This window comes from Ascaphus truei, chromosome 18 (assembly GCF_040206685.1).
Source record: "Ascaphus truei isolate aAscTru1 chromosome 18, aAscTru1.hap1, whole genome shotgun sequence".
NCBI classification, from domain to species: Eukaryota; Metazoa; Chordata; class Amphibia; order Anura; family Ascaphidae; genus Ascaphus; species Ascaphus truei.
Genome location: NC_134500.1, coordinates 24,528,697 through 24,600,785, shown reverse-complemented (window position 1 = coordinate 24,600,785; position 72,089 = coordinate 24,528,697). Strand labels below are relative to the sequence as shown.

Sequence of the window (72,089 nt, the reverse complement as noted above, 5' to 3'; positions counted from 1 at the left end):
ATATATGTGTGGTGTGTGTGTGTGTATGTATGTATATATATAGATGTATATATGTATGTGTGGTGTATATGGATGTGTGTGATGTGTGTGCGTGTGAATATATTTATCAAAGTTGCACAATGTTAATAAATAATTTATTCTCACATGTCTTTTTTTTTTCATTTTTAAATATTATATAATACACACACACACACACACACACACACACACACACACACACACACACACACACACACACACACACACACACACACACACACACACACACACACACACACACACACACACACACACCAAGTGACAAACACACACAGTGATACCCGCCTACCAAGCGCGCTTGCTGTCTCCTCTGCCAGGACAGCGAAAAGCTCCTGGTAGAGCGAGCGGCAGCAAGCAAGAGCGAGCAGCAGCACCTAAGCGCTTACTATGTCCCAGGCCAGAGGAACTATAGCAGCGCTGATTACAGATGCAGGGGCTTTGTGCATCTGTTCAGCCCGGCTCAGCGATGCTGAGAGAGGGAGGCCCGGCGCGCACGCTGGAGGAGCAGCACCGGGAGACTGAGAGAGAGAGTGAGGTCAGAGAGAGAGAGAGAGTGAGGTCAGAGAGAGAGAGAGAGGTCAGAGAGAGAGTGAGGTCAGAGAGAGAGAGAGAGAGTGAGGTCAGAGAGAGAGAGAGAGAGGTCAGAGAGAGAGAGTGAGGTCAGAGAGAGAGAGAGAGAGAGAGTGAGGTCAGAGAGAGATCAGAGAGAGAGAGTGAGGTCAGAGAGAGAGAGTGAGGTCAGAGAGAGAGAGTGAGGTCAGAGAGAGAGAGTGGGAGGTCAGAGAGAGAGAGAGGGAGGTCAGAGAGAGTGTGAGGTCAGAGAGAGTGTGAGGTCAGAGAGAGTGTGAGGTCAGAGAGAGTGTGAGGTCAGAGAGAGTGTGAGGTCAGAGAGAGTGTGAGGTCAGAGAGAGAGAGAGGTCTGAGAGAGAGAGAGTGAGAGAGAGTGAGAGAGAGAGTGAGGTCAGAGAGAGAGAGAGTGAGGTCAGAGAGAGAGTGAGGTCAGAGAGAGTGAGGTTAGAGAGAGAGAGTGAGGTCAGAGAGAGTGAGAGTGTGTGAGAGAGACACCAACTGCGCACTGCAACTGTTAGGTATGTATATACACCTTTGTTTTTACTTTGGGCGCCGCGTAAAAATCCTGATCGCCTTGGGGAGCCTTGAAAAAATTCTGATTGCCTTGGGGAGCCTTGAACCGAAAAAGTTTGGGAACCACTGAGGTACAGAATCTACACACAACGCACAAACACAGCACACACACACATTCACACAACACCAAACACTGCAGACTGCCTCTTCAAACCCCCCTCCCCTCCACGCCACACATCTCCCTCCCGCAACCGGACCGCGAGGCCGCGGCCTCCACTCACACACCATGGCAACGATCTCCCTCCCCCTATCCCGCTACCTCACACAGTGTAGCTCCCGCGAACCGCACAGCACGCCACATCTCCTGCACCTCACACAGCTCCCTACCGCAACCGGACCGCGAGGCCCCCTACCCCGCTACACCATGCCACCAATGTCCCTCCCCCTATCCCGCTACCTCACACAGTGTAGCTCCCGCGGACCGCACAGCACGCCTCACATCTCCTGCACCTCACACATCTCCCTCCGCAACCGGACCGCGAGGCCCCCTACACCATGCCACCAATGTCCCTCCCCCTATCCCGCTACCTCACACAGTGTAGCTCCCGCGAACCGCACAGCACGCCTCACATCTCCTGCACCTCACACATCTCCCTACCGCAACCGGATCGCGAGGCCCCCTACCCCGCTACACCATGCCACCAATGTCCCTCCCCCTATCCCGCTACCTCACACAGTGTAGCTCCCGCGGACCGCACAGCACGCCTCACATCTCCTGCACCTCACACATCTCCCTCCGCAACCGGACCGCGAGGCCCCCTACCCCGCTACACCATGCCACCAATGTCCCTCCCCCTATCCCGATACCTCACACTGTGTAGCTCCCGCGGACCGCACAGCACGCCTCACATCTCCTGCACCTCACACATCTCCCTACTGCAACCGGACCGCGAGGCCCCCTACCCCGCTACACCATGCCACCAATGTCCCTCCCCCTATCCCGCTACCTCACACAGTGTAGCTCCCGCGGACCGCACAGCACGCCTCACATCTCCTGCACCTCACACATCTCCCTCCGCAACCGGACCGCGAGGCCCCCTACCCCGCTACACCATGCCACCAATGTCCCTCCCCCTATCCCGCTACCTCACACAGTGTAGCTCCCGCGAACCGCACAGCACGCCTCATCTCCTGCACCTCACACAGCTCCCTACCGCAACCAGACCGCGAGGCCCCCTACCCCGCTACACCATGCCACCAATGTCCCTCCCCCTATCCCGCTAGCTCACACAGTGTAGCTCCCGCAAACCGCACAGCACGCCTCACATCTCCTGCACCTCACAAATCTCCCTACCGCAACCGGACCGCGAGGCCCCCTACCCCGCTACACCATGCCACCAATGTCCCTCCCCCTATCCCGCTACCTCACACAGTGTAGCTCCCGCGGACCGCACAGCACGCCTCACATCTCCTGCACCTCACACATCTCCCTCCGCAACCGGACCGCGAGGCCGCGGCCTACACTCACACACCATGGCAACGATGTCCCTCCCCCTATCCCGCTACCTCACACAGTGTAGCTCCCGCGGACCGCACAGCACGCCTCATCTCCTGCACCTCACACAGCTCCCTACCGCAACCGGACCGCGAGGCCGCGGCCTACACTCACACACCATGCCACCAATGTTCCTCCCCCTATCCCGCTACCTCACACAGTGTATGACAACACCTACCACTGGAAATCAGATGTTTGTTGAAATAAAATTTGTTTTCCTAACTATTTTACTGTCTGTATAATGTACACAACACTCACCCACACAAAACCCCCTCATACACACACACACACGCAAACATCCTGTCATTCTATGCCACACACTACACTCAAAAACATGCCATTTTTAACATGTGTATGACCAACAACACGCACTCACACACGTCACACACACAACATGCCTCATACACACACACACGCCATCACACACCAGCAACACACACACATGCTCTCACACACACCACACACCATGCCACCGATGTCACTCCCGCTATCCCGCTACCTCACACACTCTACCTCCCGCGGAACAACCAGCACGCCTGACATCTCCTGCACCTCACACATCTCCCTCCGCAACCGGACCGCGACGCCGCGGACTACAGTCAAACAGCATGCCACCAATGTCACTCCCGCTACCTCACACACTGTATGACAACACCTACCACTGAAACTCAGCTGTTCCTTACAATAAAATATGTTTTCCTAACAATTTCACTGTCTGTATAATCTACTATATATTTCTGAAAGCACTGTATGTCTGCGTCCCTAGCGGCAATCTCATTGGTCCCTTGGCCCGCCCGCCCCCGCACACCTCTCATTGGGCTCACACACTCACACCACCCCCTTGGCCCGCCCCCCACACCTCTCATTGGGCTCACACACTCACACCACCCCCTTGGCCCGCCCCCCACACCTCTCATTGGCCTGAGGCGGAGTGACGGGCCAAAGGTCCAAAAAAAAAAAAAAAACACACACACACATATATATCTCTGTCCTCTCCCCCCCCCCATTACACTCACCTCCCCCCCTCCCCGGTGCTCACCTCCCTCCCGCTCCACTCCCTCCCCGGCGGGGGGACACGCGCCCACCTAAGACGCGCCCGGAAGCCGCTCCACTCCCGCACTCACCTCCCTCCCGCTCTTACCTCCCGCACTCACCTCCCGCTCCACTCCCTCTACACTCCACTCCCTCCCGCTACACACCACTCCCTCCCGCTCCACTCCCGCACTCACCTCCCTTCCACTCACCTCCCTCCCGCTACACACCACTCCCTCCCGCTACACACCACTCCCTCCCGCTCCATTCCCTCCCCGGCGGGGGAACAGGCAGCCTGCCACGCGGCGCCTAAGATGGCGGACCCCCTTCCTCCCTCGCGCTCTATTCCCTCCCGCTCCACTCCCTCCCCCGCTCCACTCACGTCCCTCCCGCTCCATTCCCTTCCACCCCCTTCCCCCCCCTTCCCACCGCCTCCCCCCCCTTCCCACCCCCTTCCCACCGCCTCCACCCCCTTCCCACCGCCTCCCCACCCTTCCCACCCCCTTCCCACCGCCTCCCCACCCTTCCCACCCCCCTCCCACCGCCACCCCCCCTTCCCACCGCCACCCCTCCTTCCCACCGCCCCCCCTCCTTCCCACCGCCCCCCCTCCTTCCCACCCCCTCCCCCTTCCCACCGCTTCCCACCACCTCCCCCCTCCCCACCACCTCCCCCCCTTCCCACCCCCTCCGCTCCCCTCCCCTCCACCCCCCTCCCCTCCACCCTTTTCCCCTCCCTTCCCCTCCCACACTTCCACCCCTTCCCCCCCTCCTCTAACCCTTCCCCCCCCTCCTCTAACCCTTCCCCCCCCTCCTCTAACCCTTCCCCCCCCTCCTCTAACCCTTCCCCCCCCTCCTCTAACCCTTCCCCCCCTCCTCTAACCCTTCCCCCCCCCCATCTCTAACCCTTTCCCCCTCCTCCACCCCTTGCCCCCCTCCTCCACCCCTTGCCCCCCTCCTCCACCCCCTCCTCCCCTTCCCGCCGCCCTTCGCCTTCCTGCCCGCCTTACCGCCTCCCCACCCCCGCCTCTGCCTTTCACCCGCCCTTACTCCGGCCGCCTCTGCCTTTCACCCACCGCCTCACAGCCGCTGCATGCACTCAACAGACACCCGCCACACTCGACACATACCTGCTGCCACACACACCTGCTGCCTCCCGCCCCTACGCACCGACATCACTGACCCACCGCCTCACACCCTAGCAGGACCCCCACTCACACACAGCACTCACAACCCACGCGCCACCCGCCGCCTCACACCCTAGCAGGACCCCCACTCACAGACAGCACTCACAACCCACGCGCCACCCGCCGCCTCACACCCTAGCAGGACCCCCACTCACAGACAGCACTCACAACCCACGCGCCACCCGCCGCCTCACACCCTAGCAGGACACCCACTCGCAGACAGCACTCACAACCCACGCGCCACCCGCCGCCTCACACCCTAGCAGGACCCACACTCAGACAGCACTCACAACCCACGTACCACCCGCCGCCTCACACCCTAGCAGGACCCCCACTCGCAGACAGCACTCACAACCCACGCGCCACCTGCCGCCTCACACCCTAGCAGGACACACGCCTCACATTTTTACATCACTTATGGCACCAAAATATACATTGTACTGTGGTGTGGTTACAATAAACCATTTTTATACAACATCGTATTACATTTTCTTCCATCTTTCTTTTCAATATTATTATCCAACCTTTACAACAAACAGTCACCTATTGTTCCACAATTTATAAATAATACTACCTATTACGCATTTACATCCCGGGCAACGCCGGGTCTCTCAGCTAGTATATATATATATATAGCCAGTGTTCGACAAACCTATACATTTGCACGCCCCGGGCGAGTGGATTTAACATCGTGGCGACCTCCTATTGGCCCAAGCAGCACACGTGTGGTACTAGGTGGCGAGTAGATTTTTTTGTTCGGCGAGTAGATTTTTTGGTGATTTGTCGACCACTGTATATAGCCCTGTAAATAGTTAGGAAAGGGGAGATGGCCCTAATTTTCTGCCCTTGTAGTCAGAAAGTACAGGCTTCCAGCAGGGAGGCCTGTGTCCCCTAGGAGTTACCCCAAATGTAACTGTGGGACTCTTAGAAGAGTAGTAATGTATATCTTTGGACACCCTCCCACTGTGAGCACCCCAGAGGAGTATAAGGTAGGGCCAAATAGTAAGGGACACCCTCTGCCATCACAGCACTAAAGCGCTACCAAAAGGATGGGCAGAGAAAGTTACAGAACCCAAGGTCTCATTGACCAAAGATATAAAGGGGCAGTCCAAGCATGGACCCAGAAGATATTAGGAAAGTATCCACAATGAGGAATTGTTTATCTTGTATGTTCAAGCAACTACTTAAATTGTTATAAAACTGTGCCTCCCCAGGACTGCAGAAATGCAGCCGGGGGAACTTGTGTTTGTAAGCACCGGCTAATAAATGCAATCTTGTTCATAACTACAAAGTTCCTGGCACCCATCCGTTCTTCATTACCACCCAGCTGCACGGACCCAGCACCCTGATAAGGTAATACACAGAGGAAACCAAATATATAAAGACTATCCCATGTAGACTCCTTAGGAACCAGGCAGGAATGGGTTACACAAATAAATGTAAATTTAATTACAGCATTTTGTTTTTTCCTTGATACGGTAACCCCAAATTTCTGGTGGTCATAAATATCCAACACAGGAGAATGGAAGAGATACACTTCTTCGTCCGTTCAGAACAAGGGACAAGCGATTGCTGCAATAGCATTGCAGTGGGGTCAGAAAATACTGTATGCTGCTAGACTTTCGGGCAATCAAAGATTAACAGGGTTTGTCTACTTTACTATCAGTGTTTCAAATCAGTCTTCTCCCTACTACTCAAACAGATGAATGCTTTCACAAGTTTGTGGTCAGAAGGTTAAGGCCAACGTAGAAGTTGTAGCATGCCTACATTTACTTCCTAGAGCAGTGAATCCCAAACCTTTTGACTTTGGAACCCACAATCTATAAATGGTGCACAAAGCAAGCTGATCAAGGTTTAAAAGTGCAACCGCACATACCTGTCTTGAAAAAATAATGATATATTGCATTTTTTAGGGGCATCTGAATGGGGAAGTGTTTGTAGTTCAAGTGTTTTCTTTACCCTTATGCCCACAACGTCCTTATCAGAGAACCAATAAAGGGAAGGGAGGGTGTTGTGAGGGTGTTGTGGCTTTGCAAACTCTTGTTGAAGATACATTGATATCACACAAAAGGAGCAGCCAGGGGAAATTAAACCCTTCACAATTTTCAGCCCATCAAGTTTACAAACGAACTTAAAAAAAAAAAAAACTATTTACAATGACCTAGCTGTCATACAGTATAATATTATTATATAGGTGTCCGATTTTGGTAAAAATGGCATCAATCACCCTTAAAAAGTTCACTTTGGTTCTAAGGCCGAGTCCATAGAAGGACAGGCCGTGCTGAGGCGTGCGGACGCTCAGCGCTGAGCCCCTGCATCCTCAATGAGGATGCCTTGAGAGGGGGCTCGCGCGAGCGTCCGCAGGCGTTGGAGTTTTCAGCCGAGCGCCAAGCTGTTTTTCAGCGCGCTGTCGGCTGAAAACCTCCAATGAGAGCGGGGCTGCGTCAACGTCACGGCACCGTGACGTCGGCGCCGTGACGTCGACGTCAGTGCGTCGCGGGCGATTGGCCCAGCGACGTCACTGCCCCGCCTCCCTCAGTCTCCCCCCACCTCCGATCGCGGACGCTGGCTCGCCTGTATGTGCGTGGAATCGCACAGCTTCTGCAGGCGAGCCTCAGCGTCAGCGCGGTGCAGCACGGCTCCCCCCCTCTATGGCCCGGGCCTAAGAGGGATTAGCTCTTAAAAAAAGTTGTGATCTCAAAAAATCTTATTTAAAAAAGCATTCCCCCCCACATCATTTTTTTAAAATTTGTTTTCTAATCTGAACATGGGGTCATTTGGGGCTGAATCTCTCTATTCTCAGCTCCAGAGCAATTTACCTTTTACATTTGATTTGCCAAAAGGGGACAATGTAAAGGTACATTTCTCGGAAATCAAGGGGTCCCCAGAGTTAAGCGGTTCAGCTCCATAGGAAAACAAGTACAGTAGACAAGATTGTTGCTTTTACTTTTCGAATTATATTAAAAGGGTTATTAATTAATGGATATGGCCTCCTTTCACTTTGTCACTATCTCTTTTGGTCATTGTACAAATGTAGCAAGACTAAGTGCCTTCTGAGCCGCTACCACAGTGGTCGTGGCACCCTAGGATTAATGCTGCAGTGGGTCCCATTCCCGGAGCATGGATCTCCTATAGCGAGATCGCTGGAGACACTCTCCCTGGTCCTGCAGACATTAGCTTCTTTGAACGCGGCACCGGGGACAATGAGTCTTACTACATCCGTATGTCCTCCTTTCACTTTTTCCTGTTACTATATGTTCCACCTGTGTCTCTGAACCTTTAAAGTCTCTGAGGTTGGGAAACAGTCCTAGAGACTTGTAAATCAATGACCCCAATGGATTGAAAAGGTTTAAATGGGCAATCCCTCCACAGTGAATGTGTACCAGTGTAACCCTCCCTGCCAGGCTCCTAGAGAGTTTACATCATTGTGTAAAGGTTGACTACTCAACATGGATTACCTTGACTCAGGGTGCTGGATTCAGGCGGCTGGGCTATGAGGTAGCAAGGATGTATAATAATGGGCGCCAGGAACTTTTGTAGTACAACTGTCATTTATTCGTGTTCCCAAGCATAGAAACCGCTCATACACATTTTGGCAATGTTGCACTGTATTATATATCAGACAGACGTGAATATGGTTCTTCCATTAGTGCCCACTCTTAATACTCGAATGGTTGTACATTTACTTAGTTGCTCTACGTAGATGTGGGGCCCTGGTGCTTTGGGATCATGATCAGTATTCATCCAACTACTCTAGGCCCCTACAGGAATCCTGGTGGGTCTTTCCTACGTGACCCGATACCTTTGGCCTGTATAGGAACTCCCACTTCCATATAGAAGGTTGAGGAATATTAGTTCAAATCTATGGCCATTGTGGTGTTCTGTATTCCTTAAAAATTCAGGCCCCCATTCCTTCTCTTGGAGACCTTATCTAAAAAAGATACTGTCCCTATCTGCTTACCTGGTGGATTGAGTAGGCCTGTTCAGTGCTATTACTTTATAAACATTACTTATGTACTCTCCCTGAGGCTCCTCTCCTCTGGGCCTCCAGGAACCTTCCCCTTCTTTAATATACTTTCTGTGACGTCAAGATCCCATGGCAACACAGGGTGGGACCCGATGCACTTAAACCTTCTAGTAACCCTTTAGGAGGGGGGTTACACCAGTGACATATTTATATGGTTGCGTCTGGATGATTGATGCCTTTTTACACAAATCTAACACCTATAAATGTTGTTACAGAATTTGTAAAGTTGGTATATAAACATGGCGAGCTGAGACTTGGGATGGGTTTCATTTTCTCTAGCTGATGTCACAGATGATGTTCAACATGTTCTTGCATAAGCCACCCTCCAACTGTACCTATACAGCAGGTACACTACAGGCAGTCCTCGGTTATCCGACACAATGCGTTACTCAAAATGGCGTTGGATAGCGAAACGTTGTAAAGCGTTGTAAAGCGAAACACGTTTTCCCATAGGAACACTGTTTAAATGAAAGGTTCCGTTCCTGAAGGCATTTTTAATGCTAAAATACACAAAATATTTTACGCAGACAATAAGATATGCAGCATACACATAAAGTATATAGTGCATATACTGTATTATATATATAATATTACATAATATATAATATAATATAAAAATATAATATATTATATAGTATAATATATATCATATACACATAAACAACTTTGCAAAGCGTCGTAAGAGCGTTGGATAAGCCGTTTTGGCGTTGTAAAAATGAACATAGGTATGCATTGCATAGCGTTGGATAAGCCATTCGTTGTAAAACGAGGACTGCCTGTACATGTTTTGGGCCCTGTTAAACTTACATAGATGTTGCTTGGAAGCAGGCTCCTTCCTAGGGTATGTGCCTCCCTCCTTAGGCCGAGTCCATAGACGGACAGGCCGTGCTGAGGCGTGCAGACGCTCCGCGCTGAGCCCCTGCATCCTCAATGAGGATGCCTTGAGAGGGGGCTCACGCGAGCGTCCGCAGGCGTGCTAACGAGATGGAGGTTTCAGCCGAGCGCCAAGCTGTTTTTCAGCACGCTGTCGGTTGAAAACCTCCAATCACAGCACAGCAGTGTCGACGTCACGGCGCCGTGACGTCGACGTCAGTGCGTCGCGGGCGATTGGCCCAGCGACGTCACTGCCCCGCCTCCAACCACCTCCCCCCGGCTCCGATCGCGCCCGCTGGCTCGCCTGTATGGGCATGAAATCGCCCAGATTTCAGCAGGCGAGCCTCAGCGTCAGCGCGGCTCGGATCGCCTCACCCCTCTATGGCCCGGGCCCTAGGCAAGCACTATTAAGGACGCACCCAAACCAAAAAAAAATACCTCCCCAAAAAATGCCCGTCCCCCAGGTAGGAAGCAGAGGGTCTCCTGAGCAGAACCCTGTTAATTTCAGCTCCCGGGACCCCTTGCTTCCTGAGCTACTTTTCTCCTTAGGGGGTGCCGGTATCTCCTGCTCAGGTTTAGCTGTCCCATCACATGGGCCATCATAAGCGGCTTCCTATTGGCCCATGTGACCGGAGGCTTTAAACCTGAGCAGGCACCCCATAAGGAGGTATCTCAGGAAGCAGAGGGTCCCCGGAGCTGAAATGAATGGGGTTCAATGTAAAATGTTTTACCAGGAAGTATACATTGAGAGTTAGCTCTCGTTTTCAAGTATGTCCTGGGCACAGTTATATGTTGGAGAGTCTCACTGGTAATGACTGGGTGATCTTAGGCTGGGGCCATGGTACCGCAGACCATGAACAGACTGCCTTAAGGCAGTGTTCGCGTCCATGCGGCGTGCGTGCCCGCGGATGCGGGAGAGGGCGCGCGTTGCGCAAGAAATCAGTTTGAACTGATTTCTTGGCGCGACAGGCCGGTCACCTGAGTGGTTCGCCCAATGAGGGCGAACCAGCTCCGTGACGCCATAGGCATGCCCCCAGAGCACGCCCCCCACGGCTCGTCGACCATGCCCAGGGAAAGAACCCGCTTTCCCACAGCCTCTGCACGCCTCCGCGCGGGCAAAGGCACCATGGCCCGGGCCTTAGGGTAAAGAATACACAAATTAATTAATATTGCAATTAATTACTCCCCCCCCCCCCCCAAATGAAAGCGACTAAAGCTTTATTAGCATGACTGAGTCTTATAAAGACATACAGTAATGAGATTTCTGTTAGGATCAAAGGGACACCACTCTGTTTTATTTTTATTGTTTTCCCTGTGTAGCAATTAAATAATTGAATTTAAAACCTAACTACAAGATCCTATAACCATGGCTAATTGTATGCATTTCTACACATAGATACAGGACATGTACATCATTCTACACCTCGGCTTATTTCGGCATATCCGTCACATTCTGCTCGGGAAACTTCGGAGAGCCGCTGACGTCACTCCCCGAAGCACTTGTAAGTTCGTAACAAACCGTTAGGAACGTTGCTGAGACGTCAGCGGCAGGGGGCGCCCCTTAGGTAAGACTCTAACGTGATGCGCGCCGCTTGGTGCCTCTGGGTGTTGTAGTTCGACGTGGTGGGCGAGGATGCGAGGGAAGCGGGCCGGCGGACTACAACTCCCATCCACGTGTGCGCGGTGGCCACCCTTCAGTTTAAGCCAAGAATTTGGGGAAGTGGCAGGAGTGGAGGCCGTGCAGCGGGAGTGTGGGATCCCCGGAGGGGAGCAGGGCCGCTCCCGTACCGTGCTTTGTGTGTGTTTATATCACCCCGCAGGGCCCTGATGTCATGATTCACGGGGACGGTCCTGCAAAGATGAGCACTGAGGACCCAGAGATGCAGGATGCGGAGTGAGTATGGCATGCACCCCTGCTGCGGGCACACGGGGGGTTGTGTTACCCTGAAATAACCTGAGCATGTGAATGTGCGCACAAGTTCTCTTTTTAAGTCTAAAATAATCAGAATAATTAGTCCTATTTTATTGAGGTTATTGTATCCTCTCTTTCTATAAACCCTTTAGGCTGCGCTCCTAGTGCCGGCGACAGCGACCCGACGTCGTGTCAAAACAAATGCACTGCCACAGTCGCGTGCGCTTATAGTAAGCACAACGGCGTGACGGCTTGGTCGCGATCGCTGGAAGACGTCTCAATTTGATTTTTCCAGCGACCGTAGCCTGACGTCGCGTCGCCGGCACTGTAAGCGCAGCCCCACACAGATCTTGTTTACACCTTTTTATATAATAATTGTATTTTTTTTAAAAAACATTTTTGTCGAGCTAACGAAAACAGGTTCAACTTGACAGCATGTATATACTAAGTTATTATTTTTTTTATTCTGTTTATTTACAGTAAACTGAGGGTCATTTATTTAAAATAAAAATAAGTGTTGGGAGATGTTTTGATTGTATTTTGTACTGAAATAAAAAAATACACATATTTACATTTTTCTCAGTAGCTGTATAAACCGTTGTATTTGCACCAATATTCATAAATATTAAAAACACTTATGTAGAAATCTAGATTTTGTTTAATTTTCTTTTAAAACAGTTGAATGTCACAGTCACCAGATGATTGCTGTTGGAATTTTAAAAAAATCATTTGAAGTTCATTGTGTCCTAACTATAACATACTGTAGGGTTGGTGTATGCATATTTATGTTGTAATATTAATGAGATGAAATTTCCATGATTTGAATTATATGAAATTTCCATGAAATGATATGAAGTATCCATTTCGTTTTTAAACATACTACTGGGAAATGAAGTTACTGTATAAACTAAAATGTGGCTTAAAAACATTTTTGAACCCTAGGGGTGAAATGTGAAGCTTTAGGCTGGGGCGATAGAGGGGGTAGCAGGGTTGAGGCGCGCTAACGCTGAAGCTCGCCTGCTGAAATCTGCGCGATTTCATGCCCATGCAGGCGAGCCAGCGGGCGCGATCGGGAGGCGGGGGGAGACTGAGGGAGGCGGGGCAGTGACGTCGCTGGGCCAATCGCCCGCGACGCATCGACGTCAACGTCACGGCGCCGTGACGTTGACGCTGCTCCGCGCTGATTGGATGTTTTCAGCCGACAGCGCTCTGAAAAACAGTTTTGGCTGTCGGCTGAAATCCAGCGCCTCAGCACGCCTGCGGACGCTCACGAGAGCCCCCTCTAAAGAGATCCTCATGGAGGATGCAGGGGCTCAGCGCGGAGCGTCCGCACGGCTCAGCACGGACGTGCCTTCTATGGACTCAGCCTAAGAGATTACTCTTGAAAATAATACTATTTTTCTGGTTGCTGGCTGGATTTTAACAAACAGAACAATTTTTTGACAGATCCGTTCACCGTTCTCATTAAAATAGACAACATAACCTCTTACCCTTCAAGCCAGTTAAAGAAAATATATATTATGAGCGTATGAAACAGTTACAGACCAGATTGTGTGTCCAGTGTGAGACAGCCTTAGATTTGAAAGAACTTAAGCTGGTGGTGGATATGAGAGTCTCTGGTAGGTTGTTCCAGTTTTGGGGTGCACGGTAAGAGAAGGAGGAACGTCCGGATACTTTGTTGAGCCTTGGGACCATGAATAGTCTTTTGGAGTCTGATCTCAGGTGATAGGTGCTGTATGTGGTAGGGGTGAGGAGCTTGTTCAGGTAGCTGGGTAGCTTGCCCAGAAAGTATTTGAGGGTGAGACAGGAAAGGTGAAATTTGCGCCTAGACTCTAGTGATGACCAATCTAGTTCTTTGAGCATTTCGCAGTGATGTGTGTTATAGTTGCATTGGAGAACAAAACGACAAATTGAATTGTAGAGGGTGTCAAGTTTGCTAAGGTGGGTTTGAGGAGCCGAGCCATATACTATGTCTCCATAGTCAATAATTGGCATTAGCATCTGCTGTGCAATACGCTTTCTGACCAGGAGACTTAGGGAGGATTTGTTCCTGTAAAGTACCCCTAGTTTGGCATAGGTCTTGGTTGTCAGGGTATCAATGTGCATCCCGAATGTTAAGTGGGAGTCAAACCATAAGCCCAGGTATTTAAAACTAGTGACAGGTGTTAGGGTGGTGTTAGCGTTGGTTCTAATCAGGAGCTCAGTCACTGGAATCTTTACAAATTTAGTCTTGGTCCCAAATACCATTGTTACAGTCTTGTCAGTGTTTAAAAACAGTTTGTTTTGGGAAATCCAGTTTTCGAGTCTCAAAAAGTCAGACTGAAGTATGTGTTGAAGGTCAGAGAGGCTATGGCTGTGTGCATATAGGATTGTGTCATCTGCATACATGTGTATTGAGGCTTCCTTACAAGCTGTGGGAAGATCATTAATGAACACTGAAAAGAGTAGGGGCCCCAGAACAGAGCCTTGCGGGACACCACAGGTGATATCCAGGGGGATACAGCACCACTTCAATCCTGCTGCATATATTCAACAGAAAGGAAAATATAAAGTGTTCATTGGAGCAGGGGTGTGCATACTGGGGGGCACGGCTGTTACAAACGTCGCACACTCTCCCCAAGGCATTTAAATGAAATGCTGGGGGACCGCGAGGCCTCTGCAACTTCTCCTACCTGGTCTTCGGCGACACGTCGCCATGGTAACCCAGCGTCAAATGATGCTGCGGGGTCACGTTGACATGGCAACCTGACCCCACGGCGTAATTTGGAGCTGGGGTTCGGGAGGGAAATGTTGCGTACTCCTGGATTAGAGGCTCAATCTTTGATACAATCGTTTTGTAACATTGTAAGAAATAACTCCTCCCCTAACTCAGCTAAAAAACACCTCTCATTCACGTACTGGATGTGTCGCCAAGGACTTTTATACATTGTTGCTGGAAGAGACAACATCACTGACCATTTTATCATGATCTTAACCGTTGATCAGAATCATGTACCCAAATGTTATACCGAATCTAAGGTAGAGCAGCTCCAAGGCATTCAAAGGTGCTGAAATATTACAAGATCAAAAACCATAGTAAAAGCGATTACACATTTTCAGTGACAGAAAGTGCCTCATTTGTGGCACTTGCCACACAGCCATCACCGTTGTTGGTATTTGGCAAAGGGATCTGTGTTTTTTGATCATTAAGGAGTTAGATGTTTTGTACAGGCATACCCCGGTTTAAGGACACTCACTTTAAGTACACTCGCGAGTAAGGACATACCGCCCAATAGGCAAATGGCAGCTCACGCATGCGCCTGTCAGCACGTCCTAAACAGCAATACCGGCTCCCTACCTGTACCGAAGCTGTGCGCAAGCGGGGAGACTATAGAGCCTGTTACAAATGTGTTATTTACATCAGTTATGCACGTAAATGACTATTGCAGTACAGTATATGCATCAATAAGTGGGGAAAAGGTAGTGCTTCACTTTAAGTACATTTTCGCTTTACATACATGCTCCGGTCCCATTGCGTACGTTAATGCGGGGTATGCCTGTAGTCCTATTCATTACTGCTGCATCTTTTTTTAGGTTGGTGTCAAACCTGAACTACGGCTCTTATATTTAATATGGATCAGGCAAATCCTTGGGTTTCCCCAAAGTCCTTTAATGTACATGATTATGGGATTAAATACATTTAGTTTAAGTTTTAGAATGCTGTTTTGTTTCTTTTTAATGGTATGGTCTGAATGACATTATAACCAGTGATTAAACCCATGGAAATGCTACCAACTTGCTATTTATCTTCTGTTTTACATCTCTGAGGACAGTGAAAGGGCTTCAAAGATACAGGCATAGGTTTTTTTTGTTTGTGTGCGCAAAAGAACTGTATTAGATTTATCTAACAAAATCTTCAGTTGCTTTCAATAGGATTAATTTTCATTGCTAAATATGCAGCTGTAACTTGCACTGGTTTTGCCCCAGACATGCAGTCAATAACCTTGGTAAACAACACCCATAAAGGGGGAGATCTACTGAGCTTTAAGGGGGTTTGGAGGTTAATCTCTTGTTGTATTGTATGTCTTTATTTATATAGCGCCATTAATGTACATAGCGCTTCACAGTAGTAATACATCTACATGTTAACTGACAATCATGTCAAAATAAAAGGTAGGACATGGTGACAGTGACAATGAGAAATATGGCACTTTTACTGCATCAATAACGCAACTAATATATTCCACAAAGTAAAAAAATCCTCATTCTTTTACATTTTTTTTAATATTTCGACTTTAAAACCTTAATTATTTTTGGTTTTTATAGTTATGGTGCCAAATCCCAAACAATAATAGATTAGTAGCAGTTTCCTATTATAGGGGTTATTTTAAGCAGGTACTGCTATATAGTGTGTCTACTTCAGGTAATTAAATATCAATATGAGAAATATATATCAGGCACTCGTGCTATAAAATGGAGTACTGTAGTTTATACCTCTGTGGGACCTTTTATCAAGGTGAAGTCTTTATAAAACCTGCTGAAATGCCAATGTCTAAGGCTGCGGTCCCAGTGCGAGGCGTGTGCTGTGCGCATAAGCACCGCCCCCAAATCTATCCGGGCACAGTACAAGCGTCGGCGCGCGTTTAGCAGCCGCGCTGTACTGCAAGTTTTCTGACACAAAAAAATTGTATATGTGGAACTTGCGACGGAGGTGTGGCCACGCTCCCACCGGCGGTTCAGCCAATGAGGGCGAACCAGCCGCGTGAGGTCATGGCCACGCCCCCTCCCATCGCGAACTCTCCCGGGACCGCGATCTGCGATGAAGCTCTGTGCACGCGCCGCGCCGGGCGCGCCTGCTACAGAACGCACTGGGACCGCAGCCTTAGAATCTCCCCCAGAAGTCTGAGAGTTGAACTGATGTTACCATGGTAATCTTTAGACTGAACTGGGCTTCCATTTTAACCTCCCCCTTATCTCATGAAGGCAGCATCAGATTTCAAAATGAAAATCAGCATTGGAAAGGGCAAAAATACATATATTACTACAAAGTAACAAAAATAACAACAATCGGTGCATATTGCTGTGTTAAATGTCGTCAATGCCTGTTTGCTTATTTTTTGGCTACATTAGCAGTTTTTTATTTCTCCCTCTGACTACAGAAAATGTAAAATGTTGAACTTTAATCTTGCATCTTGAATGTTTTTCTGCATTGGTATTTTCTTGTCTGGGATGTAAACCTAGGATCGCTGTGTACATATTTCTAAACAAACTAGTTCATTGTGGCTGTCATCGCTAAGCTTTAAATGCAATGTGATGAGCGACGTTCTCGTTGTGTTGGGCTCCTACACTAATGCAGTCACTAGATTCCAATTCTGGGCCAGAGAAATAGAGAACCATTTGGAAGCCGCCAGGCTAAAAATAAAAAAAGGCTCCCTACTTGATTATGGATTGCTGTGGGGCCCAAAATGCATCCAAACGCGTTTCGTACTTCGTCAGTCGGGGCTCGCATTTAAAGTGCCAGCTAAGCGTCATCACCATTTACTTCACTCCAATAGAAATGTAGTAAAAGGTACATGCTGGCATACTAATAGATTAAACTAATCAATACACACCATTCCACTAAACCTGTTAAGCAGGGATACTTGTTCCTGACTTCACCACAGCTGACTGCAGAGGAGAATATGCAAAATACACAGAACCCCTACAAGCTCATATTGAATCCCTATTATTGGTGCACAACAGACCATAAATTATATAGGTCCAATGATGCTCACATTGAGTCTGTTAAAATTTTACACTTTATTAAGACCAAATGTCTACACAATATTTCATACTCGATTAAAGTTAAAAATGGTTTCCTTGCTTGGTATTAGGTATTGCGTACACTAGTGCTCAAAGTCTCAGCAGCTCTAGTTATTGACACTAATAGATCTTGAATTGGGGGGTAAGAGGGTGGTTATTAGTCAACCCTAGGGGATAATTACCTGCGGTGTTGTTATTTATACTGTATACATACACCGCATCAAAGTAGTCTCATTGCCGGTGTGGTTGTTACTTCTGATTTTGAGTTTTTAACAGACTCAATGTGAGCATCATTGGACCTATATAATTTATGGTCTGTTGTGCACCAATAATAGGGATTTCTACTAGTGGAAAGTACTCTCTAGTTACAAACCGCTATTCTCTGACATTCTGTCTATCTCCCTGGTTGCACACAACCACCATACGACCCCTTTAGTATAACGGTGTTTGGTGCAGTGAGCTCTGTCTGTGTTTCATGTTCTGTCCCTGGTTTTAAATATGACTGCAGAGGAGAGCCTGCCCACCAACTGGAGAGGGGGCCTACAGCGTCTCACAGATAAGCTTTGTTACCTGTGTAATCTTGTGAGTGCGTTTTTGTCTTTTCTGTCATCAGTAAAACTTTGTAGTACAGACTGCACAATTGGTTTCTTCTGTTTTGCGCTTTCATCACAGACTATATATCGTACATCATAGGCTGTAGTGTGTGTGTGTGTGTGTGTGTGTGTGTGTCCACACACTGCAAAAGTTGAAGCTCTGCTACTTGTGTGTGACTACTGGTTGTAAAAGGCTATATTTCAGATTCTAAAGAACTGTGGTAAATTAAGACTGCTTCTAACGTTGGTTTGGCAGAGACATCAACCCTTTGTAGCATCATATGCATGAGCTGTGGGGCTGAAGAAGCATGTAGCTGCAGGTCAGCAGTCAGGCGGTCTTCCTATTTCCTTTTGTCAAGCTGAGCTGTGCGGCTCCTTTCCTATAGTGGTTTCCTGTTTTACAGCTCGGCTGATAAAGTGCTTCTGAAGCCTTGAGTTCATTGTTTTTGTTCCGTTCCCGCTGGCTGTTCTTTCCTTCTTTGTGACTGCATGTACTGTACAGTCCTGTATTTCATATAGTGTGATACTGTACATTGGCTCACGCTGATGGTTAGCGTTTGTTTTGCATTTTGTAACGGGCATGGTTAGAAAAGTGTATGTTGTGTATCTAACAATCATTCATAGCTGTGTGTATATATCACACATGATGGTGTATGTATTAAGTAATAGAAATAGAAAAATTGCTTATCATTGAAGATAACTGTCTTGTGTACATTTTGCAATATACACTGGACCAAATGTGCAAGACGCTCCTACTGAAAACTGCAATGGTGTCGTTCGGGGCACGGAAGTCCCCATTTCTCAATGGGTCTGTCAGTGTGATCGTACACTGATCGGCACTGTTGCAATTTTTTAATTAATAACCACCATAGTTCAGAAGTGGAAATACACATTTTCTCTAATAAAGGGTGCTCTAGTCCTCAAGACCTCCCCAACAGGTCAGGTTTTCAGGATATCCCAGCCTCACCACAGAGGGACTGAGCCTCTAATTGAGTCACCTGTGCCGAAGCAGGGACTGATTGAGCCACCTGTGCTGAAGCAGGGATATCCTGAACTTGGGAGGGGGGTCTTGAGGACTGGATTTGAGCAACCCTAGCCCTAATATGTAAATGGCTGTATAAAAAGTATTAAACCTCTTGTCAGTTAAACGGTATTGGGCTGCGTTATAGTACTAGCGACTGCGACGTTACCCGTGACATCACGTCGCTGTAGCAAAAGTTGCACACTGATGTGAGATGTCGCTAGCGGCAATTGGCTATGTGATTGGCTGCTGCCAGTCACGTCGTGCGGCTGTCTCTGTAAATCTTATTCTTTTGACTACAGCAATTTTTGGTAGCTGTGACGTCACATGTCGTTGTAGCCAGTACTATAGACACAGACTTAGAAACTTGTATCTATAAAGTGAAACTACATTTGTGTTTGATGAAAATGGTTATTTTTTTCCCATAAGGTGGAAGTTACACTTTATCAGATCATTATTTTGTTATCCCTTCTATTAAATCAGAACTCTGCACGGATTGTTATGTTGTACTTTATACTCCTTCTTTTTTTTTCTAATTATTTAATTTAATAGATCTCCTCTTCCCCCTTGCGAGCACGGTTTTGTTTTTTTAAATCTGATGCTGCATTCAGGAGATATAAGCGTTTGAAATCTGTCCAGGATGTCAAAATGAAGCTCTCCCCGGTGGCCATTGCAGTCTAAAGGTTACCACGGTTTGCTCAGACACCATCGATGAAGAAAATCATAATTTTTAACAGTAAATGATCATGCTCAGGGGACAAGATACTAACATTATATACGTTAAAACTCTTAGAGACTTCTGGGACGATTGCTGCTATGAAGTACCCTTCCTTATCTTGTGAAAACTGAACATGTATCACATTTCGACAGGAACACTGCATTCACATGTCAGCATCTTAATTACTTTGCTAACAGAAGCTATCATTAGTCAAACAACAAGACAGAGCAATGTTAACAATTTTCCTGGGACTCTGAGGACTGGCAAACGGGCACAAAACACACTGCATAAAACCCTCCTCTCCAAAGCACTTTGTTTGCAATTGAAATGTTCAAAGTTCAACATATTTAAACTTGTCTGATTTTATTTATTTTTACGTTTTTTTTTTTTAAATTAATTTTTTAAAATTGGCTACATGTTACTTATTTAACATGCCCTTGTTTTTAGGTCTCTTTTGTCCAGGACTATCACACTAAATACCCATAGGGACAAAAAAGTGTTGAAGGTTCCTTTAATTACTGTGGCTTAGAAGGCAGGGATTATGGGTAGTGTGTGTAATAAACATTGACAATGCCATAACAACGTATCTGGTACGTCGTGGGCCCTTGATCGTTTCAGCGGAGCTGCCAGTCTGATCGAAACGGAAGTGTAATGCTCTCCATTGACGTTTCTGGCATCCTGGACCTGCTTGCATCATGTGATTGCTCCATAACAGAGGTCCGGGTCTCTACAGCAATGTAAAAATTAGGGTTTTCTCTGTCCAAGGCACATTGGACAGTATTTAGAGAAAAGTGTGTGTGTGTGTGTGTGTGTGTGTGTGTGTGTGTGTGTGTGTTTCTTGCGCCGCGAGGCCATATTGACAAGATATGCAGGGAAAAGATGCTGGTAGACGCCGGCCGCCGGTAAGAGAATTAAGCACCGGTTCGGCCAACTTGTGAAATTTTAGTAACGGGTTTGCTTGATCCAGTGCGAACCGGCTGAATCCCACGTATGTATGTATGTGTTTTGAAAAGCAATATACAAAGCTACATAGCTAGTAATTAGCAATCGTAATTGAAAATTATCCTTGTTAGCCGATCATATTTCCTTTTTACTGGTGGCTTCAGGAACATTTCACCTGTTACGCTGCAGAAATGTGCAATTTATAGTAATACAGTGCTCCTTCCCGCTTTATAGCGGTTATTGTTGCTTTTTCTCTGATATGTTATTTAGTACTGAGCAAATCTCCTCACAGTAAACCAGATAGGGCATCCTTGTCACATATGCTGATTCAGTTGCAATTGCTCATTTTGAAGGGCCTTCAGCTCTGCTGACAAAAATAGTCTTACCGTTACGTTAGTAGGAGGTTATTTTCAGCCACACTGGTCTCGGTAGCTGGGAAATGATGTGAAGAAGAAAGGGATTGAGATTTCTTGCTGTGGCCCATTCACAGTAAGCAAGTTCTTAAAAGGCCTCCATGCTCCATGACCTCCGTGCTGCCAAAGACAGAGGTCATTACACTCTGCTCATATTACTCGACCTCTCTGCAGCATTTGACACCGTGGACCACCCTCTTCTCCTTCACATTCTCCATACTCTTGGCATTCGGAACGGAGCTCTGTCCTGGATCGCATCCTACCTCTCCCATCGTACTTTCGGTGTCTCTTCTGCTAATACCTCCTCCTCTGTTGATCTCTCTGTGGGGGTGCCCCAGGGCTCTGTCCTGGGACCTCTTCTCTTTTCTCTGTATACACTCTCTCTAGGTGACCTAATAGCATCTTTTGGGTTTGATTGTCGCCTCTGTGCTGACGACACACAAATATATTTCTCAGCACCCGACCTTGCACCTGCTGTACAAACCGGGGTTTCTGAATGTCTCTCTGCTGTGTCATCCTGGATGGCCCTCCGCCGCCTTAGGCTCAACATGGCTGGGACAGAGCTCCTCGTGCTTCCTCCCAGGCCTGGCCCTACTACCTCCTTCCACATTGCTGTTGGAGCTGCGATCATTCACCCAGTGGCCCAGGCACGCTGCCTTGGGGTCGCACTCGACTCCTCTCTCACATTTGCCCCTCACATTCAAAACATTTCTAAAACCTGTCGCTTTTTCCTCCGCAATATAACAAAGATACGCCCTTTCCTCTGTTGCTCGACTGCTAAAACTCTGACTCAGGCCCTCATTCTCTCCCGTCTTGATTACTGTAACCTCCTGCTGTCCGGCCTTCCTGCCTCTCACCTGTCTCCCCTACAATCTATCCTTAACGCTGCTGCCAGAATCACTCTACTCTTTCCTAGATCTGTCTCAGCATCTCCCCTCATGAAATCCCTCTCCTGGCTTCTGATCAAATCCCGCATCTCACACTCCATTCTTCTCCTCACTTTTAAAGCTTTACACTCTTCTGCCCCTCCCTACATCTCAGCCCTAATTTCTCGCTATGCACCATCCCGACTCTTGCGTTCTTCTCAAGGATGTCTTCTTTCTACCCCCTTTGTATCTAAAGCCCTCTCCCGCCTTAAACCTTTTTCATTGACTGCCCCTCACCTCTGGAATGCCCTTCCCCTCAATACCCGACTAGCACCCTCTCTATCCACCTTTAAGACCCACCTTAAGACACACTTGCTTAAAGAAGCATATGAATAGCACTGTGGCTATTCTGAACACATGGCACATAAAGCTTGGCCCCCTGCAGATGCACTTACCAGAACTCCCTCCTACTGTCTCTGTACGTTCTCCCTACCTACCAATTAGACAGTAAGCTCCTCGGAGCAGGGACTCCTCTTCCTTAATGTCTAAAGCACTTATTCCCATGATCTGTTATTTATATTATCTGTTATTTATTGGATTACCACATGTATTACTGCTGTGAAGCGCTATGTACATTAATGGCGCTATATAAATAAAGACATACAATACAAGGTGAGGTCTCCTTTTTATCAACATAAGTGGGAAAATCTGGAAAATGGTCATGTAACACATAAATGTTAACTCTGGTAGCAAGGTATTTTTTGTTTTTTTTAAATGACCCCTCAGATTGATTTCCAAACTGCCACTGAATATGGAGTAGAGGCGAAAACTAGATGTATTCCGGAGATGTAGGGTGTCAGGCTAAGAGGAAATTTGAGGAAGTACTTCACAGAAAGGCTGCTGATTTGTGGAATCGCTTCCGAACAGGGGTGCTAGGGGTTAATACAGTAGGGGAATGCAAAAATGCTTGGGATAGACATAAATATGAAAGAAAACCAAGAATCAAATGGGCTGACAAGTTGGGCCAAGTGGTTCTGATCTGCCTTCACATTCTGTGTGTGTCTATTTTATATTACGAAAAACGGGGGTGTGGCACCCAAAAAATGGGTGGTTGGTTATATTGGACTGTGGACAAAGTGTAACCCTGCCAACTAGAAGTAGCACAGAATACTGCGTGTATGCAATGTCGTTTAATCCCTTTAGTGCTCTTGTGTTCGCTGGACACCAGAAGGATTGGAACTCCAGTCTCCCTTACAACGTTCACTGAGCGTCAACATATTGTTGCTTGTTTTCTAGGGTAGATAACGTTGACGGCTCAGAGGAGCGACAAACGCGATCTGAGCCGTTTGCGTCATCGGAAGGCACAACAAGATGATCACTACTCAAGTGGTCAGAGTGCCACCGCACTTCAGGCCATGAATCGGTTCATTTCAACAGATGTAAAAGTCAAGGCCAATTTACAGTTTGGTCCCCACAGTATTTTTGGGAGATCAAAAGAAGTAGATTACATTTTCTCATAAGCTTTCAATTAATTGATTTGTCTTTTGGAGCAAATGTAAAAGCAAATCATAATGGATCAATTACACAAGGCCATCAGCCCCACCTCCCTGTATTCCTTGGGCTGCGGCCATAGTGCTCGCAAGGAGGCGCGCGCCCCTGTCGCCTCAGCGATTTGTGGACTTTGTTCAGTCACGTGACGGGGAGGCGTGGCCGTGACGTCAGCAGGCTGGTTCTCCCTCATTGGTGGAAACGCTCTCTGGATGCGGCCGACGTTTGAAAAAACAAAACATTTTGTCTGCTCAAAATCCCGTCGCGCATCACATGGCCAGAGTGGTGCACTTCTATGCATTTGTTCGTGCTTTGCGTGCTCCGTCGCGTGCACTATGTCCGCCGCCTTAAGGTGTCGACCAACACACATCAGTTTGCCCTCATAAGAATTGGAGGTGCATATTATGCGAAGGCGTCTGAGGCTGGAGAATCGGTAGTGGTGTTACCGCATATTGCATGGACTTGGTCCCTGTGCAGCTTCAGTTGCCGGGGAGGTTGCAAGTCAGCTTAGGCTTTGATTATACCAAGTGCTGCAAGGTGGCAGCGCTATGCTGTGACGTCACCCAGTGCTGCCGCCGAGCAGCATCTTGATTATACCGGGGTGAGAGATCAGAGGAGGCGTGGCCGTGAGCGGTTCGCCCTCTGGCTGAACCGCTCACGTGACATGGCCGGTGCAAGAAAAAAAACAAATTTCTCAGTCTCTTCTCCAGCTGTCCGCTTTGCAGTACGTCGCTTGCGGTATGAGCACTGTCATTGGATGCAAGCTACTTGTTTTGGAGCCGCGCGCGTTTTTGGGTATAATCACGGCCTTGGCCTGCAAATAAACATAACTGGACAGCCTGCTATTTTGTGTCCTGCATTTAAACTAAACTACGTAAGAACTGGTGGGGAAACCCCCTGATAATATATAATCTGCATCTTCAGAGGAAGCAGGCTGCATCGCTGATGTCAAACATGAGGAAGCAGCTTGTGTCTTTGAAACGTAAAAAAAAACCCCACTTGTTTGATAAACCCTCCCCCATTTAGAGGGCCCTAAGCAACTCGATTTTGTAATTTAATTTCCAAAGAAGCAAAATTATTTGTTTTTATATTGTTTACAAAAGGCTTTTTTTTTTTTTTTTCGATCGGCGACCTAGGATTGCACCTTTTTTACTAGCTTTATTAGTGTCGGTAGTGTTATAAAGTGAGGAAGCATGTAGCGCACCCGGGGGATCATTCCAGTGATGCCATTTGAGTGGTATTCGAGCCTGCGAGAAGAAGCTAATAGGCTTGAAAGGCAACCAGTTAAAAGTGAGGGTTAAATCCCACCTCCTCCAAATCAGCAATGTGGTACGACGACGTGTTTCTGTCAAGCAGTGTTATATGCATCTGTGCCATGTTTACTAAGCAGTGCTTTTTTCCACCAGACACCATTCAGCTGTAAGATGGTATCCGATTCCAGAAGGTGTCGTGTACAGGAGCACCACTAAGTAAATGTATAGTGTTACATAGTAGATGCGGTTGAAAAAATACATTGTCCATCAAATATGGGTCTTTGATTGCTTAGCAGACCTGTTATAAAATGTCAGCGTTGCTCAGAGTCCTAAGCATGATTAACAATTGCTGATGTGAGATTTACATGGAAGTAATATTCATAGATGCAAGATGAAGGTGCTGTTTTGACCTGTTGATTGAGTTACGGATATTATGCCATGCTGACAAAATGAAGGTCTCAATGAAAGGACCGCTAAGCCCAGAGCTATCTCCATAGCGTGCAAACGGAATACCTATAACCACAGATGTGGAGCCACTGCAAAGTAAAAGATGGGTATTTTCTGCAACGGTATAATTGGTCTTCCCTTCCCTTCGAAGTCAATCTGTTTGCCCTCTGGCTGACTATTTCCATAGCGCTGATTAATGGCATGTATTCTTTTCACCGCTTGCTCTTTTGTCTCAAATAGAAATGCTTAGCGACAAAAGCACTTTGTAAAACAGACTTTAACGTTTGGTTTAGTAAACCCTTGTTGACTCTGCTCATGATTTGTTGAACACATTTTAAGATTACAAAGATGATGTAGCTTCTTCTAAATGAGTTCTCATTTTAAATCTTTAATTCCAGAGGAGCTAATGGCTTATTACAGAAATTCCTGGCCCCACTACCATTGGAAAGAGATAATTAAACAAATAAAAGCTGACCAATTGGCATTCAGTTTACAGCCAAAATTTAGAGATTCCCATTTACCAACTAGAATTGTACTTCAATTCGCACTGCCCAAGCACAAATACTGTATATTCAGGGTATGGGGATAAGATGTGAGAAACATTTGCGGAAAGTTGTGAACCATGCAAAATTTGCACTTTTGTGTAATTAGCCGAGCATTAAAGTGTGAATTGCCATTTCGTTTAACCCTTTGGGTGCCCCAAGGCATAGTGACAACATCATGGCCAAAGAGTGTGTTTTTTTTTTTCCTCCGGGATACATCATGTCATGGAGAGCAGGACACAATTTTGTCCTGTGGGAGGCGGACTCCCGTTTCCTAGAAAGTGGCTGCCACGGTCACATGACCACTGTTGAAAGCAGTGACGTGACCTCAGTGCCGGAGGGGCTTTGACCCTCAGAGTTAAAATGCTAATTTGCGAAGTTCTTTAAAATCGCTGGATTCTCTTATTGAGACAAAATGTGCTTGCGATTCGCCTAATTCGACTATATAGGGCACACACCATGCTTCGCTCACTGTCAGGCAATATTTTACTGGAAGCTTCCGAAATGGCAACATTATTAGGTAAGAATTTGTGGGGGGAAACGCTTAAACGTTGGCAACTGCGTTTTGGACCGTTTCGAACATCTCTAACGGGGACGCAAAATAACCAAGCATCACCCGACCATATGATAAGATAAGGTAAAGGAATTTGCATTTTCTATAACTTGTTTTATACATTTTTTTTGTTTTTGTTTTTTGTTTTTTCAACCGTTAATCGTGTATCAGTGAATTTATTTACACTTGAATGCTGTCTACTTGCTCCCATTGGTATTGGATATTTGACAACTAGTCCAAATTATTCGCTTTTGGTTACCTATGATATAAAAATTAAAATGGACATTTTAAAAAGCAAACTAATAATTTAAATGTATTAAATGCATTTTTATAATATACCTGGTTCAGGTATATTACGAAAAAAATTAATCGTGGGGACTGCAGCTTTAATGTTAATTGGACACTAAGGCTCATTTACTAAGCGGTGCTATGCAAAAACACCTTCCGAGACTGGATAATACCGTGTAGCCCATTCTAATGAAGGTGCCATGAGCGGTCTTCTGGCTATATAGCCCAAGCTCCATGGTTTCTAACACCCACACACCTTAAAAGATTGAGCAGTGTGGCTAGACTAGGGTTAGCCAGTCCTCAAAAGCTACCAACAGGTCAGGTTTGCAGGATATCCCTGCTACTTCGACTGAGCCACTGATTGAGCCATCTGTGCTGACGCAGGGATATTCTGAAATCCTGACCTGTTGGTAGTTCGTGAGGACGGAAGTTAGCTACCACTGGGCTACACCGTACTGCATATTTAGTCCCACAATGAGTAGCCACCAGGGCCGCCAACAGGAGGGGTCTGCCAGGTTTGGTTTCCCAGGCCCGCTGGCTAGGGGGGGGGGGGGGGGCGGCGCCTTTCAATACCGCCGACATGGGGGGGACGGGGCCCTGCTTAAAATGTTTGTCCTGGGTCCCATGATTTCTGCTGGCGGCCCAGGAAGCCACTCTACCTTTTTGTTTCAACATTGCCTCGTTCACCTTTCCTGTTATTTATCTCGGGAACTAGGGGATCCTTGGAGCTGAAATTAAGGTTGTTCAGCTCCAGAAACCGCCTGCTTCCATTTTATTTACAAAAAAAAAAGCCTTTGCATGCACCTTTTTAAGCTGCAATGAATCGCTGTGTATTTTGGATTGCAGCAAGTTATTTATATACTGTAATACTCATTCTGCATTTAGAATGCAGAGCATTAATATGCTTGGTTGCTCATACATAATTACGATGAGTTTACTCTAACTTGTGTGCTATAGGAAACGCATCATTTTCCTACAAACCCTTTTCCTGCTGAAGGATACTGCAGCACAATGCTTTACAATGCATTGTAAAGGATGTAAACCTGTCATGTGCCATCTGTTACATTAATGTCCTTTCTCATACAGTTCTGCAGGAAGCCACCTTATTTTGGGCAAAGTATCTTCTTTGCATGAATCCACTGTCGCGGAGATTTGTGGAGACCCAGTTACTAGCAGTGACAGATTTTTGAGGAGCCATAACGGAACATATATTTGTAAATCAGAAATGGAGTGGAATCCATTGTCTGATCATTTCCAAGATCAGAAAGAAAAAGAGAGCCATATAACGTATTGTGCGAGCTCTCGAGATACACTGATTTCTTCCGGGGATGTTGCAATGAATGAAGCCAAAAAAGGGTTTTTACTTTAAAAAAGTGCATATTGGAATGTGATCTGTGATTAAGCTTCGTTAGCCACAGAACGGTATTTGATTTATTAAGCTTGGCTAACACGGTATGTATGTATATGTGTCTATCTCTCTCTCAAATAACGGTGGAGGTTTCTTGTTTCCTTTTTCACCCACCATAATTTAAAATGTGTGTGTATATTTCCACAATTATGGAATTGCAGATATCTCTCTGTAGGGGGTGCTGGTTTCAGCTCCGGCTAAGCTCGTAGGGGTTATCATAATGGCGGTTTAAATGGCGGTTTATCGCTTGCGTCTTCCTGTTTGCCCGTGTGACCGGGACATTTAAACCTGCAGAGCTGCTACCAGCACCCCGTACAGGAGGTATGCATATACTACTTATAAACTACTTCAACCACTGATTTTAAGGTTCAATCACAGGAAAATCTTTTGACTTTGGAGTTTTTAATCAAGAGTTGCAATAAATAGGTGCACACTCTCTTACATTAATATGTAAAGCAGAAATTGGGACTCGAAATCCACATTTTAATGCGTTGAGGAAAATAATTGTTAATGTTTTTTCTATATTGCATGAAAGCACTTGGTAATGGGGGTCTGTGTAATGTTTGCAGGTGCTTGCGGAAAATACAAATTTAGCGCTTTTAGAAATGATTACGCAAATCCTTTTTATTTTTTGCAGAACACCTGCAAGAATTTCACCAATTTATTATTTTTGCATCAGTGCTGCGGTAGTCAGCGGTCACATCACTGGTGCAATGTGGCCGCCAAGCAATTTTGATCAACACTGTCATTTCAAAGGCTTTGCAAGTGGGAAAAGCAGGTTCGATTCCACATATCACATTTTCTGAACTGTGAAAATTGAACATGCGTACCTTGTTAATTGATGAAAGCATTCTCTTTATTAGTGAGGGTTTCAGGAAGGAGTTTGAACAACCCATGATACTGTAACTCAGCGGTGCGCAAAGAGGGGGCACTAGATTGGGGGGGGCGGGTGTTAGAGGACCCCCGCGCTTCCCCGAAGGCTTTTAAAATAAATGCTGGGATCGCGTGAGGCCTCTGTAACTGGTTTACTTACCTTCGTTCCAACGCCGCGTCTCCATGGCAACCGCGGGGTCATGTGACGGCACACGGCCCCGCAACGTCATTTGACGCCGGGGCCGTGTGGGGGGAGGGGGCGCGAGCCGGAGAGGAGACGGGGGCGCATGAAAATAAGTTTGCGCACCCCTGCTTGTAGCTTGTGATAATAAAGATAAAAGGATTTTTTATTGCAAAGTTAATTTTTCAGTATCTTTAGGTACAGTATTTTGCTTCTTTTTTTTTTTTTAGGGGTTGGTATTTCTAATCATGTAATTTTATAGCAGCCAATTGTATTTATAGTTTTTTTTAATTTATTTATTATTTTACAGTTGATTTGCACATTGCTATTAAACATCCGTTTTTCTGCTGTTGCATAACTTGAAGGTTACGTGTTATTTAATGAGTGATGCCCTGCCATTTTTATACGTGGCCTTTGTTTAATAGCGTGCCCATTCCATAATGTGTATATGCAATGTATATATTTGAATTATAGATGAGTGATGTTATAAGGGTGTCACAACAATTCATGGTCATTTTGGACACCCAAAGCTGCACTGAGGTTTCATCTCGATGGTCTGCACACTTGGGCTTTGGTTGTACAAACCTGAACTGTACCAAGGCCCTTAATGAAGTGTTCATCACATTCAGTACATTGTGCTAGAAGCATTGTTACTGCACTCGTCCAAAATTATTTCGGGTGTTTCACTGCGGACCAAGATGTATACCTGTTTTAATGTTTCGAATGTACATTTGTTTTCTGTGGATGCACGAGGCAAGTAAAACAGCAATGTAATTAAAGCAACGATCCTTCCATTTAATGGTCTTTTATTTGTCTCGTTACTAACTGGAGGTCCCCAAGAGAAGGTGGTATTCTAGATCAGGGGACCGACTGGTTCCAGAGAGACGTAATTATTTAAACAGTTAACATGTTCCATCTTCCAAGATTGACATTAGCCGAGTCAGGATCACTGATCTTATAGCTAAAAGTTTGCTGTCTATGTCTATTTAAAGCTCCTGAAAATGCTGCCGTATTAAAGGTGAATGTTTCTTGAGCCGGTAATTTTGCCAGTGGTATCATAACCAGGTACCATTCTGGGAGACGCCCAATTCAGTCACTGTTAAATACGAACGTTTGATCTAATAGCACAAATTGCTTCTTTAATATTGTAAACGTTTCTGCCAACCTGGAACTACAAGTTGTTTGTTCTATAATAATGATGGATTTTGGTACCTAATCTATTGTGTCCTACTCTCAGCCAACCAGAATGAGTCGTCTTTTAGGCCACAGACTCGCTAGCTAGTAGTTTCCTGTCTATTGCCCTTTGAGTTCCTGAACATGTTGCTGTATGAAAGGTGAATGTTTCTTGAACCCCAAAGTCTGCCGGCGGTAAGAAATAGTGCTACTCTGGGAGACGCCCAGTTCAATCGATGTTCTGAAAGGGAATTCTCAACCAGCACAGGTTGCTTCTTTAAGCGGCAGTCCATGCTCATCATTTCTTGCTGTCGCGTTTTTTTTTGTAATTTCCTTTAGAGATAATTTCTTGCCCCTTACAACACTTATTTTTTAAATCTGGTGCTGCCTTCAGGAGATATACGCGTTTGAAATATGAAGTGTGCGGGATGTTAAAATGGAACTATCCCCAGAGCCCAGTGCAGCCCAGTGTTTTTAAGAGTTTGGGGTTAGTCTGTTAAAACACTATATATATGTCTACATTTGGTGTGCAAGAAGCTGTTACATAGATAATGCCAGAGCTATCATATGGCTACTCTGTTAGTAGTACCTGGTTATATATAGTATATATCTATCACCTCTTTACTGGCAGTGTATAGTTTATCCCATTCAGCCTACATTTGGGACTGGATACTAGGTATTTGAGGTATATCATTACCCCAACTGTACTTACCCTCTATGACATATATAGACACCCATACACATCTGAAGGGTTAATAAAGATTTATAATAGGACCTATACATACATTATCCTATTAATACCCTCACCACACCTCTCCGTTCTTTTAATTTATTTTATTTTAGCTTTTTGTCCTGCATTTATGGTTCACTCCAAACAGTTTTATTTTAAAATATACAAATAAAATTAAGTTTTAACTAGGGTGTAATCTCCTCTAGTTCCACAATATAGGGATTCTTTCTTTTCTACCGATTCAGTGTTTTTAAGAGCAAGATCTGCTGGTGGGATAAGATATTAGCATATGAGTTAAACTCGTACGGGGTTCTGGGAGAGCTGATGCTGTAATCCAACATGGGACTTCAACAAGTGTAAGTCTTTAATAGTTCTGACTTGTAACGACTTATTTTGTTCTAATTGTAGCCAAGAGCAGATCGCGGTATCCTTTGAACGACAGGAATCTGTGGCTACAACAGAGGCCAGGCTGAGGATGGAAGGTGTGGAACTTAAGGAGGAGTGGCAAGATGAAGACTTTCCAAGGCACGTGTATTTGTAGATCGTAAAGAAACAAAACAAGTCGCACTAGTTTTAAATAAAATAGCAAAATATTGTTACAGCTAGTTTTGCCGAGTCGCATCTGGCTGTTATTGTGCACTATTTTGTGTTGGCAATGCGAAATGCAGTTGCTAAACAAATCACTTTCACTATGATCATTTCCAGTGGGTTGTAGGCTGGGCCAGCTTGATGGCGGTGCAACTTCACCGGGACCTGAGTTTACCAAGGCCCAGCAAAGGAGGGAGCCCACGCAGGCGGCGATCAAGGAGCTGGGCCCGACTTTCGGTGGGGCCCAACTTCTGTGTAAGGGGAAGGGAAGAGGCTGTGCACACACATGCTGCACTAGGCGCACACAAATGCTACACTAGGCCCCGCGATTTTGCATGTCGGTCCTGCTTGTAGGAAATATGAAAACAAGCCAGTATTTTTCTAACCCCTCGAGAAGAATGTATGTCAGGAAAAAGGGTGGAACACCAAGGTCGGTGACTTAAGTGTTACCGCTAAGTTAGTGCTGAGACAATTTAGGACACATTCCTCAGTTTCTGTTATCAAAAAAACAAAAAGGTGTTGAAATCTAACGGCAAAATAATTGTCAATCTGTAATTTGTATAATTTTATTTAATAGACCGCTACCAGAAGATGACCATATTGAGGGGGATTTCCTATCCGGAGCTGAAAGAGAAGGCCGGGCAGGTAAGACTGTAGTTTGGGTTCGTGAGTGAACATATCTGACCTTTTTGGATTATCCTTACAAGCATGTTCTTAAATATTATGTAATTTAATGTCTTCATCGCTGTACAATATATCGGTCAATCAAGGAGATATAAGGGCAAGTTCTACAAGCGGAAGCAATTGGAGATCTTACAGTCCGAACAGTTTTGTAGGGACAAACAGATCCAATAGGGATCTCTTTCAGTGCATATGGTTAAAAAGTTTGGTTGAAGAAAAAAATCAAGTAAACCATAAACCTGGATGGGAGAATACAAAAATGATAGCTCCGTTTGGAACAGGGTGTGCCAGGATGAATGAAAGTACTGTTGAAAAGCATTCTTGAGGAAGAGCATTTTTAATTGAGTTTAAAAAAAGATAGCGGCTGCCAGATGGCAGGTCAGGAGTTTCAGATCTAGAACCCTAGCAAGAGGTACGTGTGCGCTGATGGATTTGCCTAAAAACAAATACAGTAGCATTTTTTTCTGTCTGAAACGCAACATATTTATGAAGTGTATTTCTGCTGTTTAGGAATTTGGCGCATGCTGTGTTAGTATATTGATGGAGAAAATCAATGCAGAAAGCCGTCAAGAAAAGTAACGCAAGCCACACATTTTTTAATACATAGTCCTGCGCCAATATGCAAATGCAACTCCGCCCTAACAGCTCCTACTTGCTTCATAAATCCCTTCTCGTTGCCGACATAACCGGAAAGGATGCAACTTAGATTAATACATAGGCGCTGCCTGGCGCAGGTATATTTCAGTGCCAGTTGCAACCGAATTTTCCCTATAGTGTGCTGCGAGAGTGTAGGTAAATGGCAGGCTTGGGAAGAGCAGTGTTGGACATTTAGTTGTGGCCATTTCGCCACGACTGAACAGGCCACTTTGCCGCTAAGGTAAGTGCCGTGAGCCCCTACCCTGAGCCCCTTTAAATTAAGCCCTTGCTCTAACTGCTAAGAGCCCTTAAATTAAGCCCCTACCCTAACTGCCCTTAAATTTAAGCTTCTACCCTAACCAGTAATAAAACATACCTTAGAAGCGGCTGGGGATTCCAGCAGAATATCGACTGTGGCGTTGGGTCTGTTGCAGCTGAAAGCCAGCGGGGATTTGGTCGCGGCGAAATGGCCCATTCCGTGGGAAGTGGAGGGCAATTGAGGATAAACAGTGTTATTTCATAATGCACCTTCTGGCGCCGCCGGAAGACACTTTATGGTTCATTCATTTTAATGGGCGGTAAGGAGTTTCTATTGGTGTTGGAAGGTGTCTTATGGAATAGCACTGCTTGGTAAATATGGGCCATAGTGAGAGATTAGAGATGAGATCTACAGAGGAACATAGGTGTGCAACAACACAAGAATGTAATGAGGGACTAGTTCAGGGTATGTGATGTGGGTGTGATGCTCCCCTATAGGATTTCATATATAAATTGGAGGGGGAGAGATGAGAAGCAGGAAGAAGAGTTGGCAGTAGGTTATGTTAACCAAGATGGTAAGTAATGGGAGTTTTAGCTGTAAAGTGAGAGCATGTATTGGATTCTTCACCTAATAATTACTTTGTGGAAACATCACTTAACCATTTTTTTTAATTGTAGTTGAAGAGACTATATAAATCCTAATTTTTCAATTGTATTGACAATAGTGGTCCATCTTTTTATAGAAACTAACTGACCTGATGAAAAGGACACTTGATGATGGCAAATAATTGGGGGGGGGAAATCCTACCACATTTTGCTAATAGCACTTTGATCTCAGTGGATTGTTGTACATGTTGTCCATAGTCTGTCCCTCACAAATGATTACCTAGCTTATCCAACCATTCTTTGACCCTACCGTGTCACTGACCTGGTCAATGCTTTGCATTAGCCCTTCCAGCGACCAGGTTAACGTGCGTGTGTCTGGTCTTCTATTTTTAATATGTCCATTTGCTCACGAGGGTCTATTTTCGTTATCTTCTGCTGTGCTGCGGTTACTATGATGGCAATACTATCCTGTCTTTCTGTTCAGAACCCAGAAATACATCATTGTGCATTAGTTATGTTCTCCAAAGCTTGTGGTTATTCCCAAATTCTTAAATAGAGGTTTAATATTGATGTTTGCCTAACTCCCTTGCTCTGCTGTAGTCAGGGATTAGATAATAATTCAAATGGTAAAACATTGGATATTGAAATATCTGCCCTTTTGGATCAACCTGGATCTTCTATTAGAATTGCTCATGTGGGTGGGATTTTAAAATGCATTTCTTTTGATTGGGCAATAAATAAAAATTTCACAATGTTTCTTCAACTAGCATATGAAGCTTGGCAGGAGAAGAGAGCAGAAATGGATGTTGTGTGATACTTTTCATTAAGCCTTCAGAGAAGACTTGTTAACATCTTACATTTTTTCACCTAAAGAACTTTATGTATGAGTCTGATTTTGATGGGAAATTCACAAACACAATCTTGAACATACCTCTTAGTTCCCTGCTCGGTGTACTGTGAAGCCTCTTACTAGTGCTGGAGGTGGGTTTAGCTCCATTCAAATGATCGAGGCTTAAAGTTTCCATAGCAAGGAGAAAAATATCTGTCTGGTGTCCTACAGCTCAGAAAGATGTGACATCAAAGTATTAATGGAGCCATTGGCTTATCTTTACTAATCATATCTAGCTAACAAATAAGAGACTAAATTCGTCTAGCACAGGGAAGTGGTTTCACAGCATATTGAGTAAGCGCCTTCGAAAAATGTTTCGGTGCTTACCTAGTGTAATAGCAAGAGTTAAGTTACTGCTTTGCATGAAGGGCCATCATTTAGATCCCTTTTTATGCTGTTGCAAAGCTCTAGCATGTCAGAGGTACATGGGAGTGAGAACATAATATTGAGGGAAAAAACAAGTGTTTCCGGTTTAAATACTGTAGTTTTAAGTGTGACAGTCCCTTTTCCCTTCGTCCTATCCCCACTGTTCTATAGGGCCTCCACAGTATGCCCCACTAATTCAATATGCTACACTAATTCAATATGCTACAAAGCTGTTTTGCTCTTGCTGGGGAAAACAGCAAGTACCATTAAGCACCATTCAGTTTCTTCCCTAACAAGGAGAAAATGGCTTCACAGCATATTGATTAGTGCCCTATGTCAAGAGTCCTCCAGTAATGTCGTGTGCAATGCCAAAGAATGAATGGAACCATTGAGTTATGTGTACTAGTCATATCTAGCCAACATCTCGGGTTACTAAAAACCATGTCATGTTTGATATTCCCTTTGCAGCGCTTCAACTGTCTCTTGATTTGTATTCCTTTGTTGATTGTGGACCCTGTCTGTCTGCTTTAGCTTGGGCATTTCCAGTGCTGGATCAGTCAGTTTATTGTATCCCTTACTCAACATCTCATAATTCACGCAAGTATCTACCTCCTAGCTGTTTTACGCATGCTCTTCAGTCTGCCTGCCCATGCCTGCTTTATAGCCACCTGTAGTTTGTCCTATTGTCTGCACCAAGGTGTTAAATCCTTGCTCCAGGGATTACAATTGGGAACATTTGCAAAGAGCACAAAGTTAAGAACTCACTTTCTAGAATCACAAGGTATTGAATGAGAGCCATTAATGGATATCGGAAGGTAACAGACAATTGCTAACCACTCCAGTAGAGTTCAGGAAAACATCAGAGTGTCTTAATGTGTATTGGAGATGTATTAAAGTGAAAGCACTTATCAATTTGGCACCCCTTCTGCCATTTTTTAATGCCACTGTATAATTTCATGTGTACAAATAGCCTTTTCAGATTTGCACATGTTCGCGGCACAATAAAAAACATTGTTGGCGATCCATATCGTAGAAAAATTTGCGGCAGCGATTCAAATTATATAGTACCAATGATATAACGGCCAGGAAAATAATCAAACCCCACCTTTTTAATGTGGCTTAATAATGTTTTTACATGAAAACATAGTGTGTATAACATATCTTGTACAATGTTGGTTTCGCTCCAAAGATTTTCTCATGCAGCAGAATGCCTTTAATTGTGGATTATTAAGCATTATTTTGCAATTACTGTAGGCTTGTAATTTTCTGTTACCTACATCACTAGATCTTCACTTTCAAGTTATCAGGTTAAGCTATAATTGACACCATGTGTTCTAAATAGTGTACAGGACTATTTAAAGCAGCAGTCCAAGCTGCCATTTAAAAAAAAAATATATATTATTTTACCCTTTTTAATATGTGCATCAATACAATGCACACAATGATAAGTAATTAGCTAAATTGCCTATCGATCAGCGATGATTCGACTCGGGGTTCACTAAATGGCTGTCGGTGCAGCAGAAGAAGACCAATGATGCAAAGTTCTGTTGGGAAGATCATGTGACCAGGCAGTCACTAAATTAATTGGTGCACTGCTAGAGAGAGGGCAGGGCTCAAAAAGGGGTGTGCCAGAGCTGGTTTCGGAAGAGGAAGGGGATGAGACTTTGTAAATTGTTGCTGTAGAAAGAAAAAATGGTTGTTATAATAATATTAAAAATGTTGCTTTTTTTGTTTAAAAAAAAAACAACAACTCTACATGACAAGTATTTTCTCATTGTACAGAACTGATTTATTTAAAAAAAAACCATGTAGGATAAATCTAAATATTCATTATACTCCAACATGATTTGTTTCTTCCAACATATAAGGGACCAGCAGAAGGCAGGTGATTTTGTCCTTGAAAACCATATTGAAGGCCTTTTTATATCATGCATTAAATATGTATATATGCATGCAACTCCTTAACTGGCAGTGGGGCACCAAAGGACTCTCGTGCTGCTCTTGCAGCGATTGGGTACTTTTGTGTTCTGCTATGAAGATTTGACTTGCTTTGCAACAATTTTCCATGAAGCTGAATTTAAAACATCCAAAAGTAGAGCGCAGCCTTCTTCCAAGCCAATTAAAAGGATACGTGTCTCAACACAAGCCGAGTTAGTAGCCATTAATGTGGGAGATCTTACCAGTTCTATCCAGCCTGTAAAATTACCCAGGAACAATGTCTCCTCTTATACGGTGGTGTCTTTTTAATTCACCAGTTTGGTGGTGAATCACTCTACATATTGATGGGGTGAATCTTAACTTCCTGCCACCCACAGGCTACTGCCTAACTCAAACATCCTCTGTGGCACAGATTCTTAGGCGGGTTCATGGCTTGGAACAGTGTTTTAACAAGTTAGAACGTCTCAATTATTTGGACTAAGAACGTAACTTGTGTGTTGATCACACGGTGGTCCTTTTAATACAGGAGCTTCCACAGTAGTTTAAAAATACAAAAGAAAAATCAGTTTGTAGAGTGATGTTTCACCCAACTGGTAAAAAAATAGCATATTTGAACAGAGGCGATAAGCATTTTGTATCACAATCACCGTCACCTTTTGTGTTTTGCTTCCTTATAAAATGTGAGGGGGGGGAAGAGTCGCTAACACGTAAATTTCACTTTTTCGTACACTTGCACTTGTCTGTTTCATCACATTGGAGATCAAATAAATTAACTGCATTGGTTCAGAGGGCGTCGGTAATGGATTGTTATTGAGTTGCAGTTTTCTAGATTAACAACAGTGTAAAACACAGAGGTAATTAATGCCTGTCTGTTTCCACAATCCATTTTATATCTAGTTCCGAGTCCAATTGAAATGAATGGAAATAAAAAAGCAAAGAAGAAGCTAATGGCTCCAAACCTGAGTTTGACACTGGACCGCAGCGATGGCTCGATTTTGTCCGAGGACTTGGATGAAAGTGGAGATATAGATTTAGATGATCTGGATACTCCATCTGAAAACAGCAATGAGTTTGAATGGGAAGGTAACGTTTTCACTTGCCTATGTATTATGTGATAGTCGTTTTTTTTTATTTGATGTAGAAAAGACACCACTATTGCCCATTAGTGTCTAAAAGGCTGATACAATGGCAGTCCATCCTTCTGATCGCTGAATTACAGATCCCCTTGATCAGTGTGTGATGAAGCCACCTTCCCTTTGCTTGGGAAACGTTTGCTCCATTCAAGTGATTGGAACTTGAAAGCTTCACAGCATGTTAAATGGATACTCCAGACAATAGAATATCCCAAGTGGTTTCTCTTTTTACAGAAAAGCTCTACATAGCACAAGCTAACCAAATAATACAATTTCTTTTTTTATTGTACAGTATTAAAGCTGCAATCCCGCCTGGGAATTGTTTTTTTTTTTTTTTCCCCAAACCATGTTTTTATTTATTTTTTTACATAATTGGAACAAGGGGAGGTCTGGCGCTGAAGTGTTTTTGTTCTAGATGGAAACTCCCTGGTTCCTGAGCTACTTACCAGTGTGGGTACCATGTTCTTTAAGTTCTCTCTTGGGCAAAAAATATGACTGACATCTTACAGGCTCTGCGATCCTATTGGAAGCCACTGTCATTGGTTGCTTCCTACTGGTCCATGCTGGCAGCCATGTTTTCTTCATGAGGGGCACATTCACTGGTAATCATCTCTGAAAATGTCTTTCCAGCACTGGAAAGCAAACCACCCCGTTTTTCCAATTACGTGAGAAAAGTAAGCATTTTACTTGTGGGATTTCTGGTTTACGAAGATTGTCTCAGAATATATATGTGCTGGCAATCCACCCTAACAGATTTCTTTACCAGATTGGAACCTGGGGGGTTATCGGTATGACTTCATGGTCTTTAAAGGAGCTTTTAATGCCCAACCAATAGGACGCCACGGCCAATGATGTCGCAGTAATCAATTGGCCTTAGATTTGGCATCTATTATATTACCCTTAAGGGAGATTAAAACCCGATTACTTCATTGATAAGTATCTGAGGAACCAGGGCGGGCCCGTTGGTTCCCACCCTGTAAAAAAAGAAACGCGTTTGGGAGGAACTGCCCCTTTATGTTCAAGGGAATAGTCACAATACAGATATCACAGAAGAAAACAGAACTATAAGTTACATTCTGCATTCAAAGTTGTATTTAATTTATTTATCAAATGTTTTACGAGGAAGTAAGTGAGAGTTACCCCTCGTTTTCAAGTATGTCCTGGACACCGTTATGATACCAATACAAGATTATATTAAATGGACAGGTCTTTAATAAATATACTGTAATACTGGGGGGTGCGACCTCCAGGGGGGTGCGAGACTGCCGGCGGGGGACGCGGGGTTTACAGAGGCCCCGCGCGCTTCCCGAAGGCACTTAAATTAAGTGATGGGGAGCTGCAGGGCCTCTGTAAACCTTCACTTACCTAGGCTCCGGCGGCTTCCTTCCTGCGTCGCCATTTGACGCCATGATGTCACGTTGCTATGGCAACGTGGCGTCATGACGCCGGAGCGCAGGTGAGTGGGGGTTAGGGGGAGCGCGGGAGTGAGGGGACCACCGGTAGGGGGGCGCAGGGAAAAAAGTTTGCGCCCCCCTGCTGTAATGTATAACAATTTCATGAACGATTTCTGATGATGTTATGGGGGTATGTAACAGACACAGACGAAGACGAGATTAAAATGCGAGACAGCTGAAGTCTTGAAAGAACATAGACTGGAAGCGGCTTTGAGAGTCTCTGGTAGGTTGGTCCAGTCACGAGGTGCACAATAACGGGAGGAGCGACGAGGATTTTTGTTGAACATTGGGACCGTGAACAGTCTTTTGGAGTAAGATCTCTGGTGATAAGAGCTGCGTGTGTTAGGGGTGAGGACTTATTCAGATAGCCGGGTAGCTTGACCAAAGAGTATTTGAAAGCAAGACATGAAAAATGTACTTGAGAGAGCCAATCCTAGTTGTTTGAGCATTCCGCAGTGATGTGTGTTGTAATTACATTGTAGGCCAAAGCAGCATATTGAGTTGTACAGGATGTCTACTTTGCTAAGTTGAGTTTGGGGTGCATAGTCTATAATTGGCATTCGTATCTGTTGTTTGATGCGCTTTCTGACCAGCGGGCTTAGGAAGGATTTGTTCCTATAAAGTACACCTACTTTGGCATAGATTTTGGATATCAGAGTATCAATGTGCAACCCAAATGTTAGATGGGAGTCAAACCATATGCCCAGATATTTAAAACTAGTGACATGGCTAGAATGTTGTTGGAGTTGGTTCTGATCTGTAGCTCTAACAATTCTAAGGCCACGTCCATAGAAGGACAAGCAGCGCTGAGCTGTGCGGACGCTCCGCGCTGAGCCCTGGCATCCTCAATGAGGATGTCTTTAGAGGGGGCTCACGCGAGCATCCGCAGGCGTGCTGACGAGTTGGATTTTTCAGCCGACAGCCAAGCTGTTTTTCAGTGCGCTGTCTGCTGAAAACATCCAATCAGCGCGAAGCAGCGTCAACGGCGCGGCGATTGGCCCAGCGACGTCACTGCCCCGCCTCCCGATCGCACCCGCTGGCTGCCTGCATCTGCATGAAATCGCACAGGCTTCAGCAGGTGAGCCTCAGCGTCAGCGCGCCTCAGCACTGCTCCCCCCTCTATGGACTCAGCCTAACCCCCTGTCATTATTTTTAAATATCTGGGCATTTTGGTTTGACACCTATTTAACACCTCGATACCTGACATCCAAAACCTATGGTATGATAGGGAGACAATACTCCTTTCAAAACAACATACAACCTAATACTAAAATACAGTAAATGCATCTCTTTGAATTAAAAAATATTTTAAAAATCTGTTTTGTGGCAGTTGGGAATACTGTAATTTCCTTCAAATTGCATGTCATGATTTCAGCGAAGAGCTGTGTTTTTAATTGGCAGTTAATATATAATTTTGCCATTCAAAATTGGATTATTTTGGTCCTAGAAGGGACTGTATCTTTAACGTTCCTTTTTTTTTTTTTTAACATGCTATGGTGAGCCTTTTGTTTTTTTTTTTTTATGTGAATCTCAATGTCGCATTGCTTGAAAATGAGCCAAAATCTAATTTCTGCAGAGCATTTTAGTTTAGTCAGGCCATTTTAAGCACATCGCCTAAAATAGGGCTTTTGTGCACGAGAGGCCAATTTACTTGTATACCTCCCAAAACACTCCCCTAAACAACATTTTAGAGAGATACGTGTGAACAGACCTGAGATACCGAAGAAATAAGCCAATTTGCCAATGTAAATGAGCTGATGCATACTCAAATGGCTTATTTCCCATGTGTATCATCTGTGCTCACAGGTATCCGCCTCTCTCTCCTCCCTCCCCTTTCCGCCCTCTTTGGCCTCTCATCCTCTTATCTCCCCTCGCAGGCTCTTTCACCCATGCACTCTGTTTCCCCGCGTGGGCTCTGTCCCCTTTGGTGAATCCCTTGCAAACTGGCACGAGGCCGTCACTGTTTTTTCAGATGAAAAAGAACAGAACTCACCTCATTGGTGAACTTGGCTGAAAGTTTTGCATATCTCTACTTGGGAAGGATTTCATTTTCTCTGGCTACTCCATTTTTGTTTGCTTGTGTGTTCAGCAAGATCTTGCACTAGTAAAGCCTGCTCGCTATCTCCTAACATCTTTTATAAGCCCTCGGACAGGTTGAACTAAGGTTAGAGAAAGCACTTGTCTGACAAACACTCCATCAATTGAAAATCTCCAAGTTTAAGGAAACCAAAACAGGCTGAGCAATGAGTATGTTCGCAAAAACTATTCAAGAAATGTGATTTATTACAGTTCTGTTGGATACAATGAAACAGAAACTTAATTAAGTGCAACAAATACTGTGATAAAATCAAGCTCCTGCCTGAACACCAGCGGTTTCCCCAATCCGCAATTTAACAACCTAAAGTGCTTGTGGCGCAAAATGTTCAAACATATACAGTTATATGTGCAAATAAACCCTGTGAAATATAGCACTGAAAAACACATACTGTCATTCCATATGTAGAAATCCTCAGGTGTATGGACTCCTGGTTGACCTCATGTGGAGACAAGAACACAAACGCAGAGGGTATAGTGTATTAACATTTACTCATGATGACAAACACCACAGAGGGGAAGGGAAACAAACTCACACTCTCCCCGCTGGTATATAAGCAAGAAGTGACTTTGGGCGCACTTCAACCCTCCTCCCGAAATAACTGCTCCCGAACTGGTTCCTCAGCTGCTCGGGATGTAGAGGCTGTTGGGTACAAACCTGCAGTGTAGAACTGGGTGGCGTGGTATTTTCTGTGGTGGCGCGTTGCTTAGAGGCTCCCCTCCTCTCTATATGACCCTTATCTTGTCTCTGGCATCTTCTGGCTACGCGTTGCCATGGCGTCGTGACGTCCGAAAAGCTGGAGAAAAGGTAAGAGGTGGGAGAGCAGGCTGGGGGGCGCAGACAAAGTTTGCGCCCCCTGGTGTAGAATGAAACACATTTTGTAAAATGGTATGTAATAATGCTCACATTATACTGTACAGTATGTTCTTTCATAGCTGTTTTGATGCAGCTTGTAGAATTAAACACATTTTGTAACTTAAATGTGTATTTTTTTTAATTTTGCCCAAGTCTTTGGGTTATCAAGTCTGATATTTGGCTTGGGGAAATGGTGCAGCTATACATGTTCTAGAATGTTGTTTCTATATAGAAAATGATGGTCCTTTAATGCCATATTTTGTTGGAGAAATGCAGAATAATTTCCCACCAAAACGCAGTTCTTTATTATGCCAGTGCTAATTAATACTTAAACATTTTTTAGACTTTAAAACAGTTAAGGAGCGTGCATCTATTCCAGTGTTTAACAGAACCTTGGTTGCATATGACCTGACCAGTAAGAAACTGAACATGTGTAAGTCAGTAGCAACTTGCTGCTTCCGCTATCTACTATATATTTGTGAAATCACTGTATGTCTGCGTCCCAAGGGTCAATCGCATTGGACCTTGGGCCTGTCACTCCTGCTCAGGCCATGCCCGCCCCCGCACACCTCTCATTGGCCTACGTCCAACACCAATGCCACACTGTCCCACCCCTCACTGACTCTCATTGGCCTGCGTCCAATGCCCGCCCCCGCACACCTCTCATTGGCCTGCGTCCCACCCCTCACTGACTCTCATTGGCCTGCGTCCAATGCCCGCCCCCGCACACCTCTCATTGGCCTGCGTCCCACCCCTCACTGACTCTCATTGGCCTGCTTTTCACAGCTATCAAAACCTTCACGTCTGCTACCACAGACTGCCGAATCAGGTACAGCAGTGTTTCCCAAACTGTGCGCCGCGGCGCCCTGGTGCGCCGCGGCTTGGCTAGAGGGGCGCCGCGATCAGGGCCGCCGCGATCAGGGCCGCCAGCAGCGGGAAACAAGGGCTGCTAGCTCATTTAAAAAAAAAAAAAAAAAAAAAAACCTCTGAGGGGAAGCAGAGGAGCGGTCACGTGACCGCTCCCATCCAATGGGGCTGCAGCCTGCCCGGCATTGCAACTGCAGAGCCACCAGACAGCACCAAGGTGTGTGTGTGTGTGTGTGTGTGTGTGTGTGTGTGTGTGTGTGTGTGTGTGTAAAACGGGCTGCAGGGTGTGTGTGAAAAACGGGCTGCAGGGTGTGTGTTGTGTGTGTGTGTGAAAAACGGGCTGCAGGGTGTGTGTGTGTGTGTGTGTGTGTGTGTGTGTGTGTGTGAAAAACGGGCTGCAGGGTGTGTGTGTGTGTGTGTGTGTATATATGTGTGGTGTGTGTGTATATATGTGTGGTGTGTGTGTGTGTGTATATATGTATATATGTGTGTGTATGTATGTGTGGTGTGTGTGTATATATATATATATATATATATATATATATATAATGTGTGGTGTGTGTATATATATATATATATATACAATGTGTATGTGTGGTGTGTGTGTGTGTGTATGTATGTATATATAGATATATATATAGATACATATATACACACACACACATATATATATATATATATGTGTGGTGTATATGGATGTGTGTGGTGTGTGCGTGTGAATATATTTATCAAAGTTGCACAATGTTAATAAATAATTTATTCTCACATGTCTTTTTTTTTTTTCATTTTTAAATATTATATAATGTACACACACACACACACACACACACACACACACACACACACACACACACACACACACACACACACACACACACTGACAGCTACCAAGTGACAAACACACACACACACACACACACTGACAGCTACCAAGTGACAAACACACACAGTGATACCCGCCTACCAAGCGCGCTTGCTGTCTCCTCTGCCAGGCAGCGCTGATTACAGATGCAGGGGCTTTGTGCATCTGTTCAGCCCGGCTCAGCGACGCTGAGAGAGGGAGGCCCGGCGCGCACGCTGGAGGAGCAGCACCGGGAGACTGAGAGAGAGAGTGAGGTCAGAGAGAGAGAGAGTGAGGTCAGAGAGAGAGTGAGGTCAGAGAGAGAGTGAGGTCAGAGAGAGAGTGAGGTCAGAGAGAGAGTGAGGTCAGAGAGAGAGTGAGGTCAGAGAGAGAGTGAGGTCAGAGAGAGAGTGAGGTCAGAGAGAGAGTGAGGTCAGAGAGAGAGTGAGGTCAGAGAGAGAGTGAGGTCAGAGAGAGAGTGAGGTCAGAGAGAGAGTGAGGTCAGAGAGAGAGTGAGGTCAGAGAGAGAGTGAGGTCAGAGAGAGAGTGAGGTCAGAGAGAGAGTGATGTCAGAGAGAGAGAGAGAGTGATGTCAGAGAGAGAGAGAGAGTGATGTCAGAGAGAGAGAGAGAGTGATGTCAGAGAGAGAGAGAGAGTGATGTCAGAGAGAGAGAGAGAGTGAGGTCAGAGAGAGAGTGAGGTCAGAGAGAGAGTGAGGTCAGAGAGAGAGTGAGGTCAGAGAGAGAGTGAGGTCAGAGAGAGAGTGATGTCAGAGAGAGAGAGAGAGTGATGTCAGAGAGAGAGAGAGAGTGATGTCAGAGAGAGAGAGAGAGTGATGTCAGAGAGAGAGAGAGAGTGAGGTCAGAGAGAGAGTGAGTTCAGAGAGAGAGAGTGAGGTCAGGGAGAGAGAGAGAGAGAGAGAGAGAGAGAGAGGTCAGAGAGAGAGAGAGAGGTCAGAGAGAGAGAGAGAGGTCAGAGAGAGAGAGAGAGGTCAGAGAGAGAGAGAGAGGTCAGAGAGAGAGTGAGTGAGGTCAGAGAGAGAGTGAGGTCAGAGAGAGAGTGAGGTCAGAGAGAGAGTGAGGTCAGAGAGAGAGTGAGGTCAGAGAGAGAGTGAGGTCAGAGAGAGAGTGAGGTCAGAGAGAGAGTGAGGTCAGAGAGAGAGTGAGGTCAGAGAGAGAGTGAGGTCAGAGAGAGAGTGAGGTCAGAGAGAGAGAGTGAGGTCAGAGAGAGAGAGTGAGGTCAGAGAGAGAGAGTGAGGTCAGAGAGAGAGAGTGAGGTCAGAGAGAGAGAGTGAGGTCAGAGAGAGAGAGTGAGGTCAGAGAGAGAGAGTGAGGTCAGAGAGAGAGAGTGAGGTCAGAGAGAGAGAGTGAGGTCAGAGAGAGAGAGTGAGGTCAGAGAGAGAGAGTGAGGTCAGAGAGAGAGAGTGAGGTCAGAGAGAGAGAGTGAGGTCAGAGAGAGAGAGTGAGGTCAGAGAGAGAGAGAGTGAGGTCAGAGAGAGAGAGAGTGAGGTCAGAGAGAGAGAGAGTGAGGTCAGAGAGAGAGAGAGTGAGGTCAGAGAGAGAGAGAGTGAGGTCAGAGAGAGAGAGAGTGAGGTCAGAGAGAGAGAGAGTGAGGTCAGAGAGAGAGAGAGTGAGGTCAGAGAGAGAGAGTGAGGTCAGAGAGAGAGAGAGTGAGGTCAGAGAGAGAGAGAGTGAGGTCAGAGAGAGAGAGAGTGAGGTCAGAGAGAGTGAGAGTGTGTGAGGGAGACACCAACTGCGCACTGCAACTGTTAGGTATGTATATACACCTTTGTTTTTACTTTGGGCGCCGCGTAAAAATCCTGATCGCCTTGGGGAGCCTTGAAAAAATTCTGATTGCCTTGGGGAGCCTTGAACCGAAAAAGTTTGGGAACCACTGAGGTACAGAATCTACACACAACGCACAAACACAGCACACACACACATTCACACAACACCAAACACTGCAGACTGCCTCTTCAAACCCCTCCTCCCCTCCACGCCACACATCTCCCTCCCGCAACCGGACCGCGAGGCCGCGGCCTCCACTCACACACCATGGCAACGATGTCCCTCCCCCTATCCCGCTACCTCACACAGTGTAGCTCCCGCGAACCGCACAGCACGCCACATCTCCTGCACCTCACACAGCTCCCTACCGCAACCGGACCGCGAGGCCCCCTACCCCGCTACACCATGCCACCAATGTCCCTCCCCCTATCCCGCTACCTCACACAGTGTAGCTCCCGCGGACCGCACAGCACGCCTCACATCTCCTGCACCTCACACATCTCCCTCCGCAACCGGACCGCGAGGCCCCCTACCCCGCTACACCATGCCACCAATGTCCCTCCCCCTATCCCGCTACCTCACACAGTGTAGCTCCCGCGAACCGCACAGCACGCCTCACATCTCCTGCACCTCACACATCTCCCTACCGCAACCGGACCGCGAGGCCCCCTACCCCGCTACACCATGCCACCAATGTCCCTCCCCCTATCCCGCTACCTCACACAGTGTAGCTCCCGCGGACCGCACAGCACGCCTCACATCTCCTGCACCTCACACATCTCCCTCCGCAACCGGACCGCGAGGCCCCCTACCCCGCTACACCATGCCACCAATGTCCCTCCCCCTATCCCGCTACCTCACACAGTGTAGCTCCCGCGGACCGCACAGCACGCCTCACATCTCCTGCACCTCACACATCTCCCTACCGCAACCGGACCGCGAGGCCCGCTACACCATGCCACCAATGTCCCTCCCCCTATCCCGCTACCTCACACAGTGTAGCTCCCGCGGACTGCACAGCACGCCTCACATCTCCTGCACCTCACACATCTCCCTCCGCAACCGGACCGCGAGGCCCCCTACCCCGCTACACCATGCCACCAATGTCCCTCCCCCTATCCCGCTACCTCACACAGTGTAGCTCCCGCGAACCGCACAGCACGCCTCACATCTCCTGCACCTCACACATCTCCCTACCGCAACCGGACCGCGAGGCCCCCTACCCCGCTACACCATGCCACCAATGTCCCTCCCCCTATCCCGCTACCTCACATAGTGTAGCTGCCGCGGACCGCACAGCACGCCTCACATCTCCTCCACCTCACACATCTCCCTCCGCAACCGGACCGCGAGGCCCCCTACCCCGCTACACCATGCCACCAATGTCCCTCCCCCTATCCCGCTACCTCACACAGTGTAGCTCCCGCGGACCGCACAGCACGCCTCACATCTCCTGCACCTCAAACATCTCCCTCCGCAACCGGACCGCGAGGCCCCCTACCCCGCTACACCATGCCACCAATGTCCCTCCCCCTATCCCGCTAGCTCACACAGTGTAGCTCCCGCGAACCGCACAGCACGCCTCACATCTCCTGCACCTCACACATCTCCCTACCGCAACCGGACCGCGAGGCCCCCTACCCCGCTACACCATGCCACCAATGTCCCTCCCCCTATCCCGCTACCTCACACAGTGTAGCTCCCGCGGACCGCACAGCACGCCTCACATCTCCTGCACCTCACACATCTCCCTACCGCAACCGGACCGCGAGGCCCCCTACCCCGCTACACCATGCCACCAATGTCCCTCCCCCTATCCCGCTACCTCACACAGTGTAGCTCCCGCGGACCGCACAGCACGCCTCACATCTCCTGCACCTCACACATCTCCCTACCGCAACCGGACCGCGAGGCCGCGGCCTACACTCACACACCATGGCAACGATGTCCCTCCCCCTATCCCGCTACCTCACACAGTGTAGCTCCCGCGAACCGCACAGCACGCCACATCTCCTGCACCTCACACAGCTCCCTACCGCAACCGGACCGCGAGGCCGCGGCCTACACTCACACACCATGGCAACGATGTCCCTCCCCCTATCCCGCTACCTCACACAGTGTAGCTCCCGCGGACCGCACAGCACGCCTCATCTCCTGCACCTCACACAGCTCCCTACCGCAACCGGACCGCGAGGCCGCGGCCTACACTCACACACCATGCCACCAATGTTCCTCCCCCTATCCCGCTACCTCACACAGTGTATGACAACACCTACCACTGGAAATCAGATGTTCGTTGAAATAAAATATGTTTTCCTAACTATTTTACTGTCTGTATAATGTACACAACACTCACCCACACAAAACCCCCTCATACACACACACACGCAAACATCCTGTCATTCTATGCCACACACTACACTCAAAAACATGCCATTTTTAACATGTGTATGACCAACAACACGCACTCACACACGTCACACACACAACATGCCTCATACACACACACACGCCATCACACACCAGCAACACACACACATGCTCTCACACACACCACACACCATGCCACCGATGTCACTCCCGCTATCCCGCTACCTCACACTCTCTACCTCCCGCGGAACAACCAGCACGCCTGACATCTCCTGCACCTCACACATCTCCCTCCGCAACCGGACCGCGACGCCGCGGACTACAGTCAAACAGCATGCCACCAATGTCCCTCCCGCTACCTCACACACTGTATGACAACACCTACCACTGAAACTCAGCTGTTCCTTACAATAAAATATGTTTTCCTAACAATTTCACTGTCTGTATAATTTATTCTAAAACACTTCTCACACCACCACTCACACACAACACTCACCCACACAAAACCCCCTCATACACACACACGCAAACATCCTGTCATTCTATGCCACACATAACAACAAATCACACCTCACCTTCACCCTCATAATACACACACTACACTCAAAAACATGCAATTTACAACATGTCTATGACCAACAACACGCACTCACACACGTCACACACACAACATGCGTCATACACACACACACATGCCATCACACACGCCACATACACACATGCTCTCACACACACCACACACCATCACACACAACACACACACAAATACACAAACACATGCACACACACACGCACTCAGCAACGCCACACGCCCTCAACCACGCAACACACGTACTCACACACACACACCAACCTCCTCTGCTGATACAACACACAAAACAACACTTCAACATAACCTTAACTACCACACACAACACAACCACCACTAAACAAACACACACACCCAACCCACTGTTCCAATTACCTACCCTTCACCATACACACTACACTGAATACAATGCACATTTACACGTCTCACCACCCACTCCCATTGCACATCAACATCCCACCACACACAAACATATACAACAACACAACACCTCCGCTACTAACACACCTAGCACAATAAATCACCTCTTCCTTTTAATAACATATTTTACACAAAACATTACTATTTACACATCTGTCTAATTTATTGCACACAAACACTCAACTAACCAACACTGACACACACACTCACACACCACACACTCACTATCACATCACACACTCATCCACACACACACCCCACACAATCAACAATCACACACAATAATTACATACACACACTATTCTGCCACACACACAGCCAACATTAACACAAAACAAAAACACACACAACATTTCAACACCTACACAAACGCACACCAAACACAAATAAATACCCCTCACCTCACACAGTGTAGCTCCCGCGAACCGCACAGCACGCCTCACATCTCCTGCACCTCACACATCTCCCTACCGCAACCGGACCGCGAGGCCCCCTACCCCGCTACACCATGCCACCAATGTCCCTCCCCCTATCCCGCTACCTCACATGAGTGAAGATATACTTCACAAAGCACAGAGACACAACCCATCACTCAATGTTACCTTTTCACCTGACATTTTCAACGAGGTACTCATATTGTTAGAAGATACATGTCTCTCTATCAATAACAAAACACTACTTCAATTAGGTCTAGAAGCTCCCCAACGTCATCATCACGATGTACTCAATACAGACCTTATGCGAGAGAAACAATACAATATTTCCATACTACAAGAATATGTTGCCACAAGAAAACCAATGTTAATTCCACAACAACTTAACACCTATGACAACATCATGCAGCACATAAACAACGAACAAGGTGCAATCCTGTTTCTTGATGCTCCAGGTGGAACAGGCAAAACATTTCTCATAAATTTACTCCTTGCAGAAATAAGAATGCACAATCATGTTGCACTTGCACTTGCATCATCTGGCATTGCAGCCACTCTTATGGATGGAGGAAGAACTGTGCACTCAGCTCTTAAATTACCACTAAACATTGCTCATGAAGAAAACCCAACATGTAATATTACCAAGACATCTGGCCAAGCCCGTGTTCTTCAAATTTGCAAACTTATTGTTTGGGATGAGTGTACCATGGCGCATAAAAAAGCACTTCAAGCCCTTAATAGAACCTTGCAAGACTTGCGTAACAATAAACAAATAATGGGTGGTGCTGTCATTCTTTTAGCTGGTGATTTCAGACAAACACTTCCAGTCATACCACGATCCACACCAGCAGACGAACTTCATGCATGCCTTAAATCCTCTATTTTATGGCGACATGTCAAACATTTTCCATTAACAACCAATATGTGAGTCCAACTTCTCGGCCACTCAAATGAACAACTGTTTGCACACACACTTCTTCAAATAGGTGAAGGCACTTTACCTACTGACTTAACATCAGGTGAAATTGCTTTTCCCACACATTTTTGTCACATGATGACATCACTTGAAGATCTCATACATCACGTCTATCCAAATCTCTTACACAATTACACAAACCACCAGTGGCTCTGTGAAAGAGCCATCCTTGCTGCCAAAAATACTTCTGTCAATGACATCAATCATCAAATTCAAGACATTATTCCAAACACAATTACTCAATACAACTCAATCGATACAGTTGTGGATTGCGATGAAGCCGTTAACTATCCACCTGAATTCCTACACTCCCTCGAACCATCAGGGATGCCACCACATCATCTTCGCCTCAAAGTTGGAGCACCCATCATGCTACTTCGCAACCTACACACACCTAACCTTTGTAATGGAACCAGACTGTGCATAAAAACATTGATGCCCAACCTAATTGAAGCTACTATCTTAACTGGCAACGCCAAAGGCCAAGATGTCTTCATCCCCCGCATTCCACTCATTCCTACAGACATGCCTTTTACTTTCAAACGGCTACAGTTCCCCATCAAACTAGCTTTTGCTATCACCATTAACAAAGCACAAGGACAATCTATAAAGTGCACTGGTATCAACTTAGAATCACCATGTTTCTCCCACGGCCAGTTATATGTTGCGTGCTCTAGAGTTGGATCCCCCCAACAATTGTACATCTTTGCTCCAACTGGAACTACCAAAAATGTCGTTTACAAACAAGCATTACAATGAACATTGACTTTCCTCAATTTCCATGAACTCTACATATTGCCATAAGAAATTACAAAAAAATGAAAGACACTCAATACACTACTGTCATCTTTTATTACTACATTATTTTACAACACACACTTTAACATTACATCAAATACACTCCTCTCAACAATGGACATTCATATCTTTCAAGAAGCATTTCCAACAATAACATTTTCAAAAATAACTACCGTAACAACTAACATACACTTCAAACATTTGCCCTCATATACATGTGCTTTCTACTACTGTTGATTTACAAACACAATTCTAACTAATATTACATAACATTGGCATCACATTACAACTTTCACATACAACATTTACACATACTTATTCACACTTCACATCCCGGGCAACGCCGGGTTTCTCAGCTAGTATATCAATAAATACAAATATCACTTGATAGCACATTCACATTATCTCCACGACAGCTAGGGATTCTGGGAAATGACATGCAAATGATATTTATATAATTGCAAAGGTTCTTGTGATGGTTGACTTGACATTGCTGAAGAGCTCCTGCAGTGAATCGCATGCAGTACTAGGTTTGTGCTGTTCAACTCATTGTCGGCACGCCTGCAACTCTGGTCTGTGCACCAGTGAAGGAGTTAAACAGCCCAACTGTAACCCTTCAAATAAAGAAGTTGTAAAGGGTTACTGTCTCCTTTCTGTTTTCCTTTCTATGCTGCTGTCTCCACTGTCCCAGGCGGATAGTTTCCCTTCACAGCTAAGTCTTGGAAACGGGCAACTAACATACTGTACCGTAGATCATTTCCTTCCTGCTTTGTGGTAAGCCCCCCTGCTTTTTGGTTTCAGGCAATCATGAATTCCTCAAATTAGCAAAGCAATCAACAAAATACTGTTTCTTTCCGGATCACTTTTTCAGTGTATATTCCGAGATTTCTGATTTGGCGCACCCATCACATGTTAATTCATATCTGATCTGTTTTTCAAAAGCACTATTAGTGTAATTCACTTGATAAACGGATGGTAGCCAATGCTTGTAAAGGTAACCACTCTCCATCTGCAAAGGACTCAGGGATATTTAAAAATATTAACAAAATATACAGTTCACAGCAAACGGGACTCAATTGTGGTGCATCCTTCTGTAAAGGTGGCCAATGAACAAATGCAAAAACGGAAAGCTTAGTCCATAACATTGGCATCTTGCTGAACTTGCCTAAGTTATATATTGTGTAAAATGCTCAATGCTGTACTATTCCCAGCATTTTATATTGTGCTAGAGTGAACAGCATTTTTGTTGTGTGCTTTGAGCTCTTAATCTCAGCCAGCTGCTAAAGATATTAGAACTGGGATTATTGCGCACAACACAAGATCAATTTGGAGATGATTGTATAATATTGTTGTAATAAGCACATAGAGCAGCCTCGCCTAAAACACAAGTCCTGCCTCAGACAAAAGTTGACTGAAGACATGTTTAATGGGTTAAATGTAGCTAATTGACACTTCGTTTGATTTAAATAGATGTAGCTGATATGGTTCAGAGCAGTACAAATTAATTTTTCCCCATGGCACTTTACGTTTTCAAGGCTGGACAGTCCTGCCTTTAAAAATAGGTTTTGATTCTATTACAAAACTTGTTTTTTTTGTGGTTTTTTTTGTATTGTTCCCAGAAGTCCCAAGGGGAAAGTGGTTAACTAAGACTTGTCCTGCCTTCTATGCTGAAGAGGTTTAACAACACTATAATATATGTATCCACAAGTCTGCTTTGTTTTGACAGATGATCTCCCCAAACCAAAGACTACTGAAGTGCTTCCGAAAGGGTCCATCCCTGAATACACCGCTGCCGAGGAGAAGGAAGAGAGCCGACGCTGGCGCCTCTTCCGCATCGGAGAGCAGGATCACAGGGTGGACATGTCGGCCATAGAACCTTATAAGAAAGTTATAAGTCACGGAGGTAATGGGGTCATTGAGAAGTATGTGGCCCACACAAGTCTTGTTTAGACTTTATGTTTACTGCTTATTAATTATACAAGCAAGAAGTAAAGGAAAATATGTAGGTGCATTATTAGGCACCTTTAACTTTTTTTTACAATAATAATAATTTGCATGGGTGAAGCTCAACTGTTCTCGCAGGCCACTTCGATATTAACATTGGCGTCCGGAGACCTCTGGTTCTGGAGCAGTGAGTCCTGGGCTCCACCAGACTGGAAGATCAGAAATTATTTTGGTGATCCTGTGTCCATGTGTGTAGTCTGGTGTCATATTTGTTGTTCTGTTTTTTTTTTGTCAAAATATGCACACAAAAATACAAATATCTTTGAAACTGGGAGGCCACTGATAAGCTCCAGATGGATCTCCTTGGTCATGTAAGCCAAAAGAAAATTGGAAATAGTTCCCAGGTAGAATTTGCTGCTTTTAATAAATGCTTGGAGGACCACAGCACACACTTCGGCAGAACAAAGTATGTCTGTATGTGTATTCTATGTAATTCAAACATATTGCATTTCTATCTTTAAAAGAAACCTGTACCAATAATATTTTACTGATATAAAAGATTGACCACAGGAGATAACTGATTTAAAAAAGCCTTGGGGAGTACCAATAAGATCTCTGGAAACCACCAATGCTCCAAGAACCACAGTATGCGAGCCACTAGAATTACCCAGGTTGGATGATTTGGGACCATAGCAGAGCATTGCAGATCTCCCTGAAAAATGTTCTGATATCATTTTCTTTGACTTTGAGGACCCCACCCTATTTTTTTTATTTTAATGCAAAGGAGAACATTTTACAAGAGCTATTAAAAGTGCATGAAAGAAATCATGGTCTATGAAATAGTAATAAAGTTATGTTGTGTGAATAGCGGGCATTTAACCATTTAGAAATGTAATGTGTTAATACAGTATTTAAACCATGTTCACTTTCTTTTTAGGGAATGGTAAACAGTCCTGTGTGTTGTCTTTTTATTTTTGTTGTTTTTTTTTTTTTTTATAAAGGATCTGTCTTATTGATAAATTCTATGGAATTATTTTAAAGTGGGGATTTAAAAATAAATACAAACAGCACTAACTATTTTTAGGAATGCTTTAGATCCCGGTCGGTTTATTAAAAATGTTTCGTTTTAAGCCGTTTTCTGGTATAAAAAGGATATGTATGTTTTATCGGTAAGTGGAGCCCCACATCAACTATACATACATATAGCAGAGCCATATTGGTTTTCTGAACCCTGTGGTTGAACCAGTGTTTCAAAGTGTAATGTATATTTGTCATTCTTGAAATTGGATCTCACCCTGACCATGTTTTTATTATCTTAGGTTATTATGGAGATGGCCTAAATGCCATTATTGTATTTGCTGTATGTTTTATGCCTGACAGCAGTCAACCTGATTATCGATATCTAATGGACAATCTTTTTAAGTAAGTATCGTGGTACTTGTATACTGTGCATTCAAGTGTATGAAATAGGATGTCTTTATGCTAACCATGTATACAGATTCTATAGTTTAACATATAATGTATAATACATAGGAGAAAGAAGGGAGCAGTATTCCTGAATTAAATGTTATTAAATGTTATTGTATAACAATTACACTTATTTAAATATTGTGAAATACATTTTCCAACTTCAATTTTGCAGGGAGGTTGCTTTAATCTCTGTGACTTTATAGGGTGTTTATTGCTCTTTAAGTTTTTACGATAAAAGCACACCCTTTTATCTAGCTTTTTAGATTTTGTCCATTTTTTTTGACAGGAAAACCAATGCAGTGCAGGTAGAATGGTCGACTTTAGCTTTTACAGCTCCCCGAGTGCTGATTTATCTAGCGTTCTATGGACCATGTGTGTCTGTGTGTACACTGGAAGACAAGATCTTAGTGCCCCATGAAGTAGCTACGATGACTTGAGGTCTGATAAGCCAGAGCCCAGACTTTTTCCTTGTTATCATAGTGGAGTTTGCCATCGTAGTGGAGTCACTGCTCTACCTTTTGTGTTATTGTTGATGTCACGATCTTGTGATTGCGACATGCCAGAGGGGTTGTGGCACTGTGGGGCCCACCCCATATCTTTTATTTAAAAAAAAAAATTTAAAAAATTGACGATATTTAGAGACAATGAAGCCTGCTATAGATGTAGCAAAACTTTGTCCTTTGCACCGCGTACGAACAAGCGAAGGTCTGTGGCGCCAGGGACAATGTCTGCCGTGATGGAGCTGCAGGGGGGGAGTGCATTAATCCTTTGGTGCAGCGACTGCATGTGGCACCAGCACGACCATGTTTTACTACATCTGTACGTCTATTAATTGCGTCCAGGGATTGTGGATGTGTGAAGTTTATTGGCGATTTTATTTTGACAGGTATGTTATTGGCACTTTGGAAATGTTAGTTGCAGAGAACTACATGATAGTTTATTTAAACGGAGCCACGACACGGAGGAAAATGCCAAGTCTGGGCTGGCTCAGAAAATGCTATCAACAAATTGATAGAAGGTAAGGTGGATTTTTCCACTTGATCATCGTTCCTTTGATAACCATCCGTCCCCCCGTCCCCCCCTGCCTCCCACCCCCATTACATTCGGGGCTTTAATTCCAGAGTGATGTTGATTTATTAATGGTTTTTTTCCTGGACCTTCTTAACAAAGCTCTATCCTGGATCTCCTCTTACCTCTCCCATCATACTTTCAGTGTCTCTTCTGCTAACACCTCCTCCTGTATCGATCTCTCTGTGGGGGTACCCCAGGGCTCTGACCTAGGACCTCTCCTCTTTTCTCTGTACACACTCTAGGTGACCTGATCACATCTCCTTGGGTTCAAATATCACCTCTATGCTGATGACACACAAATTTACTTTTCAACCCCTGACCTTACACCTGCTGTACAGACCAAAGTTTCTGAATGTCTCTGCGATATCATCCTGGATGGCCCTCTGCCGACTTAAACGTAACATGTCAAAAACAGAGCTCCTCATATTTCATCCCAAACCTGGCCCCACTACCTCCTTCCACATTACTGTTGGAAGTTCTGTCATACACCTAGTAGCACAAGCACAGTGCCTAGGGGTCACACTCGACTCCTCTCTCACATTCAAAACGTATCTAAAACCTGTCACTTTTCCCTCTGCAATATTACAAAGATACGCCTTTCCCTCTGTTGCTCGACTGCTAAAACTCTGACACAGGCCCTGATTCTCTCCCGTATCGATTACTGTAACCTGCTGTCCGGCCTTTCTGCCTCTCACCTGTCCCCCCTGCAATCTATCCTAAATGCTGCTGCGAGAATCCCTCTACTCTTTCCTAAATCTGTCTCAACGTCTCCCCTGCTGAAATCCCTTTCCTGGCTTCCTATCAAATCCTGCATCTCACACTCAATTCTCCTCCTCACTTTTAAAGCTTTACACTCTTCTGCCCCTCCTTACATCCCAGCCCCAATTTCTCGCTATTCACCATGCCAACTCTCGCGTTCCACTCAAGGATGTCTTCTCTCTACCCCCTTTGTATCTAAAGCCCTCTCCTGCCTTAAACCTTTCTCACTGATTGCCCCACACCTCTGGAATGCCCTTCCCCTCAATACTCGACTAGCACCCTCTCTATCCACCTTTAAGACTCACCTTAAAGCACACCTGCGTAACGAAGCATATGAGTAGCTCCGTGGCTAATACTATAGACCTGATACATAAACCTTGGCCCCTTGTAGGTGCACTTGCCAGAATGCCCTCCTACTGTCTCTGTACGTTATTCCTTCCTACCAATTAGATTTGTAAGCTCTTCGGAGCAGGTACTCATCTTTTTAAATGTCAATTTTTAAGTTTGAAGCACTTATTCCCATGATCTGTTATTTGTATTATTTGTTATTTATATGATTATCGCATTGGTTACTACTTTTGGATTCCCCTTATGGTTTTGTATCATTCATTTGAAGAACATGACTTGATCCTTAATCCTTTTACGTTCCTGAATCCAGCAGTGCATTACTTATCTCTGTATTTTTTTTAAGTTAATAAAATGTATGTTACCCTCCATGTTTTTAAGATGAAAACATGGTACTCCTGCAGTAATTATGTATATATATATTTTTTTAAATGTACAATACACATTTGGTCCTTTTAATGTACGTAGTTTGATGCCATTTCTTTCTTTTAAAGGTTACGGAAAAATCTGAAATCTTTGATTATAGTTCATCCTTCCTGGTTTATCAGAACACTTCTAGCTATCACAAGACCTTTTATTAGGTAATGCATTTTATTCTGATTTTGTTTTGTTGTGTCCTCTATATTTTATTGCGCTACAAATAATTACTATGCTGTGTTTTTTTTGTTTTGTTTATTTAGCTCAAAATTCAGCCAGAAAATTAGATATGTCTTTAGCCTGGTAGAATTAGCAGAACTTATTCCTATGGAGTACGTCGGCATACCGGAATGCATAAAAGAGTACGTATGTTTATTTATCTTTCTGCGATGTACTTTAAAGCTTGTGTTATGAAAAACAGAAAATAGTCTGTATTTTCTCTTTTAAAAGGTGCAGTTCAAAATTACTAGTAGCCATGTGGATGTGGAAAAATGTAGATTGCTTTGGATACCTTTTTTAGTGGACCAACATGAGAAGTCTCCACAGTTGAAATTTTACATACAGGTCACATGTACAGACAAAAACATGCAATAACATTTCAACTTTTTTTATTAACAAATATGAACTTGGGATATTTTGATCACTAGTGGTGTATCTATGGTTCCAGTTTTGTTTGAAATGAGCTGCATAGACAATGGATCGCATAGACATTAATTATACATCAGATTTGCACAGTTATTAATTTTATCCTGGCAGACATTGCTGAAACACTTCCCTCAGGGAATACATTGCAGGTTCCTCCCATCTCTGAAAAGGATTCTGCATTGTAATCCTCCCACACAAAAAATAAAATTCACGGGCACCAGGTGAGGTCATTTTACACTTATTGGAGAGGTTCTGCATTATACACACAGAATGAAGATATGGACATTTATTTTTTGATATTGGGACTACTGCACCATCTGTTCCACTTTCCCTATTTTGTTCTGTGATTGGACTATTAACACCTGAGGTTCCTGTACCTCTCGGGAAAGCCTGCTACTTGGGATTCTTATTCTCTGCTGTAAATTAAGAGGCACTGTAGTACCCCCGCAACTTCTATCTGTGAGATTCACATCTGTTGCTTTGACAAAATCATTGAGTTTATCACTTTTAGTCTTAAGCGAGCATTTTCTTTTTATGGATTAAAGAACAATTTGTGATTTTTATCATGGAACGTGCGATTTTCATTTTCTTTCTTTTTGGATGTGATTCACCTTGAAGAGAAGCAGCTTTTTGATGCTGCAATATATTTGTTGCATTTACCTACAGACTCTACTTTTCAGATTTTATTTTTATTTCTTTTCATTTAGGTTTTTTTTTTAACATTACACATTAATATCAGTGCACTACTTAATACAAAATATTAATTATATTGTATGAATACTTTTTTTTTTTGTCACAAATACATTTTAACATTTTATCACATTGGTTTTGCACTGGTAATTATTTATAAAATTAACCCTTAACAACACTATAGAATCACACCTAGTTTATATCTTGGTTAAATTCGAGCACTGACTTTTTTTTCCTTTGCGTATGTATATGCTATTTATCAGGATTGCTGCTTTAGCAATATTTCCCTTTGGGTTGTCTGCTTCATTTTAAGTAATTTTGTATCATTGTAGCATGCTCCCCCAAAAAATGTGCCGTGACGCAGAGAATACCTAATCCATAATCCTAATACCATTTGGTGAGCGCTTCGCACAATACCGGGAGATATGAAACTCATCTAAATATAACCCCTCCCTAAATAGCTCTATACAAAACACTTCAATACTTTGATGCTACTGTACATTAGCGATAGTGTACTGTATGTCATAAATATGTCCCTGTTACACTAATTTAAAATCTTTTTTTTTTTATCATGTAGCACAGATTTAAAATGCTTCCAGTAGGTTTGTGTAGTTAACAACCGTGTTTGCATCAGAAAGTGGATTAGTTGTAGGTTCAGTCAACATAATATTCATAAGTAGATGGTGTTCTGCATTCGCTTCTGAAACTTCAGGATCACGTCTCTATTTTCATGGAAGTCCACCAATTGATATAAAGAAGGGACTCGTATAGTTATGAAATTATCCATATTTTTCTTCTGCATGAACGTATAGCAGTTAGTCTGACTATTAGAATTGCAAAAAGACTGGTGCTATTTACCATTTTTTTTTTCTGTCACTTAAGTTACTTTTAGGAGGAAAACAACTTGCAGGAACCCAGCCTCCTCTCAAAAATGGCTTTTCGCCAAATTACAAAATATATATTTTTATGTATCCTAATGTTGTTAAATGTTATTGTGTGGAGCCGGATTATCTGTCTCATTTTGTATTGTCTTCATATTTTGTGAATTTGTACTGAATTCCAACTCTTTCCTACTAAGGTATGACGATGGAAAATGTAAAAAGAGAGACAAAAGGTATATGCACACCTTTTACGGGTTGCATCAAGATCAGTCCATCCGCACTGCACAAACTAACCCGTCCCTCATTGGTTGGCTTGCAGAAATCTGTAGAGCATTAGTAAATATAAACATGCACTATGTCCATAATGATGTAATTTTAATATATATTCCGGCAGCAAACATATCATCCAATAGATTATGGTCATAAATAGATCTCTTCCTATTGAATTTATTCATAATCTGTGCCTTACTGCCAGCCACATTTTGGACTTCCGTAGCTCGAGAAGTTATAGAAGACCTCATTGGTTTGATTGAAGTCTATATGCATTTAAACATAATTGTTTTCCAAAGAGAATTGTTAGCATGCAATGTCTCCGCACAACTAAAGCCAGTCCTGCATGTCCCATTCTCTTGATGTTTTTTTTTCTCTCTCGTCGGTGCTCTGGACTAATTTTGGCATTAGTGCCATTTTTGTAAATGCATCAAATTTTATATAATCCATACGTGTTCTAGTGTAATGTTTGTATTTGCAGTGCTTTTAGTGTTCCAAGCTAACCAATACCTCCCAATGAGACTGCTCCTGATATGTGAAGCTTTCATACTCCTTCCAATATTTCCTGTATTTGATAATAGCTAGATATTTAATATCTAACCTGCACAGCTTTATCCCCGCTTGTAATTGAAATGTGTTTCTACAACCCAGTTGCTTGCATGAGTCGCCAAACGTTAACATTTTGTCTGGAGTGATTCATCAATTAATTGAAAGTTCTTTAATTCAAATTAAGTACTGTATTGTTATTTAAATGTTTCCCGTGTGTGTGTGTGTGTGTGTGTGTGTGTGTGTGTGTGTGTGTGTGTGTGTGTGTGTGTGTGTGTGTATACATATACATAATGTATGTTTAAGTGCTGTTAATTAATCATAAAATAATTATGCACTTGTTTGTTTTTTCTATTCATCAATGTGTCCACTTATTTTTGCTAACAGTTACAATCGCTTGTTTACAGTATAGATTTTTCAACAGATTATTTTATAAAACTCGTCTATTTGGTATATTATAAAACACTTCTATTTGGTATAATCATTTTATTATATACAGTAGCTCTCCTGTGTAAACTTTTTCTTATTTTACAAAGTGGCTCATTCTTGCCGTTTCCGTTTCGTTGGAAGGACGAAATGTTTGAATGACTTTGTAGGCACTTGAACTTGTAAATGACAGTTAATGATATATTAAAACATTGCTATGTAGCAGGAATTGCATACCTTTGGTACATACTGTACATTAAGGATGGGCAATCTCTTATGACAATGTTTTTACATGTGTTTGGTTCTAAAAAATGTTTGTTTTTGGTTTTCCCAGAGATCTATTGGTTTTGGATTCATAATGGTGTGGGGGGAAAAAAACTAAAATCAGGACTTTTTTTTTTTTTTTTTCCAACATTTGGGAAAACAGTATACATTTTGAACTTTTTCACAAATTTTTTTTTTTTTTAATAGAAACTCTAAATTTCACCCATTTTGTTTAAAAAGTTGTTACTCTGATTAGACCATTTGTTACAATGTTCAACTCTAACTTCCTAATCAATTTGGCAAAGTTTGAATTTCCAAACCATGAGCCTGCCCTTTTTTTGTAACATTTTATTTATAATTTTTTTTACCAGGAAGTAGTACATTGTTACCTCTCGTTTTCAAGCATGTCCTAGGCAGAGTTATGACAACAATATATGGTTGCATGAATAGAGGTTAACATACATGCAGTCCTCTGTTATCCAACTTCGTTCTGGAAGTAGCGTTGGATAGTGAAACCGTTGTAAAGTGAGTCCCATGTTAATTAGTTGTGGTGAGCGTTGGATAACGCATCGGATAACGGATTTCGGCGTCGAAAAATGGCCCTTGAGGTTGCATTGTAAAGCGTTGGATATGCCATTCGTTGTAAAGTGAACCGATGGATAACGAGGACTACCTGTATACGCTTGATGATACACAAGGTCCTTCATAGTTGTACGCTAACAGTATCACAATGACACAAAAGAGCTTTTTTTTTTTTAATGGAGAAAGTTAGTTAGGTGCTAAATCTTATAGACCGTTTGGGCACACTGAAATTACACAGGAAAAATATAAGGAAACGGTAGCACTCCACAGAGCAAAACTCATGCTGCCTTTATCCTTGCAAGGAGAAAATTGGACGGCAGATTCTTATGACATTGCTATCTCCACAAATAAAATGTCATAAGATTTACTATAACTGTTGGATGTCGTCCAATGTTCTCCTTGAAAGGATGAAAACACCATGAGTTTTGCTCTGTGGAGTGCTACCATTTCCTTATATTTTTCCTTCGTAGTAGTACCCTTCACTCGTTTCAATTGAGCCTCATTAAATAAGGGTCTTTAGAAATGTCAATGGTAGTGCTGGATCTTCTTCAGATCCTGTTGGCTATTGGGGGTGGGAGATGACGGGGATTCACTAGGCTCCGGTTAGGTGTGTCGCAGCCCGATCCGGCATTAGCTGTCATTGATTTGAATAGCCGTTAACAAGGGATTAAGTTCAGAAACCCCTCCCCTCCGAGCTCAGTGAATCAAAAAAGCACAATATACACTCAAACAGTTACGATAAAATACAAATGTAAACTAAAACAAGAATGCAAATTGGATTTGTACTACTATATGCCAAGACCCTTTGTAGAAACACAGAATTTGGTGGAAGATGAGAACCATGTGGTCTACTTTTGTATGCCCATTTTCCTGTGTTTTGCTAAACATCCTACCCTATTTGATCCTTGACTTTCTTTCATATTTAGCCATATTTCCATGCCTAATCATTTTTTAATTCTTTGTGTTTACTCTCTACACGTTCTGTTGGGAAGTTATTCCATGAATCCACTCAACTTTTGGTTGGTGACATAGTACTTCCTCCCATTTTCTCCCACCCTCCAGTATGACCTCTTCTCCGAACACGACTTTCTTTGAAACATGCTTCCCTCCTGTACCTTATTGAAACCCTTGTTTTTTGTGTGTAAACGCTTTATATCTAGATATCTCCTACTCATAAGACACCTTCCAACACCGCTTGGTAAATATGGACCTTTTGGCGCCCATTAAAGCGAATGGGCTATGAGGTATCTTCTGATATAGAATGTCTTATAGAGTAACACTGCTTAATAAATATAACCCTTTATGTCCTAATCATGTGAATGGGGCTGTGAGGTGTCTTCCAGCACTAAAGGTATCCCGTGACGTAGCACTAAAGGTATCCCGTGACGTAGCACTTCTTGGTAAAGAATGCCACTTGTGTTTTCTATGGTATGTTGTTGTGCTTCCAGGCAGGGCCGTCGCCCAAGGGGAGGGGAGAGTTGGGACAAGTGTCCCGGCTGGCTGATGCTGAAAGATTTATTGATTTAAATATATTCATCAAAAGTGCATTTTTTACTAGAAAGGATGTATCTACATAATATTCTTTATTATTAATTACACAATTAACCTGTGGTCTCTGTTTTTGTTTTTTATTGTGCTGTTTTTTTTTCTTTTTCTCTTCTAACCAGAGTTGATAAAGAATTTAACAAGAAGACTGAAGACCAGCCCAGTGGTTCGTAGATGGGGTCCGACAAGACGGAAGAATATGCAAATAAGAGGGAAAGCGTTTTTGTTTGTTCAATTCACAGCGTATTGTCATTGTTTTCCTGCTACCTGTTCTGAAAGGTGCCTCGTGAGATGTCGGTTGTGGGCTTGAACATTACGAGCTGTACTCTTTTCTTCTCTGGGAGCAAACTGTTACATAAGTACTGGTTATGTTTTGATATTCAATGCTTTGCAGTGCTGGTCCATCTGGCAGTTAAATGGTTATTAAAATGTATGTATATTATTAACCACTTTAAATGGCAGTGGTGCCAGGAACAACATTTACAAGGATATTGCCGTGGAAGCAAACGGGGCAGTAATATATACATGTCAACTTCATTTTCATGCCGCAAAAGCCCTCTAGCAGGCTGGGTTTTAATGCAATGTAGATGCATTACACCTTTTTTTTATCTTTAATTTTTTTTAACTTGGTTGGAATTTGCTTAAAGGGTCAGTCCCACTCCGGACCAAACTGAAGTGGCAGTGTTCAGTGGCTTAAATGGAAGTGACTAACACCATTTTTTGTTTTTGCCCTAAGGAGAAATCATGATGCTGCCATTAGCCAAGAAGTTAAGGTTGGAGGCTTGGAGCACATTGTGGATCTTACCAGATAAACATCAGTGTTCTCTTATTAAAATCCTTATTTTTCACAAGATATAAGGAAGTGCGGTTCATCAAATGTTTTTAACGAAGTCAACTGTTAGTTTTTGTTGACTTTTTGTGTCTCCAACTTGGGACATCCCATTTAAAGCAGTGCTCTTAGCTACAGTAGGTGATCCACGCTGCAGGTTCCTCTATTCCCTCTTTCTGCTGCAAAAATTATTACATTAGTTCGGAAAAGGTTCAATCCAAAAGCACCAAGTAGGGTCAGCGTGCAATACCTCGTGAACACTTGTGCAATAGCTTTTATCGGATATTTACACAGGTGCATACAATAGGATTGCAGTTATAGGTCATCACATGCACCCAGACTACCTACAAGTAAGGCACAGTAAGGATTGTTTCCCCTTCCACCATCCTGTATGTCCTGTAACTTGTGGTTTGTGACTGTAGCCCACAGCTCCTTTTATAAGTACCTGCTTAGGCTTCCATAGGCCCTCATGTTGAAACTACTGCCTCTCCCTTTGTCCCCCACCTGGTCTTCAACGCCTTATAAGCTGAAGTTTATGCCACCCAACTATTTGTATGCTATCATTATAGTTAGCCAATGTGGTATTCAAACGGCTGAGTGATGTATTGGGCCCTTTATATACTATGCCATGAAGATTCCCTTCCCCTTTGCTTGGGAACATTTTAGATCCATTCAGATGGATGGGGATTCAAAACTTCCAGAGCAAGGATACCTATAATTCGACCAACATGAAAATTAGTAGTTTTTTTTTGAGATGCATAAGCTTTTGAGACAATGTGTCACATTAGGTGACTGAAAATTAATGAACAACATCATCTATGATCAGTTTACATGTTGGTTCAACAAAAAGGTGGCCCAACCTGGAAATAATAATCTTCTGCAGTACATTACCAATTGGAGAATGTTTTATATAGCTCTTAGAGTTTGTCTCAACAGTTAATACATAATTTTGTTTTCTGCATCGCCCCTGCCTAGCATGGCATCGATTCTGGCATTAAAGGTGTCAGTATTGGATTCTGAATGCATGGGGGGAGGGGCATTTAAGGGAAATGACTAGCAGTGAAGGGGTTAACCCATTCGCGCTTGGATCCCTCCAACAACAGAAGTGTTATACTTGCAAGATTCTCCACCTAGAGCAGAGGTGAGCAGCATGATCTATATTAAGGTCCGCACATAGTCTATTGTCCCATAGAACCCCTCTTTTTATAAAATTTCTCTCCTCTCTCTGTACTGATCCCTCACCCCACCTCTCACTCTGCCGCCTTAGCCCTGTGCCCTGTGGTTCAGGGTCAATGCAGGACTCTGATGCCAGAGCGTGAACACCCAAGCAGCCGATACCGGAAGTCAGGGCCCCCCTCTGCAATCAGAGAGCAGGGGTAGCGATTGGGTAGCCCTCGGCAGGTCGTCTGTTGTCCACCAGTGGCTTAGATTAACAGAACCGATTAGTTAGTATATGAATGTTGCTGTCAGGTGCATGGAAACTGATGTATTTTATCTGTTTACCTTAATACCTACCTTTAATATTGTATAAGAATTGTTTTATATTTTATAACGCAAAATGTCAAAGAACCACGTGTTGTTTTTGTTGTATGTATGTAGAATGCACTCTTGCAAACTTTTATCTTGAGGATGCATGTTCTTCAGTTAAATATTTATATTCATAAAAAGGAAAAGGACAGAGATAATATATTTTTATGACTTTTTTTGAGCAATATTTTATAATGTTGTGCACCCTCTGCAGGCAATTAAGGCCATAACTTGACTGTTGATGTTTTGTAACCAACATAGTAGTACAGATCTGTTGCATATGGTTGAAAACAAGATATATTGAGATGTTACCGTTCCTCTAGCATATATAATTGTCTCGTGCAATTTTGTGAGCCTACTCCCTTCTCACCATTTATGCCGTTTTTAAGTAGAAAAATATAATGCCAAACAAAAGACTGGTTTCTTTTTGTTGTTAAATAAACTTAATTAATGACGGACCATGGGACATTTATGAACACCATTCCTTCATGACAAACATAAAGGCATGTTATCTACTTTTTCTTGACCTGAAGAAATTTGTCTTATGGATAAAAAAAAAGTTAAAGTATCATCTTGTAGCACAAAGGATGCAACTTCAAGCTTGTAAAATTAAGTGGCGTAAGAAAAAAAGGACTGCTGCACACTTTATCTGATCACAGATTGAGTTCTAGTCCGAGATGTTGGTTAGCACAGTTTCCCAACAATGGACGAGCCTTTGATTCCAAAACTACAAAGATCTGCTACATTCACCACTGATCTGGGTGTAAGCAATGCTTCTGTGTTTTTTTTGTGTTATTTTTTATAAAATGTTTTCAATAGAAAATGTCCAACATTTGTTTCCAAAGAGAACACAACACATGAAACTTGATCAACCCTTTAATTGGTTGGTAGGTGCAGCAGGGGGGAGCAAATATGTATGTAACAAAGACCAGGATTCTTTCTAAAGAGAATGGGAGGGGGGAAAGGAGGAAAGTGTCAATCATGATAAATGTGTCTCCTCAAACATTACATGTCAATTAAGACAAGCTAAGTCTTTAACAAATAATACATGTATCCCCTTAGGTGGGAAAGGGAGTAGATGGGAAACCTTTTATATTGGACCGATAAGTAGGTGGTGTTACAAGCTTTCGAACCTCGTCATTGAGTATGTCAGAAATACAGAAACAAAAATATTTATATAGTTTATATCCCCTTGAATAATCTGTGTAAATGAAATTTAGTTTAAGCATTTTAAATTTATTTATATATATATATATATATATAATGTGTATGTATGTTTCCATACTACAATAGGAAATTTTCCATATTTGTCCTTGTAATGTGGGTTAAAGACTCCCGGCAGCATAATATTTAACACAGTGAAAAGAATCCCATTGAAAGTACTTAGGTTTTTTTTCCCTCTGATAAATCTGGTCCAAATCTTATGCACTGGTTTTGCAGTTGAGAGTTTAGTGAAATAACTTCCCAAAAATCACATGTGTAACACTACCTTCTCAGAAAGGCCAGAGAATATTGTATAGCCTCTTCATCCACACAAAGATTATACAGTATACAGAGATTTAGATCCCTTGTGTTTTTAAACTATTTTACTAGCAGTGCAGTTTAATTTGAAAAGTTGTAATATTGAATAAAAGTGTCATACTTGCTGTTCTATGCAGGAGTCCTCTGTGTAATGCATTAATACCTAAATTGGTAATTACACTGTTGTATTGATTAAAATGCACTGTTAATACGGGCTTCTTCCAACACTGATCCTGGGCCATGAAGACCGGTCCGTGTTCTGAGCTAGGAGCCCTTCGCCTCTTTCAGCATCTCCCAGCTTCATGTGTTTATGCATTAGCTTTTACATGCATACATTTTATAACTGCATACATCAAAATGTATTTCTGTGATAAATCAGTTTAAGATGGTACCTTTTTAGTTGCTTACATAGGAATACTCGGTTCAGGCTGTTGATAAAAAATGGATCATCAATGTTAAGTGTATCACTTAAATGGCCACCATTGGCTGATAATGATTCAAACGTTCATGAACAAACCCTTATGGCTGCATCAAATATATTTAATGTTATCACACACTTAAATTGTTGCTTTGAAAATCTGATACAAACCTCACTATTTGTTCTCACTGGAAAATTATGAATGAATCCTTTCCTTTTAAACCACAAATGAAAATACCATATGTGACATATGTGAACGCATTCACGTGTCTCAGACAGGTCTGCAACCCTGCCTTTTGAAATTATCTCTTAGCATATAGTGATTCTACTGCAGCCAGGAATTCTGGGTAATGACATGCAAATGAGCGAACATGGTGAGGGTTATGACATGCAAATTTACAACTTTGCTTATTGTAAATTTAGACATGGAACCCTATAAGCTTATGCCTGCTGTATTGCACAGCTTTTTCAGCACAGCCTGGGTTAAAGAGCAAAATATATATATATATATATATATGTATATAGAATCCAATGCACAGCCGGCACACCATATGCAAGTAAATAAGTTTTGGTGCTTATCCCATAAAGCAATAACAGACCATACGATACCGGTTGCAACACGACATCAAGGGACAGCACGCAGGTAAGTAAATCAAAAATGTTCTATATTTGATAGAAGACACAAAAACCGACGTTTCGGTCCCCCAGTGGGACCTTTCTCAAGGTGGTGCACCACCTTGAGAAAGGTCCCACTGGGGGACCGAAACGTCGGTTTTTGTGTCTTCTATCAAATATAGAACATTTTTGATTTACTTACCTGCGTGCTGTCCCTTGATGTCGTGTTGCAACCGGTATCGTATGGTCTATATATGTATGTATATATATATATATATATATATATATATATATATACACACACACACATACAGCTTTACTTTATTAACCCCTAAATGTGCAATAACGCAGTAAATATTGTCTGCCTTGAGATTACGCCGGTGTTACCATTGTGTTCAATGGCGCTTATGGGAAAACGTGCGGTAATAATGCAGTAGTGTTAAAGGGTGCAATAATGTCTACTATACATGGTCTATACACAACCATATTTTTTTTTACAGTACACATCCATAGTTGTAGTAATACTGGTCAACTTCCCCCCAAAATGACCTGTATTAATCTAATTTCCTTTAAGGCAGATTTCAAAGCTTTATTATTTTATTTCCTTATTTTGATTCTATTTTAGCTTTCATTTAAAAATGTCCAATGCCTGCAGCACAGAAGTCTTGGAGCTAAAGGAATAGTTTAGTTGTAATCTCCCTGCCTTTGAGGAGGGTGAATACGGATCAAACCTCCTTGAGCCAAGTCACTTTGTCTCCCTTTGCTTCAAGCGTTCAAAATTAGATTGTAAATCCTATGGGACAAAGGCTTATGCTGTCTGAAATATATGTACAGTGCTTAGGGTTAGCACATTTTCAAAAGTAAAAACCGGGACACAAAAAAATAAATATTTCTAAAACAAATTACATCACTAAAAAAAATATATAATGGTATTTGTGCAATAGCATCCCCATTTGTGCTGTATTATTCTCCCCCCCCCCCCCCGCCACACACACACAAAATTCAACTCAATGCCATTTTTAATGAGTTTTAATATATTGCGCATCCTTTTATTTCTATTGCAGATTTTACCACACTTCAAGCAGCAGTGCAAGATATTTGCAACACTTTCCTGTTTGTGATAATTTGTTGCCAATATTCTCAGCAGTTTTAGCTGTAAACTGTAACAATAATGTTACCTTAGTACTATAAGAATACATTGTAGCTGCTGAGTTAGGCTGCGGCCCCGCTGGCGCTGAGCGTGCAGCGCTTGCCGCTTTTACTTGCATAAATCTATATGTAAAGCCGCGCTTTTGTAGGGCCGGTGTCCGATGACATCACCGTCACCACTAGCAAAAGTTGTAATTCAATTTGCAGCGACGTCGCGAGCGACACGGTCATTGACTGGTTTACAGACAGTCACATGTGGCGACAGTCTGTAAAAAATCAAATTTAACCAGCTTCCAAATTTTTGGTCAAGCGCTGGCGACGGAGTCAATTGTTTTGGGTCGCCATCGCAGCACTATAAGCGCAGCCTTAGTCCCCACTCATGCAGTGGGTGTGGGCATGCAGGCTCACTCAAGCTTGGCACTTGAGTAAACAAAATAATGTAACTTTCAAGCACGCTCAACTTGCCTGCAACGCCCCCTCCGCGCACTCTTGCGAAATAGCCAGGACACCCGGCGCTCATGCTTGGAGAGCTGGTGATGTCACCGCTCTCAAGCATAAGCGCAGTCAGCGCCAGCGGGGCTGCAGCCTTACACTGAAGGATTGATATTAAACTGAAAAGCAGCCATTTTAGTGAACCCTGGGAAGCAGGATTTTGCTGATCGATCACGAGAGAACTAATTGATCGGCAGATTCGGTAATTAGTATTCAATAAAGGTAATCAAATGCTACATATATTAAAACAAAAGATATATATATCAAATGGAAATATTACTGTGCTCATTTGCATGTCTTATAAATAAATATATATATATATATATATATATTTTTAAAGATGCTTGGATTGCCTCTGACCCATTACACAATCCACCTCTTTAACGAAGCATGGGAATGCACCATGGCTGATCCTCTCCTATACACCTCAGACCTCGTCCAGGGTGGTGCTGAGCGGGCGCGCGCGCGCTCACGCTGGACACGTTGCGACAATGCACGTGGCCTGCGTGAGCGGCCGCACCTGCTTGGCGCTCAGCCGCTTGCCGAGCAAGCAAAATCAATTTTGCTGCTCGCAAGCGAGTCGCATGAGCCAGCTCCGTGACATCGTGGCCGCGCCCCCAGGCGGCCAGGAATCGCCCGGCCGAGCAGGGTGCAGCGCTGGAGCACCAGCGCGCCTGTTTCCACCGTGGATGAGGCCTCACACATAGGAGCTTGGCCCCTGGCAGACGCACTTACCAGAACACCTTCCTACAGTCTCTATATGTTCTTCCTAAGCACCACTTAGATTGTAAGCTCTTCAAGCAGGGACTCCTTTTCCTAATGTTACTTTTGTCATGTAGCTTTTTATGTTACTGCTGTGAAGCACTTTGTACATAAATGGCTCTATATAAATAAAGATACACATGCCTGCAAAATGTTGAAATATCATCAGTTTCAAGTTTTAAATGGTACTTAAAGTCACCTTATAATCAGCCTTTGCCCCTTCTACTCCTAAATATTTTCTGATCTGGTTGAAACTTTACAATGTATTTCTTGATAGAAAAGCAAAATGTGTGGTGCTCAAAAAAGGCCTATAATATGGTACTCAGAGAAAACCACAATAACAGTTCAAAATACTTGATTGAAGAATCCTGCAATATGAACTCCCTGAGTGAAGGATAAGGGATATCAACCCATGACATGTAGAACAATCAAAGCTCCATAATGATCCGACCAGTGCACAAACACTAGAAAGGGACCTCACAATAAAGTGACCCAACATAATGTATCGGAATGGAGAATAAACAGGTGATGAAAATGACTCACTGAGTAGAATATGTCCTCAAGATTGTTCAGTCTTCATTAATAATGGGGTGTGCTTCCGTTTTTCTGAGATGCTGATAAGAGAAACGGTAGGAAAAAGCAGGCACCAATTACATTCGTAATTTATGTTTTGAATTGCGGATGTGGTAAACAGTATATAGGCCGTATCAGGGAACATATGAGACTCATTAGAAAAGGGGATCTCATTCACCCAGTGTCACATCATTTTACTAATTGTAGAATGGGTAATATTGATGCATTTACTTATATGGGGATAGAGCAGGTGCCAAGTCCAGTCAGAGGTGGCAATATAGGGTTGAACTCCTAGATAAGCGTGAACTTTATTGGATATTTACGTTAAAAACAAGAATACCCTCTGGCCTAAACTCTGATTGGGACTTGGCACCTTTTCTACATTGATTGATGTTCGATGATCAATAATTGAGAATTAGTTATTGTATATTGTATATTAATCTTCAAGGTTTTTCCTTAAAATTCTTAGGAAGTTTCCCCATTTTTTGCACATTGTCTGCTTTGCGTTGGCATTTTTATTCAAAACAATGATGTTACAGCTATCTTGTTTAATGGATTTATTAAGATCATTGGCATTATTATAGCTTTAGCATAGGTGGCTATCCCTTATTATGGTCTATGATTTTGATGTATATCATATCAAAATTCTTGTGTTACCCAATTGGGTTAAACATTATAAATGCTTAAGAATTAATTGTTTAAATATTGACCATAGTTCAGTCACTTCCTAAT

The 72,089-nt window shown here is 43.8% G+C and overlaps 1 protein-coding gene across 5 annotated transcripts; it reads left to right on the top strand.

Annotated features, from left to right (window-relative positions):
* Nucleotides 1-11,477: 11,477 nt before the first annotated feature.
* Nucleotides 11,478-66,286, top strand: BNIP2 (BCL2 interacting protein 2). Of its 5 annotated transcripts, XM_075575893.1 has the most exons (12): nucleotides 11,478-11,687; nucleotides 31,444-31,560; nucleotides 32,201-32,268; nucleotides 35,591-35,656; nucleotides 37,895-38,080; nucleotides 53,343-53,519; nucleotides 54,880-54,982; nucleotides 55,917-56,048; nucleotides 57,700-57,786; nucleotides 57,886-57,984; nucleotides 60,036-60,071; nucleotides 63,594-66,286. In XM_075575893.1, the coding sequence occupies exons 1-12, from the start codon at nucleotides 11,626-11,628 to the stop codon at nucleotides 63,643-63,645; spliced, it is 1,185 nt and encodes a 394-aa protein (XP_075432008.1). In that variant the 5' UTR covers nucleotides 11,478-11,625; the 3' UTR covers nucleotides 63,646-66,286. The 5 variants fall into 5 exon arrangements, with proteins under 5 accessions (XP_075432008.1, XP_075432004.1, XP_075432006.1 ...); XM_075575889.1 differs by lacking the exon at nucleotides 35,591-35,656; XM_075575891.1 differs by lacking the exons at nucleotides 35,591-35,656; nucleotides 57,700-57,786.
* Nucleotides 66,287-72,089: the final 5,803 nt, after the last annotated feature.

Excerpts from the sequence above, each read along its gene's own strand:
- BNIP2 (XM_075575893.1), top strand. The coding sequence starts at position 11,626 with ATGATTCACGGGGACGGTCCTGCAAAGATGAGCACTGAGGACCCAGAG. Across the intron at positions 31,561-32,200 it reads CAAGATGAAGACTTTCCAAG|ACCGCTACCAGAAGATGACC; the intron begins GCACGTGTATTT and ends TTTATTTAATAG. Across the intron at positions 54,983-55,916 it reads CTAATGGACAATCTTTTTAA|GTATGTTATTGGCACTTTGG; the intron begins GTAAGTATCGTG and ends TTATTTTGACAG.